The 69,514-nt window shown below is 50.8% G+C and overlaps 6 protein-coding genes across 6 annotated transcripts; 3 read left to right on the forward strand and 3 right to left on the reverse strand.

The window, feature by feature from the left end:
• Nucleotides 1-15,753: 15,753 nt before the first annotated feature.
• On the reverse strand, nt 15,754-19,341 carry LOC309412562 (uncharacterized protein C1orf50 homolog; the record flags this gene model as incomplete). Its single annotated transcript, XM_082009490.1, has 4 exons — nt 19,041-19,341; nt 17,898-17,984; nt 16,651-16,782; nt 15,754-15,936 (listed from the first exon to the last, which is right to left on the reverse strand). The coding sequence occupies exons 1-4, from the start codon at nt 19,170-19,172 to the stop codon at nt 15,754-15,756; spliced, it is 534 nt and encodes a 177-aa protein (XP_081865616.1). The 5' UTR covers nt 19,173-19,341.
• A 48-nt stretch (nt 19,342-19,389) lies between these two features.
• P3H1 (prolyl 3-hydroxylase 1) lies at nt 19,390-27,489 on the forward strand (the record flags this gene model as incomplete). The annotated part of the gene is made up of 15 exons (XM_082009292.1): nt 19,390-19,842; nt 20,274-20,426; nt 20,631-20,820; nt 21,283-21,414; nt 22,971-23,110; nt 23,830-23,919; nt 24,031-24,083; nt 24,454-24,575; nt 24,742-24,869; nt 24,973-25,068; nt 25,192-25,342; nt 25,798-25,915; nt 26,129-26,204; nt 26,366-26,506; nt 26,587-27,489. 15 exons carry the CDS (start codon nt 19,390-19,392, stop codon nt 26,710-26,712), a joined length of 2,169 nt encoding a protein of 722 aa, XP_081865418.1. The 3' UTR covers nt 26,713-27,489.
• Nucleotides 27,490-28,467: 978 nt separating this feature from the next.
• Nucleotides 28,468-32,838, forward strand: CLDN19 (claudin 19; the record flags this gene model as incomplete). Its single annotated transcript, XM_082009343.1, has 5 exons — nt 28,468-28,690; nt 29,700-29,864; nt 29,989-30,076; nt 30,531-30,677; nt 32,097-32,838. 5 exons carry the CDS (start codon nt 28,468-28,470, stop codon nt 32,146-32,148), a joined length of 675 nt encoding a protein of 224 aa, XP_081865469.1. The 3' UTR covers nt 32,149-32,838.
• Nucleotides 32,839-36,855: 4,017 nt separating this feature from the next.
• Nucleotides 36,856-39,607, forward strand: LOC309412441 (claudin-16-like; the record flags this gene model as incomplete). The annotated part of the gene is made up of 5 exons (XM_082009344.1): nt 36,856-36,969; nt 37,308-37,410; nt 38,434-38,598; nt 38,735-38,926; nt 39,516-39,607. The coding sequence occupies 5 exons, from the start codon at nt 36,856-36,858 to the stop codon at nt 39,605-39,607; spliced, it is 666 nt and encodes a 221-aa protein (XP_081865470.1).
• A 4,210-nt stretch (nt 39,608-43,817) lies between these two features.
• On the reverse strand, nt 43,818-51,854 carry YBX1 (Y-box binding protein 1). Its single transcript, XM_082009474.1, has 7 exons — nt 51,657-51,854; nt 51,216-51,279; nt 47,634-47,667; nt 45,289-45,378; nt 44,761-45,063; nt 44,270-44,352; nt 43,818-44,157 (listed from the first exon to the last, which is right to left on the reverse strand). Exons 1-7 carry the CDS (start codon nt 51,811-51,813, stop codon nt 43,923-43,925), a joined length of 966 nt encoding a protein of 321 aa, XP_081865600.1. The 5' UTR covers nt 51,814-51,854; the 3' UTR covers nt 43,818-43,922.
• Nucleotides 51,855-55,859: 4,005 nt separating this feature from the next.
• On the reverse strand, nt 55,860-65,782 carry PPIH (peptidylprolyl isomerase H; the record flags this gene model as incomplete). The annotated part of the gene is made up of 10 exons (XM_082009293.1): nt 55,860-56,071; nt 57,684-57,772; nt 59,068-59,108; nt 59,903-59,990; nt 61,534-61,626; nt 63,637-63,679; nt 64,117-64,161; nt 64,663-64,686; nt 65,312-65,376; nt 65,717-65,782. The coding sequence occupies 9 exons, from the start codon at nt 65,780-65,782 to the stop codon at nt 57,704-57,706; spliced, it is 534 nt and encodes a 177-aa protein (XP_081865419.1). The 3' UTR covers nt 55,860-56,071; nt 57,684-57,703.
• Between the last annotated feature and the right edge of the window lie 3,732 nt (nt 65,783-69,514).

A 69,514-nucleotide genomic window follows, 5' to 3' on the forward strand; every position in this document is an offset into this window, starting at 1 on the left:
TCTTTTTATTTAAGTAGTATTAGTCAATATTGCCTCAACTGTGAAGGTGCTCACGTAGTTCTGCCTTGCCACGCTGGTGGCACCGATCACAGAGGAAAGAGTCACATTTTAGAACAAAAAAGTCACCAGAAAGCAAGCAGGCAATGGAACAGAGCAGCTTAGTCCCAAATTAAGAAAGGCTTCACACTGAAAACAAAAGGTGGAAAGGGATGAGTTTAAAAGGAAAAAACAGATCAAAACAGGTATCAGACTTAGCTAACCAACTCAAGCACACTCCAACTAAAACCAGCCCAAATTACCAGCATGCCTCACCAGCTTGCCAACCTTATTCATTCAATAAGGCACCATCCCCTGCCTTTTGGTTTAGGATTTACCCAAACACAGCCATTCAGCTGTGTCGCTGCACAGCACATGTAGCAGCCCTCATGAATTCCTTTCAGAGTTAATAACTGTAGTATAAAACAACTCCCCATACTGGGTTTCCCAGCCACTTCTTCTATGCTTTTTCACTTTCAACTGAAATTCATTACACTGCCCACCCAGACTCAGGAAATCCCTGCTCCAGCTGCTCTTGCCATCACAGGAGAAGGAGCACATCCACCTCCAGGTTAACAGCACTGTGCAGCCACCCCTGTAGACAAACCAGTCTCACTTTCCACCCTGGCAGACACCTCCTCCTCCTCCATTCTGTATTCCCCCCTTCCCTTCCTGCTCTACCTCCTCTTCTGCTCTCTTGCCCCAATTATTTGTATTTCCTTGTTTACCCATAATCTGCAGGTTACACATCTGCTTCAAGACAGCCTTTCCAGAAAACAGCACACTAGAGGAAAAACTCAGACTGTGAAGCACTTCCTATGCATTGCAACATACCAATCCACAAGTAACTATAAATCTTAAAAAGCTGTATATGCACTCATACAAGAAAAGCTCATATATGCCTTTGAGAAGAAAGACGTGTTTAGTGTTACTCTTTAAAACTCCTTTCTCCAGAGAGCATCAAGCAAGCAACAAGTATCAGAAAGCACATCAAATCACATGAGTGTACTGCAAAGCTCCACTTTTTTCCTGTCCTTAGACACAGCCAAGTCCCCACACTGGCTCTGGGAGAGAAGCTGCTATACTTGGTAAGGGCTCAGACCAAAGACACCAGCTAAGACAAAGCACAAGCTGTACACACGCCTTGCACACAGATTGCATTATTCCTGCAACACTCAATTCTGATGCTTGCAGTGAACAATCAACTTCATCTACATAACTACTCTCATACTGTAAAGAACACCAGCAGTTCAAATTAAGATTATTTCCTATAAAAGCACTGCTTACTGCTTACTCTCACCATGCACCTCAAATTCACTCCTGAAGTAAAGAGTTGGTATGGCCCACATCACTGATTCAAACATGTACAACCTTACACGGGTGTGAGCATGAGGCAAAGGCTCTGAACTCAAACCACACACCACCTTTTCCAACCAGGTGACCCGATCCTTTAAGCTTTCTGCCAGTGGGAACAAAACAGAGTGCACATTACCTGAGGCCTCACTCAGGAGCGTAAAGCAGAACCTGAACTGCACAACAGTGCGGTTGGAAAAGCCTAAGCAGGGTTGGTTTGGTTTTGTGGTTTTTTTTCCTAAAGGCAGAAATGTAACAAAATTTACCATGAAAAACATTGAACTGGCCCACTAAGAAGCTCTCTATGTACCAAGCAACTACCACTTCTCTCTCACAGTTAATTGCCTCACCTACCCCCATTAGACACTTCTTGAAACAACCAAAATGCATTTGAGCACATCTTAGTATTGATCCCCATACTTTTTTTTTTTAAATTGATATATAAGTTTATCTTTAAATACTGAAATAAGGTGGCCCAAGTTTTAAAAAGATTTAGAATGTTAAGCATAGGCCTCCAAAGTCTTACCAGTGGGAAAGCGGAGTTGTTGAATATGTTATTTTACTTGGATTAGTAGGCTGTCTAGATTAGCTGGATGAGCTACTTCATGTTTTCCGCTTCTAAGAATACAGGAGAAAACAAGCTCATTTTTAGGGAGCTTAGATGCACTATCCTGGGACCTACTCTTCCACACGAATAGCTTTAAAGACACATACATCATTGACTTGCGGTTTAAAAGTCATTTAATGCAGTATGAGATCCGACTAGAGAATAACTCATCCACAGAGCGCAACACCAAGGGGGGTAGAAACAGAGAAGTTACAAGGGATTTCTGTTTGTTTCCCCTCTGAAGTAGCTTAATAAAAGCAAGTCTACATATATAACACCCAGTAGGACTAGAAAATGCTCCAAATAGTTTTAATTATCTGAGGGAATTGAAAAAGACTGGAAAGCGCTGAAGTCATCCCAGTTTGAGTGCAACGAGTAGATTTTGAGCCATGTAATCGTGAGCCATCTGGCCAAGCTCAGAGAGGAGAGCTGGTAAGTACTGGGAATGTAATGCAAGTCAGTATAGCTTGGTTCTATTCAACAAGACCTAAAGACATCTTAAAGAAAAAAAACAAACCACAACACTGAGTTGATTTAATTTCTCAAACCTCTCTGTATTGTAATCAAAAACTTCAGTGCTTCTGTGAAGTACACGTTAACTGATCATACTTCTAATATTTTGGATTTTAATCTGTTCGGCATGTGATAACACCAGCAGGTTTTCACAGAACTCAACAGTATCCTGGAGAGCTTTAAAGCTCAGTTACATTTTTATGGGAGACAGCTGATCTGCATTTAGGATTAACCCCAAAAAGTGGTAACAGAGATGCAAGTGTTGCAATGAACAGTTAACTCAAGTCTCCAGTGGGATGCTGTGTAGATAGGTAATCCTCCCTAGTGCAAAGGAAAATATGAAATTATGCACTTTGTTCACACAGGGCTGTGCACACACCAAAAGACACTGACAGATCACAAAAGGCTGAAGAAATCCACAGTACCTACAGCAGGTTCCCATTTACTAAGCACAAGTTGCAAGAAATGCTGTCCCAAATGCACCCCAACACCGAGGGCCACAACCTCTCTTGCGCAAGCCTAATTTTTCGATCTTAATGGCAAGCATGTGAAATGCGGTGTTTACTATGGGAGCTTCTTAGTTTTAAAAATTCAGAGTAGCTGCAATATATTGTAGTTGATCTATGAACTACTGACTGTGAAGAATTAAGCGAAATTTTGTGCGCCGTTGTACGCAATCAGTGTTCCCTACTACACCAAGGGGTAAGAATCTGCATGATCTTGCCTTCACTTTTGCTGTGCAATTTGAATTAGAAACCACAAGCCATCAAGCTTGTTAAGATTCCTTTTATTTTTAAGCTACTAAAGTCTGTGTTCAGGTTAAAATGTGTACATTCTCCTAGCCAAAGGAAACCAAGCTGTCAAATCTGTCTACACATCCTGCACTAGTTTCCTGTCGAGCCTCAGCAGCACCATGACTTCCTCTTTCAGGCAAGACTGAAACTGCTGCCATTTCATCACAGGTACCAGCTAAACGCAGCTTGCGGCAAGCAACTGCCGGCTGATGACCAAGAACCATTTCATGATGCTCTTTAGTACACACCATTAACTCACAAGTGTAAATGTAACCAGCCCATCACAGCTTCCAGATCCTGTTTGAGAGCCTGCTACACGTTGCAAGAAAACAGAGTCATTTCTGAAAAACAAGACCATTTTTCTTCCTCCCCTCCCCGCAATTATACAGTAAACACATTATTCATCTAACTCCTGTGGGCTCAAAGCACTCAGGAGTCCACACTGAAAGGAACAATATTCACACGGTTTTACATATGCTGCTCTGTTAACCACTTTTACCCTTCCACACTACATCCCTTTTATATCTTATAAAAGCACACATTTCTAAATAACGTATTGGTCTGTATTAGATAATTTGTTCCTAGATTAAATCACAGCCCTTTCAAGGCACCCTTGCCCTCTGCCACCTCCTCTATCCCTGCAGAAAAGCCAGAAGTTTTAGTTTGCAGATCGACAAGTCTCCCAAATCAGGAGCACTAGAGAGAGATAATCAGCCACTACAAACCAAGCAATCGAGTTTTTCCCACCAGAGATAGTACCTTCTCCATATAATGCTGGTAGGTAATTGCACACCTGTATTACAAATGTGGCCCAGCAAACACTTCAAACATCTGTGCACACAATGCACCAGTTCTCTGCAAAGATTGCAAACCACTAAAGAAGAGACCACACGAGTTCAGCTGTCAACAGGAGAGTTAAAAGACCTTGGACCTCTTGGCACACTGACATTGTCACAAACGAATGATGCAAAACACCAACCAACACAAGCCACCCTCTGATTAAGAGCTGAACTCCAGAAAGACTAACTGGCACAGAAGGCTAAACTGGTTTCAAGAGCAGTATTACCGTGGCCAGTATTTTCCTCTGCAGGTGTACAGCAGCCGTTCACACAAGTTATCTAAATCCTTCAGCCCAAAGCTCATCTTTCAGTCTGCTAGGAACCATCTGCATGGAGGTCTCACCCCAGAACTGACAATTCTATGCTAGTAACACAGTAAGTGAAATTTAAAAGAATGTATTATGCTCTAAACCACCTGGTGCCCAAGATCACCTGCCTTCTTCCCCATAGCTCAGACTGCTGCAGGCACAACAAGCTATATACAGAAATGCATTTGCTCCCAAAGGTTCCAGATTGAGCTTAAGGCCTGGGTATCTAATTTCTTAAACAGAACTTACAAGGGCTGCCAAACTACAAACCAGCACAGCAGTTGCACTCCCTTAGAACAAGGCAGATCATGAAGTCTAAGGCAAAACCTGCAAAAAGCAGAAGGGACAGACTCAAGAAACAATCTTGTATCACATGAGTTTGGGATCTTGAAAAAGACACCTTTCTTTTTAAGCATTTTTGGGTTTTGGTTTTTTTTTTTTTTTGCTGCCACTAGCAAGACAGACAATCCTTTAAACCCTATCTCCGAATTTACACTCCACAAGGGAGAACTATCTCCAAAACCCAGAGCTGCTATTTGGTTTATATGGAAAGTGTCTAATTTACACCCAGAAAGCTCAGTTGAGCTACAAGTTGGGGTAAAGATGAACACAAGAACTAGGGTAAATATCCAGATCTGCAGCCAGTGGGTCTCAATCTGAACATGAAGAGACTCAAAGCAGCAGAGCACACTGGCAGGCTCCATCTCACATGCCTGCCCACATCCACAGCCTCAACCTGGTGTTCGATGCAAGAATGGGAAACATTTAGACAGGCCCACAGAAGCAAGCTGTATGAAGAGACACTGGATAACCATCACTGACATAGCTAGATTGGCACCATGACAGACCTAATTTAGCTCTCTGGCTAAAGATGTTCTTCTTGAAACCCTCAAAATTTGCTACCATTATGGGAATCCCTGTTCAAGATAAAGCATGTCTGTCTCTGGGATCTTGGAGCATCTTGTGTATCCCAACACCTCTGTTGTTTTGAAGAACCCATTTCTGGACAAGTTACTACAAATTACCAAGGAAAAAGTAAGAGAACTTCTCTCAAAACACAACTGTCTGAGATCAACTAATGTTTTCTACACTTAACACCACTTACATTATTAGAGAAAGTAAGAATTGACAGCTGCTTTGCCTATCTTCATAAAAGCACCTCACAACAAACTGGTAAACAGAGACATTCACAAGATAGGAAGTGAAGACAGCTGGGTGGGGGAATTTTAAAAGGTTGAACCTAAACTACCAAGATGTTTCAAGCTCTGCAGCTTCAAAAAAAGAAGGGAAAAGCCATGCCATCCTATTTTAGTCCTAAGTTCAAAACAAGAAAGCTGCCTCTACAGCCTGGTCAGAAGGGGGTATGGCTCAGTGGGCTCTTTGCTGCCACACCAGTTACAGGCAGCTGCAGCCCTGCCTAACATCTGCCCAACTGCTTTAGCACTGGCACTGCCCGTCTGTCCCACTTCAATGGCACAAAACTACCACCTGAAATTTATCACAAACACAACACAAAAAAGCAAAAGTGTCAACTTCTGTTATCACTCTGGTTAAGGTTACATCATCAAAAGCAGCCATCAGCACTGGGAAAGTCTGCCCCAGATTAAACACTGGGAAGTATGTGGGCTTACATTAAGTCCTGTTCTGTCAAAGGCATTTTAATCTTACATTATTACTCTTCACTTTCATACTCTTCAGGAAGCTGTTTTATTCTACAGTGTAACAAAATCCTGTTCAGCATTTTAATACATTAAAAAACCATATTTTTATTAGCTTAGTCTCATACTGTTAATATTTAAAAAACAGAAGCTGTACCTATAGTCCTATTTGCACATACTACCAAATCACAGCACACACTAGTCTCAGTGTTTCTCTGCCCATGCCCCTGCCCAGCTACGTTTAACAGTGGTAAAACAGACACTGGCAGAAGTTCCTCTATTTTAAGGCACATTTTTGCATGATGGGAAGCACCCTGCATGCACATCAGCTGCAACAGATCACCCCTCATTCCCATTACGCTCAGGGAACGGGACGGTTCCGGGTGCTCCATATGCACACAGCCTGAAAGGTACCTTAAGGATGCAGTGCATTCAGGGGGATAGCTCAGGCCAAGTAGCAACATACTGTTGCTGACTAAAGAGATGAAGCTTTGTTGAAAAACCCAAAGAGACTTTTCCCAGGCACTGAGTTACCTCGGAGTTTCTATTAAAACTAATGAAGTAGCTGGAAAGCTTGCCAACACTAGGACTGGGTTGCCCTGCACTCACCTAACCAGAGGAGGGAACCAGAGCAGCTGCAGCCGCCCTGCCTTGCGCAGCAGAAGACAAGCCACCCGCAGCGCACGATCCTGGCCGAGGCAGCAGGACCACAGTCTGCGGGGCAACTGGGAGTTTCTCGGCAGTAGGTAAATGCAGAAGGCACTAAAGGAGAAGTAACAGCCCCCACTCTAGGACATGGAAGATGATGATCCTTCTGAGGGGAACTAAGCCTTTAGCTCAGAAACACTTCACAAGCACTTAAAAAAACCCCAAAATCACTGAACTCAAGCTAACTGCTCAAACGCACCAAGGTGAACCAAACCCAGAGCACACCCGCTGTCAAATCCAAGCCCAGTACACAGCCTCCCGCCCACAACAAGCCCTTTTGCATTCAGCTGTTTACCAACCACAGCTGGCCCAACACAAACAGCTACACCAGTCTAGGAAGTGGCAGATGCCTTCTTTCCTTACATCCAAAGCTGCAGGAGCATTTTTGTCATTTTTTCCCCCCAAAACAGAACACTCATCATTGGCCAAAAACACAGCACAGCATCTTTCAACTTGAGAAGAGCTGAGCAATTCAAAACAGCTTGTTACAAACTAAGACAATTCTGGCAGCCTTAGCTATTGCTACGAGTCTGGCACCACAAGTGACAGCAATCCTCTCCCGCTGTACAAGGCAGACTGCCTCTGGGCCTTGACTAGTCCCACTCCATTACACGGTTTAGGCTTGCTCTAACACTGTATTAGCTTGGTAAAAACCTTCACCCTGCCATAGTTTGGTCTACACTTAGTAAACACGCACTGATACCACGCAATCCGACCACAGGCACAGAAGCTGCAGTACAGATGAGCTGATATCTGCACACCCCCTCCAGACAGAAAGGCTCAAAGGAAGCCCCTGCGTTACTGTATTTAAAAAGGTTTTTATTTTGGATTTTCAGGAGACAAGAGAACAACTCATGGAACAACTCTCATGCTAGGAATTACACCATAACATTCAAAAGTAATGGGGTGAATTAGCAGCACAAGAAGAGCTTAAAATAGAACAACAGGTTTTAAAAGCTTTTGCAAAACTCTTTGCTTTCTCTTTATAAGATGTTACTTGTGTAGAAGAAAAGTCAATACATCAAGAAAAGGATAGCTGCTTTACTGATGATAAAACAGGCCAGACAATATTTTTGAAGTTTTCAAACTCTTTAAAACAGCAGTCACTATCTGAAACTCCAAGGGAAGATTACAAAGATCAATTACATGACAGCCATTGAAACTCTGCTGCTCATATTCACCATTTTCAGTTTATTGCTCACCCAGGACTGGATAAACAAACCCAGTTCTTACACCCAACAGCAGTTGAAAGGATACACCACCAGAAGCTGGGAATATCTTGCCTTAATGCTATTATTGTTACGTATCTCAGGCATTTACCTGCACATCATTATATAAAGATGCAGCAGGAGCTGCAAGAGGCAGCTAACCTCAACATATGGGTGGCCATACGCACTCGGGGAGGGTTAACTTTGTGCCAGGCTTTAGCCCTAGGAGATACTCTGGTGAAAGGGTTTTACCTGCCATTTCTAGGGGTGATTCCTTCTGATGGATACCCTTACCTAGTATGGTGTAAGCTATTTTACACAGGGCTTGAAGGAAGCCACGTAATTAAATGATGATAGGCTGGAGAAATGTGAAGATACTTTAAATTTCTTTAAAACTTCAGCATAAAAGCTTATCTAGTCAATATATTGTTTTATTTGTCATATTAAATACTAAAAATAGGGAGGGGTGTTCACCTGCATTTAGCATAATGGGGTAAGAGGAGCCAAGGCAGAAGTCTACAATATGCTAAATCGTTAAAAGAGAGCTTCTTGCTACCTGGAGTACCAAAAAACAAATTTCACTTCCATTTAATTTGACAGCACCTTCATCTTCTACAAAAAAAAGGTGCCGTTCTTTCCTCAGGAACAGAGCCTCAAGAGCAAGGATAACTACACCCCCCCCCACAATTCCTCCTTACAGGCTATTACTCTAGAAGCCACATCACTGCAATTTGTATGATCAAGCCTAACAACAGCATGAAAGCTCAGCTGACCACAGAGGCAGGCAGAGAAAAGAAAGGGCTAAAATACACACACCCATAGACAACTTAAAAGCTGTGAGCGCTCACATTAGTGTAAAACAGATTACACACACCTCAACTGCGATGATGCATATTCATTTATCATACAAGTTCTCAGGAGCCAGAAGCAGGGTTGGAAGCCAGCTACATCAGTATGCTGTATTAACTTTGAAGCTTGTAAGATAACAGCTGTTGAAAAGATTTTAATTAAGATGTCCAGCTGTCTGTGCTCATAAGACTTGGATATTTATTTTAGTACTACAGCTGTATTTTAACCAGGAGGAACTTTTAGATCAGGATTAGCGGTCAACTTCATGCTGCACTTCACATCAGCCTTTCAGATGCTTTACAGGAAAGTAAGAAAAGGACAGTTGCACACTCATCAGGGAAACCCCTAGGAGTTTCAGATGGGCTCTTTTAGTAGAATCTCTACAGTTTCCATTTTAGATATTCCAGACACTGTAAGACTTCCAGAACATTTCTATTAAACAGAAAAAACATCATAAACTTCCCAAAACTGGCCACCAGTTTCAGGCAAACAAATAACCCCAAAGCAGGGTATATAATGAACTAAGAGCATCAGTTGCAGGTCATGAATAACCAAGTTCAAAGTATGCAAATCTAATTATTAAAATTTCTGCCTAGAACATGTTACCAAACTGCAAACATGTTTTATCTTGCATTGCAGTAGTTTTTACTCCTTGCCAAGACTTAAAAAATCCTTTTCCTTGTTGTTACTTGGAACAAGTTACTATGTTGAAGCATACAAGTGAACAGTTTAAACACAGAATTATTTCTACAGTTAGCAATATACCGATTCAAGTTTTATGTGGGTCCATAAGACCCATTTCAAATATATATTTGCCTATACTGCCTTCTCCATAATCCTACACTAACAAGATGGAACAGTTTACAAAGCAGAACAACGGATTCTCCACGTATAGCTAGCTGAATACAAAGGCTTTCTATGTAAAGTTGGTTTTACATAAGACCCTTTCGCTAACTGAAAGGGAGAAGCTTTAAGTGCTTTACTGAGTTACTCCGATTAGCAAAACGAGGAGCTTGATCCAGGTTTTAAATACCCTTCCAAAAAAAGGATGTTTGGGGCACTGTGATTTAATACTTTGAATGAAGACAGCTAGCACCTCCTTTCCGAAGAGAGAAGCAGCACAGATGAACACAAGACAAAGACAATCACAGATGGCCAGACTGAACTACTTCTGACTACACAGTTGTCATCTAACATGGCCTCCTCGTTGAGGCCTTGTCTTCCCCATGCTTTTATCAAAAGAGGGTAGCAAAGCAGCTCTGGCTCCACCGGTTGCAGTACCCACACAAGAAGGGCAAGAGGAATTCTGACCGTTTTGCAATTCTTCATTAAGCACAGGTTTCACAATGCCGGTTGTTTTCTTCACAGCTACCTGGCTATACAAGTGTCTCCCACTATTGCCACCAGCTGCAAGTTCTACCCACTTACATGAAAAAAAATTACTTAAGTCCAGATCACTAAAACAAACCTTTAAAACACAGCTAGGTGACATACTGTGGTAGTACCTACATCTTGATGATATTTCAAAGAGAAACATATGTCAACACCAGCCCTCGAAGCAGCACTGGCTCCGACCCTAGCCAAAACGAGCAACACCGTTGGCACTGTATAACGACAACTACGGGATGGTCTTCAAGTAAACCTACGACCTCGCACTGAGGGACGTAACAGCCCAGAAGCGGCTCCCAACTCCTTCTCGTGTACAAACTGACTTTTTGCAGTGCATACAGCTTAACCTAAGCCTTTTACAGGGCCTGCACCCCCGCTGTGGCTCAGAGCTAGTATGGTGCCCGGCGTTGCCTGCCTGAAAGAAGCCAGAGAGCCCAACCCGCAGCCCCACAAGCACAAGCTGACCCGCGGGGCTCTTCCCCACAGCCCCTGAGTGCAGCCAAACCGCACCGAGGAGCGGGAAGCCGCCGACGCCAGGGCAGGGCAGCCCCCGCGGGGACCGAGGCCCGGGCCCCCGCAGCGGCCGATGCACCCAGCCCAGGAGCGGGAGCGCTTCCTGCCGCCGCTCCCGAGTGCCGAGGGTCCGGCCCCCGCCCGCCGCGCCAGGAAGCGGGGGAGGGGAGGAGGAGGCCCGGCACCGCCGACCCGACCCCGCAAAGGGTGAGTCCCCCCTACAGCAGGGACCGGAGAGGGCTCCGCGCGAGCCCGCACCCCCCCACACCCCCACGGCGCCGGGAAGGCCCCCACACACATCCCGCTTGGCGGCCGCCCGGGGAGGCCCCGCACACACACCGCGGGCCCCGGGAGGGCGGCTCCCGCACGGCAGGGGCGCCAGACCGGACGCCGGGGAAAAGGGCGTGGGTGGTCGCGGCGACGGGGGAGGGGGTTGGAGAGGGTCGCCGGCGGCACCGCGCCCGCCCCGGCGCGGCGCGGCCACTCACCTCGGAGTCTCCGCCGGGCGTTGGCAGCTCGCTGCGGGGTCTCCTCGGCTCAGGCACAGGGGCACGCCGCTGTGACGTCACCACGCAGCGGACGCTGGGCGGGGCGGCGGCGAGGGGCGCGGCCGGCAGGGGAGAGGAGGGGAGCGGTGCGGCCGGCAGGGGGCACTGCTCGGCTGGCACGCCCCGCCCCCGGCGGGGGCGCGCGCCGCAGCCGGCAGCGCCGTGCACGGCGCGGCGGGGGGGCCCGGCTGCCGGGCTGCGCCGCCGGGGAGCGCCGTCCGCCCCGGGGGAGGCCCTGGGCCGTGCCCGCAGCAGCCCCCGAGCCAAGCACGCAGTGCCCTGCATGCACCCCGGGGCTGCAGGAACACATGGAGGGCGCAAAGTGCCCCCTACAGGGTGCACGTGCATCCCTGTGTTACCGTCTCCAAACTCCCTCAATTTTTTTCTTCCCTTTTTTTTTTTTCTGCTTGGAGCTGAAGCTGAAACAAAAAGGGCCAAAGAGCCACAACTGCTCTTGTTGTGGGCACTCACGGGGAGTTATAGCCAAATCCCCCTAAACACCCCGAATAAAATAAAAACTACCCTTCAGGAACAAGAGCACAAGAAGAAAATCTCCGGGTGCTGCCAATTTGAGAAGCAGGAGCCAAAATCTGTCCTGAAACAGTAAACTTGTTTAAAGTTAATTCCTTTTTTAAAAGCCAGGAAGACCTGCTGGTCTTGTAGTGTGGCTGAAGAAGGTGATGTGGAAGCAGCAGAAAGCCTGTGGTCAAAAATCCCTGCTGTGGGCAGCTGAAAACTATCTGAAAAAAAAACTATATATCCGTTTTAATTTTGCCTGCAGTGCCTGGCCCTGGTTTGGTGCCTCTTGCAGTTTTAGCACATCCAAGAGCTGTTTTCCCTCACTTAGTTATCGTTTGTGTCATTGAGCCATTAATAAATCCATCTCTCAGGACCAGAAGAAGACAAGAAGGCTCACGGCAGCCCTAAGAGTCAGCAAACATCGGCTCTGGGAGCATACAAGAGAGGATCAGATGTTACGAGCATCCTTCTGACAGCCCTTCTAAATGAGACCTGGTTTAGAGTCCAAAGATCCTGCATGTCCAAAGATGGAGCAAAAATGGCTCTGCCCAACATTAACGGTGTCAGAAGCCCATCTCTGTCTTCTCCTTGTCCATCCCTGGGGATTTCAGAGCGAGCCATTGCCTTCAGATCATGTTCACTGCTGCCCTAAGTGCTCACAAAAGAGCAAAGGGAGAAGAACATTTTCAAAATTTTCAAGATGAAACTGTGAATGGAAACAAAGTCTTGCAGGAGATGGCTGATTTTTAACCTTTTTATCTAGGAAATGTATTTTGTACTGTAGCTGGAACAGCAGCCACAAGCCTGCAGCCTCTGGTCCTGCCGCCTTCACTCCTTACCCACCTGGCTGTTCCTCCAAGCAAAGCAGAGGGCACATGCTCCTCTAAATGAAAGGCTTGAAAAACGTGTAGGAGCAAGATATGGCACGTACCTCACCTGCAGACAACCTCTGCCCTCCGGCACCACATCCCACTGACTCTTCCCAGCTGATTTGTGGATGAAATGCCTGCCCCATTGAGCCAAAAACCCATAAAGGCAACAGCTCGGTAGAGGCTGAGCCAAGCAGATGAGGTCATGAACCTGCAAGGACTTGAGGAATTCTCCACCGAGCACCATCTCCTCAGTTCTCCATAAATTCATCCTCGCTGCAAGCGTTGCAGGAGGCTCCAGCTCCATCCTTGCCCGTTTCCCATAGGATGGGTTGCTCGGCTCTGCAGCAGTACATTCCAGTATTTCTGACGTTGCCTCAGCCCTTTGGGTTTAATTAAATCAAAAACCAGCCAAGATGGCAACACTGGGTGAGCTGTTTCAAGGAAACCAGCCAGCACTTTGGGGGAACCGTTCTCCCTTTCTGGCATCACCTCCCTGCTCCGCAGCAGGACCGTTTGGCAGCCACATCCCTGCTCCCCACAGTGCAGAGAACACCGAGCATAAGCCCACCACCTCCATGCCTTGTCTCTCGATAACTTCTTTGTAGATTTGCATACAAAGCTATGGCTGTAGTGCTTTTGGTCTTTTGGGGCAAATCCAAGAAAAAGACTTGCCAGCGCTCAGAGGAGCTGCAGGACACCGGGGACTTATGGGGTATGGAGGGTCAGGGGCTGGAGATGTAGGAAAGCACATGTGCAATCCCACCAAAGGCTTGAAAATCACAACCTACAGAGGTCTATTAACATCACCCCAATGCCTTCGTGCATGTCATTGTACAGATTTTAATTATGGGAGAGAGAGATAAAACTGGGGCAGGAATCCCCTCTTCCCAGGGGAGCATAAATCAACACATGTGAAGATCTCTGATGTTGCTGTAATTAGCACCATGGCAAAGCCCAGGCAGTAATTAACTTTCTCCCTTCCGAGTTAAGATTTAATAACATGCAGTAAAATAAGACCTGGGGCCATGAAACAAGCAGGGAAAAAACCCATCAAATTAGACACTTGTGACTCGATAAGGAATTAATTATACCCTGGTCTAATAATAATAATAATAATAATACATTAATTTTAATCTGCCCTTGTGCTCCAAGTGAGGGAGGATGAGCTGGGAAAAGGTGCTTGAAATGTCCCGCATCAACTCCAAAGAGCAGGCTTTGCCAACCGGAGGCTCACACACAATAAGATGGGGCTGAGCTACTGCACCTGGCAGAGCTGCGAGAAAAAAATCTAGGACAAAAAAAGCCTGGGCTTCCGGGGAGCTGTCTCAAACCTCCCATTCCTCTGTGATCCTAGCAGGGAATGGCTCTTCCCATGGGGTATCGGTGCTGCCAGCAGCCTCGAGCATCTTTCAGGGCAACTCCCAGGGTGTGCCAAGGGTGTGGGGATGAGAAGAGAGGGAGACTGGGGGCTGGAGGAGAGGCTGTGCCCTGCTGAAGGGGGAATAAACTGCAGCAATGGCAAGACCCAGAGATGGTCATGGTCCCCAAGAGTCTCTTGGGGATGCAAAGAGGTCCTCCCTCCCCTTGGCAGAGTCACTGCAGCACCCAACCCGAAGCAGTAAGTTCAGATGGAGATGGAGAGGCCAGAGTCAAGGGTGATCTGGAAGAACGCAGTGCGGCAGCATCCTCCTCTGCAGGACTCTGGCGGGGCACCCAAACCTCTCCCAGCTGCAGGCAAGGGCCAGGAGGAGCAGGACACTCTGGGGACTTGGTGTAAGAGGAACAAATCAATGCTAGAAAGGGAACAAGGAGGTTTAGAGGTGTTACAGAGATTATTTTGAGAGCATAGGCATGAACCAATCCAAACCTGATGCAGACTTAGCCCTGAATTGTGTCAGGCATCACCCAGTAGAGCTGAAGGCAGCAGTGTCTTCTTCGGCAGTGCATAAAGGGAGATGGGGCAGCGCCTGGGAAGTTCACTTGGAGCTGAGTGACTGCCTGGAACAAGCAAGCTCCCAGGAAGGTGAGCGACTGCTGCACCCAAGGCCACGCTGTGGGGAACAGAGGACACCACTCTTTCACCACTACCTCGGAAGTCAGGAGAGTCCAACCACAAACGTAGATGGAGGTGGTGCTTCTTGATGGAGCCCAACCGCAAGTGCATTTGCGGCTCAGCTCCACCAAGAGTCACCAGCTCCACCCTTGGTGGGCCCAGACTCCAGGGTCACAATTCCCTTTACACAAATCATCTCCAACCCTCACACGTCGCCAGTGGAGGAGGAGGCTAGGACCTGTCTCGAAGGTACATCTGAGATTAAGATTGATTTATCTTATTTTCTGCAGTGCTCCGGCACAGAGACATTCAGTGTCCCTGCATGTTCCTATCTCATCCTGGCAGCTCAACCACTTGACGCCAAGGGGAACACACAAGGACTGTGAAACACCCACCTTTTGGAGAGCACCTGAAGCCTACATGGCATTTTTGAGGATTCTCTTCCCAGAGAAGAGAGCTCCAGGTCACCCCATGTGCCAGACTCGGGGGTTAGGACCAGCTGGGACAGAGACTAGCAGATTCTGGTCACAACGGACCCTTCTGTGCCCAGTTTTGACTGCTTTTCCCAGGCCACAGAGCTTCCTAAATATGGGCATTTTAACGAGGGGCAAAATCGAGCCCTGAAATCACTACCTGCCGCAGCTACTCACAGGGAGGTACACCAGAGCCGGACAGGTAGGATGTATTTATAGCATTATCACATTTGCCTGAAGCATTTTTGCTTTTTGCTCCAAGCCCTCTTGGAATTGACTCCACCTGATATTAGCCTCTCGCTTGGCATAAATCAAAGAAATAAATTACTCAATTACTAGAAAATCCAGTAAGACTGAATGCAGAATTAGTCTTGTTAAAGCACAGAGCAAGTACTGGCAGCATCAGCATTTTTGTTTCTTGGTCTCTTTCCTTGCTCTGCTTTTGGCGGCATGCAGGCACTGCGTGTCCTCACACAGGGACTCTGCAAATGGGGTCCTGTATGGTCACTTGTGTCACTTGGTCAGGCCCTGGAAGTTGGGCTCTGTACACGGGGGCAGAGCTGCCTGACGGCTCAGCAGCTTATCCAGGATGTTTATTTCAGCATCTCGTCTCTCAATGTCCTCAAACGGAGTCCAGGACATGTCGTGCTGGAGCTTATAGGCACCGAGAAATTCATGGGGACTGGTACCCCATTCCTGGAGGAGAAAGGAGAGATTCACATTGCTGCTCAGTTTCCCTTGGAGCTGGGCTGTGCTGTCCCTCAGCCCGACCTCTGCCCATGCTGGATAGCCCTACCACCTTTGAAGCAGTCCCAGCTATGTGACCATCCCATTTTCTAACTTAAAAATAGGCTCAACTGCCCTGAGTCTAAGACCAAGTCAAAGTACAGTGCTGCTGATGCAGGGAGGCTTGGGGATACAAGATCTCCCTGACCTGCACAGAGCTCTTTTATGTGCTCAGTGCTTTGCACTGAAGCCTTCACCCTGCACCACATAAGAAAAGAGGTGGCCTGGAAGGAGGATACCTATGAGACCACCCCTACCAAGCTGCAGACAAACTCACTCCCTGGACTGAAGGCCCTGAGAAGACCGTACTGCCCAACAGCCACACCGGACAGGGCATGTCTGCAGTTCTTTACTTCAAGAGAAAGAACTGTAGGGACTGAAAGGCAGAATTCAGGTCCACACACCAAAGGTCTTCTTGCCCGCCATTCACCACGATCCAAGAGAACTTCATAATATGGCTCTTACACCAGCAGGGTAACTCAGACCAAGGACAAACACCAACTGAGCAGGGGCCAGCAAACACCCCCATCAAGTTAGTGCTTTTGTCTGAGGTCCAGAAGTGCCCAAGCACCAGAAACGTGTTTTTTTCCCCTCCCTGTTTCCTCAAGGGCTGTTACCACCTACCTTAGGAGAGAGGATGGAGAAGTATCGTTGGCCACTCTCCCGCCTGTACATGTAGTAAATGTTTCCTGGCTTCTTCACAAGGTTGCAGGCCACGTGGTGAAGATCAGCATCTCTGTTAGCTTCATCCAAGACCTAAAAAAAAATTTAAAACTTCCACACTTGAAATAAAATGACAACATGCTATTGCCTCTCAGCCAGAGCCCAAGATATATCACTTGACACACCACTCGCAAAGCCTTGTCCTCTCCAGCGCACGTCTGGCTTCACATGGCACATCTTTACTTGCCCCTGGAAGGAGACGCTTTCCGAAGAGACAAAGTTTTCTCCAAGTTTCCCCTGTCAGCTGCACCTCAGAGCGCCTGCACCCTTCCACAGAGGTGTAGATACCTCCAAGCATCAAGGACCTCTTCACCACAGCCCCAGGTTCACCTCTGTGCCTGACCCCACCACATGCTGGTCTCATTCCTCATGTCCATACACAGCTGCCAAACCCTGAGAGCTTCCCTGCTACAGTCCCCAAGGGAAGGGACAGCAAACAAAGGGGAGTTCATCTCCCCAGCTCCGCCAGCTGATTACTCCACAGCTCCAGCTCCACCAGTTAACCATTATATGACGTAGTGGCCTTGATGGCAGCAGGCCAGTCGCAGTGACTGGCAGATCCTTTCCCACTCAGGCCCTGAGATTTCACCCCCAAGGGTGAAGGCTGAATCAAAGAGGACAGCTGAGCCCTGCTGGGCTTGCTGCCAGGGCCACCTGCTCCAGCAAATGAGCTGGGACAAACTGGAAAGCCAAGCCCATCATCAGGTAATAGCTCATCTCTCCCAGGGACTCTGATCCAGCCAGAGCCACATTGTCACCCCACTGCACCGAGTCCTCCCAGGAGCACAGCATACACGCTAAAGAGACAGGAGTCATCTATCCCAAAACCAGAGTCATCTCTCTGTCCTTCCTGACACCTGAGCTGCTTTTGACTAGCCGCCCTCACTCCTCTACCTTAACAGAAGTCCTCCCCGATGTGCAGAGCTCAGGGAAAACACCAACAACATCCTCCCCTGTCCCCAGCTCATACCAGACAATAAAGCCTTGTTATTTTCCCACTGAATCTTCTCTACTTGGCTTCTGGCCCTGATTCAAATCCAGGCCACAGCTCTCCCCAAGTGTCTGGCAGTTAAGACAGACACTAACCTCCCTCCCCTCACAAGCACATGGCAACAAGCTTTCTGCCCAGCTCGCAGACACATCCCCACCTTCCGAGCCTGTTCCTGCAAGTACCGGATTTGCTCAGCGATGACGGTCAATTTATTGCAGGCGTTTGCTCGGATGAAGTCATCTGCCTGCAAGGAAGAATGACGTTTGGTCAGGACAGGGAAGAGCCCTTTGGACCTTGCCATGCTGGCTATGTGCTGGAGAAGTTGCAGTTGTGGCCTCACTTGAGGCTTTAACGGGGCTGTGGGTGGTGCAGGAGCTGCCCTGCATGCAGTTGGGGGTAGCTGTGGCACCCTCGAGTGGTGGGGTGACAGCCATGGAGCAGGGACCAGGCACTGGGGGTGCCTGGACATGCTGGGTTACAGTGGAAGGGGGAAGCAGGACATACTGGGAAGCACTAGGGTAGACCAAGACATGGTAGGATGCACTGGGAGGAGGCAGTAGGACTTCTAGGGAAGCACTTAGGTGAACAGGGTGGACTGAGAAGCACTGGGAGACATACTGGACTAGGACATAGTATTGGAAGGCAGTAGGATGTGCTAGGAGGCACTGGGAGGGGATAGTAGAACATACTGTGCGGCACTGGAGTGAGCTGAGGCACTAGGAAGTGCAGTAGGACCTATCATAATGAACTGGGGTGAACTGAGAGGCACTGGGATGGACTGGGACTCAGAGAAGGGGTAATATGAAATATCAGGAGGTGCTGGGATCGCCTGGGAGAGTGGGCAGTAGGATGTGCCTGCATACACTGGAGTGGCTAAAGGCAGTGGGATGTACTGGGAAGCAGTAGGGCATACTGGGATGGATTGGGAGCTTAGTGGGATGTTCTGGGAGTCACTAGGGGACAGGAAGACACAGAGAGAGACACTGAGGTGAGATGAGAGGTGCTGAAGACACAGTATGGCCCAGTGCGGAACACGGGAAGGTCCTGGAGAGCACTGGAAGGCACACGGGGGTACCAGGGCATCCCGAGAAGGGATACCGGTACACAGTGGGAGGCATCACAGACCCTGGGACGCACCGACAAGCCGCTGGACACACGAGAGAGCAGCGGGACGTCCCGGGGCCGCCGCCGGCGGCGGCTGAGGAGGCCCTGGAGACGGCCAAGAGGCAGCGGGACACCGGGCGCTCCCGCAGCCCCAGGCCCTGCCTCCGCGGTCCCGCCGCCGGGGCCCGGCCCTCACCTGCTGCACTTGCCGGGCCAGGGCCACCAGGTCCCCGGGGTCCCCGACGCGGGCGGCGCGGCCTGCGCTACTCTCCACCAGGGCCAGGCCCGCTCCGCCACCGCCGCTCTCCTCGCCGCCCTCCGCCGCCATTAGCGACCCGCCAAGCCCCGCCCCTTCCGCACAGCGGGGCGGAGCTTCCGCCGTGGGCCGCAACTACAGACCATACCGGGGCGGGGGCTACAAGGCGTCGTGTCTGAGGGCGGCGATTGGTCGGAGGGCGGGGCGAGGCGTAGGGGGCGGGACGTGGTGCGCCCCAGTGCTCGGTTCGGAGGCGGGGCGTCCGCGGGCGCGGCCCCGAGGCTCGGCCATGGCGCTCCCCGCGCTGCTGCCGCTGCTGGCGTTGCTGGTGCGGGCGGCGACGCCGCCGGAGCCCGGGCCGGGACCGGCTGACCCCCCGCTGCCGGCCCAGTCCCCGGATGCTCTGTTCGCCGCCGGCGCCGAGGCGTACGCTCGGGGCGACTGGCCCGCCGTAGTGCTGCAGATGGAGCGGGCGCTACGGGCGCGGGCGGCCGTGCGTTCCCGGTTGGTACGGTGCCGCCTGCGCTGCGCCAACGCCACGACCGGACCGGCGGAGGGGGCCGACCCCCAGCCCGAACCGGTGCTCCGCGACCTCCTCTTCTTCCGGGGGCTGCTGCGCCGTGCCGCCTGCCTGCGGGGCTGCGGACCCGCCGCGCCCTCCCGGTACCGGCTGGGCGACGAGCTGGACCGCGAGTTCAGCAAGCGCAGCCCTTACAACTACCTCCAGGTCGCCTATTTCAAGGTACGGGACGGGCGGCGGGACCGGGGGCGGGGGGGAGGGTCCGGGGACGGCAGGGCCGGCGGCGACGCCTGGAAGGGACGGGGGGATCCCCAGACCGGGGCGGTGGGCGGTGTGGGACCGAGAGAACCGGGCGGGGACGATCCCGGAGCAGAGGGGGTTCCCCGGGTCCGGGAGGGGTCCGGCTGTCGGCCCCAGCGGGGTGGGGGGTGTCAGACGGCGGCCCCGGGCCCTGCCCGTCCCTCCCCCCCGCCCCCCGCAGTGCCACGTCGGAGCTCGCCGGAGCCGCCCCCCGTCACCGCCCTCCTCCCGGCTGCGGGACCCCCGGGGCCACTGTGCTGTCCCGGGGCCGGGGGGGGTGTCCCCACCTCACCCCATGCGGGGTCCGCGCCGTGGGGCGGCTGCTGTCTCACTCCTCACCCCGTCCCGCCCAGATGAACCGGCCGGCGCAGGCGGCAGCAGCGGCACACACCTTCTTCGTGGCCAACCCGGGGCACCAGGAGATGAGGCAGAACCTGGAGTACTACCAAGCCATGGCGGGCGTCCATGAGGACGACTTCACCGACCTGGAGGCCAAACCCCACCTGGTGAGACCCCCCCCACGCCCCCCACCTTGGGCAACCTCACTGAAAACACCCCTCCGCTGCTGGACCTGGGGACGTCACACCACGGCTGTTGGCTCAGCAAGCTCATGAGATGCCACCTTGGTGCTGAGGTCTGTCCCGTGGAGACAAGGTGCCCCAGGTCCTCTGTGACATTGAGCCCCCCCATCATTTCTCACTCCTCCGCAGAGCGAGTTTCGGCTGGGTGTGCGGTTTTACACGGAGGAGCAGCCAGCTGCCGCCATCCTGCACCTGGAGAAGGCGCTGGAGGAATATTTCGTTGCGGACGCTGAGTGCCGTGCGCTCTGTGAGGGACCCTATGACTACGAGGGCTACAACTACCTGGAGTACAACGCAGACCTTTTCCAGGCCATCACAGGTTGGAGCCGCGTGTGCTGCATCCCATCCCGAGAGCTGGGGACAATCTTGGGGGGTGGTGGTCCCCAAAGAGGTCCCCAAAGGCCCAGGGGTGATGAGTCCCCAAAGAGGGCAAACTCCATCCTAGGTTTCGCTAGGAGGAGCGTGGCCAGTAAGTGGCAGGAAGTGTTTGCCTGCGCTTAGCACTGGGGGTGATGCCCAGGAGCCCCCCAAATTCCAGAGGGATGTGGAGAAACAGGAGAGGGACCAGCAGAGGGTCATCAGGACGCAGGGGTGGGAAGCTGAGGATGGTCACTCCTTCCCCGGAGAGCAGCAGAGCCCCGGTCACACAGAGGTGGGCAACCACCATTCTTGGGGTCAACAGCCCTGCTGCGAGCAGGAGGGTGGAGTGGAGACCCCCAAGGTCCTGTCTTACCACTCCTTGGATGACCATGTGCAGTGACACTGGGTTTTTTTCCACCAGATCACTACATGCAGGTGCTAAGCTGCAAGCAGGGCTGCGTGACGGAGCTGGCCTCCCAGCCTGGCCGGGAGAAGCCCTTGGAGGATTTTCTGCCCTCACACTTCAACTACCTGCAGTTTGCCTACTACAACAGTAAGCAGCTCGTTGCTCCATCCTCCAGTGGCCTTTGACACTGGCCATTGTGCTCTGCACAGGCACTTCTTCATGGGCAGAAATCATAGACTCACAGAATGGTTTGGGCTGGGAAGGGACCTTCAAAGATCGTCTGGTCCAACCCAAGATGCGGGGACATTTTGCACTAGATCAGGTTGCTCAAAGCCCCATCCAACGTGACCTTGAAAGCTTCCAGTGATGGGGCACCCACAACTCTGGGCAACCTGCTCCAGTGTCTCACCACCCTCATCATAAAAAATTTCCTCCTTATGGCCAACCTAAACCTACCCTCTTTCCATTTAAAACAGTTGCCCCTTGTCCTGTCACTACAAGCCTTGGTAAAAGTTGTCTCCATCTTCTTATAAGCCCACTTTATATATGGAAAGGCTGCAAGAAGGTCTTCGTGAAGCCTTCTTGTCTTCAGGCTCAACAACCCCAACTCTCTCAGCCTTTCTTCATATAGGTGTTCCAGCCTTCTGACCATTTTTGTGGCCTTCTTCTGGACCCACTCTCACAGATCCATATCCTTCTTGTGCTGTGGACCCCAGAGCTGGATGCAGTGCTCTAAGTGGGATCCCATGAGAGCAGAGTAAAGGAGCAGACTCACCTCCCTCGACCTGCTGGCCACGCTTCTTGTGATGCAGCCCAGGGTACTCTTGGCTTTCTAGGCTGCGAGCGCACATTGCCAGCTCATGTCCAATTTTTTGTCCACCAGTATCTCCAAGTCCTTCTCCACAGGGCTGCTTTAAACCCATCCATTCCCCAGTCTTTACTGATACCAGTAGAGGACCTTCCATTTGACCTTCTTCATGAGGTTCACACAGCCCCACTCCTCCAGCCTGAAATGTGGCACAAGAGAGCTGGATCTTGCCTTGCCTGGTTGCAAGAACTCTCCATGTCACTTTAGATGCTTGATTCCTGGGCAGCTTTGATTTCCAAGTGAAATAACAGCCTAGAGGAGCATTTTTTTTCCTCCTGCCAGCTATCCACCTCTTGTTCCAAACCACAGAGGCACCCTTCCTCTCCAGAACAGTCAGTTCTAACCCAGGCAAATATACCCCCCCTTTTTTTTTTTTTTTATTCATCTCCTCAGAAAAATCTAAACTGTTTCTGTGCAAATTTCTCCAAAAGGAGGGGGAAAAAAAATGAAGTCAAAGAAGATTGAAAGGCTGCAATCCTGTAGATTCCTGCAGAAAGTGGGTCACGGTGCCTAAGTGGTTGAAAATTGCAGGTTAGCCTGGAAATGGTTGGGTCTTGCTGCCTGGAAATAGGCTTCAAGGTGTTTTCCAAGCAAGAAAACTACCCAAGCAGTGGCCCTGATTTCTGGTGAGGTGATTTCTGGAGGCAGAAGAGCGCCTTGGACTCTTAATTTTGCTTTCATGGCAGGAGTAATCTTTGCTCCAGGGTATCTGCCCTACTTGGGAGACCCTTTGGAGAACAACAAGGACTTTCTCTCTTGTTTCTCCTCCATATCCATGTTTGCTCTGTCTCTGATCCTCTTGGACGTGCCATAACAGCCCCATTTCTCTTTGCAGACGGAAATTACGAAAAAGCCATTGAATGTGCCAAAACCTATTTGCTTTTCTTCCCAAATGACGAGGTGATGAACCAGAATTTGGCCTATTATACCGCTGTCCTGGGGGAAAACCTGGCAGGACCCATCCAACCCCGAGAGGTGAGCGACCGGCTGGGATGAGCCATTGCAGGGACATCTTCTCCCCTCTTAGGGCTTGTAAACTTTGCAGAGGTTTTGGGGTCTGCTCTGGTCCTTCAGTGGCAAGGCGGAGAGGAATGGATGGATGCAAGACCCAACAAGCTGGAAAATAGCTGAGAGACTGAAAAACATGACTGACAAAATATCTTTGGCCAAGTGAAGGCTTGATGGCTTGCACAAATGGACCAGCTCTTGTGAGAGAGGTCTGCAAGAGGCAAACAGACAGACTTTTTAGGAGGATCTGAGCCCACCTCTGCTACAGACTTCCACAACTGAATTGAAATTGCTTAAAAATGAGAGAATTTGGCTTCAAAATAGCTGGATCCGGATGCTCAGGTGCTGCCTGGGAGGTAGTAGGCAGGGATGGAGGTCTTTGCCCCATGTCAGGTGGAGCAGGAAAGCAGGGAATCTGCTTCCGAAGAGCTTCCTGCAGGACGGATGTGTCTGTGCCTCTGCCTCCCCCGTCCTCTCCCAAGGGCTCATCCACACGGGACAGGGAAGTTCGTGCACGATGGGGAAAGCCACTTGCTTCCCGGCTGCCAGAGGGACCGGGAAACCAGGGCTGAGGGTCTGGAGCAAGGACCAGAATGATGTAAACCCAGCACCCTCTGGCCCTCACTCGGGGTCTTTCCAGAGCCCTCGTGCCGTGTCCTTACCTGTCCCTCTGCTCCTTGCCACAGGAGATCCAGGCGTACCACCAGCGAAGCCTGATGGAGAAGGAGCTGCTCTTCTTCAGCTATGATGTCTTTGGCATCCCCTTCGTGGACCCGGTGAGTGGTGCTGGGCCAGGCTGGGCGCAGTGGCCAGATGGGAAGGGGATGAGGGGTCTGTGTCCCAGACAGATCGTCGTCCAGCTTCTGATGTTGCTCTTCTGGCTGCAGGACACATGGACTCCTGAAGAGGTGATACCAAAAAGGCTGCGAGAGAAACAAAAGTAAGTACTCTCCCAGGCTGATGGCCAAGCCTACGCAACAGGGGGACTGATGGGACGTACCTCTCTTCCTCTGTGGGGTTTGGGCCAAAGGCTGTGGCCATGGAGCTGCTGCCAGGGAGGTTTTTTTGGTGTTGGGGCTGGAAGAGCCTGCTGGAGGGCAGAACTTTGCTCCCTATCAGCCCTTGGGGTGATGGGGATGGGTAGGTCATCGCAAGCAGCTCAGGGTGAGGGATGCATTGAGATGACTCTCTCCAGCCTTGGGCTTTGTCACTGGCCCTTGGAGACAACTTGTCCTACTCTTGTCCTGGTGCCCCTCATTCCCAACATGGGGATAGTGGGGTGGTGGAGCTGATGGCTGCCGCGTGCCCAGGGTGGAGCGGGAGACAGCAGCACGCATCTCAGAGGAGATCGGCAACCTCATGAAGGAGATCGAGACACTGGTGGAGGAGAAGGCCAAGGAGTCTGCCGATATGAGCAAGTTCATCCGAGAAGGTGCGGAGGGCCGAGAGGGGAAGTGGGATGGGGACCTCCATGTCCCCTGCTGGCAGCTCACTGTCCCTCCACACGGATGGTGGCAGGAGCAGCTGGCAGGACCATAGCTTCTCCCAGGGTTGGTGGCACCCATCCCTGTGTCCTTCTGATCCCATTTGTGCCACAGGTGGCCCCTTGGTGTATGAAGGAGCCAGTGTCACCATGAACTCCAAGACCCTGAACGGCTCCCAGCGCGTTGTGGTGGACGGAGTCCTTTCTGCTGAGGAGTGCCGGGAGCTGCAGAGACTCACCAACGTGCGTGTGGGGACAGGAGGAGTGGGCAGGGAGGAAGCAGGAGATGAAGGGTCCCATCCTGTGGTTCAGAAGTCAGACCGATAACGCTGATTGGGTTTTGCAGGCAGCTGCCTCGGCCGGGGACGGTTATCGTGGGAAGACATCTCCTCACACCCCCAGTGAGACCTTCTATGGCGTGACTGTCCTCAAGGCCCTCAAGGTTGGCATGGTTGCAGGGCGGGGAACAGGCTGTGGAGACACAGGGGTGGGGCAGGTTGAAGGCAGGCAGCTGCCCGTGCTTGCCCAAGGCGCTTGGAGCTGAGCCTGTGTCCATCCCCCGCAGCTGGGCCAGGAGGGCAAGGTGCCCCTGCAGAGCGCCTACCTCTACTACAACGTGACAGAGAAGGTGCGGCACATGATGGAGTCCTACTTCCGCCTGGAGGTCCCACTCCACTTCTCCTATTCCCACCTGGTGTGCCGCACGGCCATCGATGGTGAGCATGGCCTCAGAGGAGCACAACCTGAGGAGAAGCAAGTCTCCTTCAGTCTCTTGTCCTGTCTGGGTCCCCTCCAACAGCTGGGGTGGTCCAGTCTTGGACCTTTCCTTGGAGACCTCCTTGCTGCTCCCTAACTTGCTCCTTTTCCCAAAAGGAAGGTGTGGGGAGCTTGTCCCTAAGCCCAGTTTGGGAAGATGAGCAGCTCTGTGGATTGCCTCCGCGGGGCAGGTGGCTTCATGCCATGCAGGATTTCAGCACTCAGAGGCATTTGGGATCGGGTGCTGGGAGAGGCTGTGTCTGGAGGGCCATGGAGATGCCAAGGGACAAGCGAGTGGAAGGGCTTTAGGCTACAGGTGACTTTCTTGTCACCTCCAAGCACATGACACTTGGGGACAGACCCTGGTCCTGCAGGGACAAAGGGTCCTGCTGTGCCAGCTCTTGTTCCACCCTAGAGAAGCAAGAAGGCCGGAGTGACAACAGTCATGAGGTGCACGTGGACAACTGCATCCTCAACGCAGAGGCCCTGGTGTGCGTGAAGGAACCTCCAGCCTACACCTTCCGGGATTACAGGTATTGGTGGTGTCTATCAGCCAGAGCTTCCCCACCGGAGGGCACCGCTGCTTGGTGGCACCTGGGTCGGGAGGAGCAGGGTGGGAGGACAACGCAGCCTAGGCTCTCCTGCCTCTGGCTCTTGCCGTGGTGTTGGGGGAGCTCCAGACTCACCTGCATGCTGGAGCCGTGGTGATGGTTGTCACCTCTGCTTGTCCCCTGCTTGCTTTATAGTGCCATCCTCTACCTCAACGGAGACTTTGAAGGCGGAACTTTCTACTTCACCGAGCTGGATGCCAAGACTGAGACCGTAAGTAGCTGAGCTCCTTGAGGATCCACATGCCGCACCAAACCCAGCTCCTGCCTGGTGGCCCCATCCCCTGTGCCACCACGAGGGATGAAGTTGGGTTGAGGAGTACCAACTCGTCCCCTCGCCCACTGAGTGCATGCTGACCCTGTCTCCCATTGCAGGCAGAGGTTCAGCCACAGTGCGGCCGTGCTGTGGGCTTCTCCTCTGGTTCGGAGAACCCCCACGGGGTGAAAGCCGTGACCAAGGGCCAACGCTGCGCCATCGCCCTCTGGTTCACCCTGGACCCTCGGCACAGCGAGCGGGTAAGCTCCCGCCCTGGCAGCAGGTAGGGTTTTTTTTTGAGGACGATGGCCATGCTCATCCCCGTGGGTCTGCCCCACAGGAACGCGTGCAGGCGGATGACCTGGTGAAGATGCTTTTTGGCGCAGAAGAGGGGGATTTGCTGCGGGAGACGGAGCTGGAGCAGGTGCCGCCAGCCACAGTTGTGGTGGGGAAGGACGAGCTGTGACATCCCCCAGGGACCAGAGCGTCCCTGCCAGGACCAGTGACACCAGCATTGTGGCTTCAAGCTGCTCAGCCGTGGGGCTGCTGGACAGGACCCCTCTCTGCCCCCAACCGACGTGGGGTGGGGAATTGGGGGATGCCCTGCACCGCCCCTGCGGCATCCAGCATCCCCCCGGCAGAGCTGACCTGGGGGGGATTGCAGAGACTCGGGGGGGGGGGGACAAGGGAGGGATGCTTTTTTAGGGGTGAGGACCCGGTGCCACAGTAGCAGACACGTGCCTTTGTGCTCGGCCGAACCTGCGACTATTTAAGTGCCTTCTGCAGAAAATGGGTGAATAAAGGTGTGTTGTTGTTTTGGTTTTTTTTTTTTTTTACTAACCTGTCTCTTGCTGAGTGAGGGGCTGGAGGCTGCTGTGTCCCCCCACCCCTTGGCTGTCGTCCCGTGGTGGGATGCATCCTTCCCTCCTTGCAAACGTTTACCCGAGGGTTTACCCCAGGAAGGTGTTTTCTGGGGACAAAGAGGACTTTTGAGGGGCAAGTGCGTCCCAAAGGTGCTGGGGCATTTTTGGCAAGGGCGATGCAGTCCCCGGCTAAGCCCCGGAGCATCCCCTGGACCCTGCTCCTGGGGCGTGGGAAGGGACCCACGATTTCGGGGAGGAGGGAACTGTCCTTGAACAAGAAGGACATTGAGGGCCGTGGCACCCCCCGAACAGGCATCGAATTGTTCCCGCGGGTGTCTGGCCCTGGCCATTACCATAACCATCCAGGGAATGTGAGTAAATAAATCCTGCCCTGCGTCGCTGGAGCTGGACCCCCCCCATAATATTTGGAGAGGGCATAGGGCAGGTCCCACTCAGCATCGGGGGGGTGGGGGGTCCTGGGCGACTGTTGCTCTGGGATGAATGGATGATCCCACTGGTGGTTGCCCACCATCCCGGTGTCCGACCCCGGCCAGCCGAGCGCGTGAGCAGACTGCTGATGAGGCTGGGGCGGTTAACGATTGCCAGGTCCTGGGGCTGCCACTTGCTTGGTGTCACCGGGGCGGTGGCACGTGTCCCCCCCCACACCCCGTGTCCCCCTCCTGCGGGGGGGACGCCACCATCAATGCCGGCTCTTGTCGATGCCGCGGGGGCGTGCCCGGATTCCCCCCGCAGAGAGGTGAGGGTCAGGCCTGGTGGTGTGGGGGGCACGACCCCCTTCCCCATTCCTGTGCTGAATTCCTGGAGCCACCCCCGGGGCCTCTGCAGCTGGACAAGGGGTCCTGGCCCCCGGCAGGAGTGCAAGGGGTCATGGATGGGGTGGGTGGTCACCTCCCCCAGCCCCCTCCTCCCTGGATCCCTTGGGGACCCCCATTTTCCCCATCTCCCTCCACTTTGCCTTTAGGGGTCCCCATCTCCCCCAGGACCCAAATCTCCCTCCTAGGACCTAAATACTCCCCAGGACCCAATTCTTTCCCCCAGGACTCAGATCCGCCCCCCCGGCGCAAATCTCCCCCCTCCAGGATCGAAATCTGCCCCCTCCTGACCCCAGATCACACCCCCCCCCCCCCCCAAATCTCCTTCCCGACCCCAGTCTCCCCTCCCGGATCTTACACACACACCCCCACACACACACACCCCCCGCGATCCCTCCACGTCAGCCACAGCCCCTCCCCAGCCCCCCATCTCCCCAGGGGCGGGGCCGGGGCGGGGCCGGGGGGGCGGGGGCGCGGCGGGCCGCGGCGGGGCAGCGCGGCGCGGGCAGGCGTGAGGCGGCGGCGATGGGCGGCGGGGCGCGGGAGCTGGCCGGGTACCTGGCGGCGCTGGGCGGGTGGGTGGCGGCGCTGGCGGCGGCCGTGCTGCCGCAGTGGAGGCAGAGTTCGTACGCGGGGGACGCCATCATCACGGCCGTGGGGCTTCACGAGGGACTGTGGATGAGCTGCGCCGCGCAGAGCACCGGGCAGGTCCAGTGCCGCCTCCACGACTCGCTCCTCTCCCTCGACGGTGCGTACGGGACGGGGGGGCGCCGGGACCCGCGGGGTGAGCGCCGGTCCTTCCGTGGGTCTGAGCTCCCGTGAGTTTCTGAGCTGCCCTTGTTCCCCTGCAGGTCTGAGCCCTTCTGTGGGTTTGACCACCTCCATGCGTCTGAACCCCTCCTTGGATTTGACCCCCCCCATATGGGTCTGAGCCCCTCTATGGGTTTGTCCCCCCCGACAGGGGTCTGAGCTACTCATTGAGCTGGAGTCAGCCTCCCCTGGGTCTTAACCCTTCTATGAATTTGGAACTGCCCCCTCCTGTGGGTCTGAGCCCCTCTGTGGGTTTGACCCCCCCAAATAGGTCTGTACCACACTGAGTGCCCCCATGGGTCTGAGCTCCCCTGGCCCCTCCAGTGCTCTGAGTCCTCTGCAGCTCTGAGCCCTCCTTGCACAGCCCCCCCACCATGGGTCTGAGCCCCTCTAATGCGCCTGAGCCCCCCTCAAAAGAGTCTGAGCCCCCTTTACCGCTCCACTGATCTGAGCCACAACATGGGTCCAAGCCTCCCCCCTCCACCCTGTGGGGCTGAACCCCTCTTGGCCCCATGGGTTTGAGCCCCTTTGGGTGTGTGATACCCCCCCACCGCCGGTCCCTGTGGCTTTGATCTCCAGGGTGGGCATCACGTTTGGGGACCAACAGTTTCCCATGGGGACATCGCAACCCCTGGGGCTGTGCGTGACCCTTGTGGCATTTGGGGACTGTGGTGCTGCTGTGGGCAAGGTGTTTCCCAGCCCGCGAAATCACAGCGAGGATGAGTATGGCAGGGAGGAAGGTCAGGGAAGGCATTGGGAGCAGTGCCCTGGGTTGAGCTGAGGTCTCTCCACCAGCTGCGCAGGGAAGGGGTGACATGGGAGCCACGCAGCGAGGACAGGGTTAAGGACAGGTTCATCCCCAGCGTGGGACGAGGTGACCTTGCTTTTGGAGAGACTGGCTGTGGCCGAAAGCTAGTGCTGGCGAGCGGCTTTTCTTCCCCTTGCAGTTCACATCCAGACCTCCCGGGCTCTCATGGTGATTTCTCTCCTCCTGGGCTTTTTTGGCATCATTGTGAGCGTGGTGGGCATGAAATGCACCAAAGTTGGTGAAGAGGATCCTGTTACCAAGAGCCGCATCGCTGTTGCCGGTGGTGTCCTCTTCGTCCTCTCTGGTAAGGCCCTTGCACCTCTCTGATGTAGATGACCTCAAACACCTTTTAAAAGCTGTTTGGTGGACGAAAGGGTGAGGAACTGGTTTGGTGATGGGCTGGGTGTTGTTCAACGTTTGACATCCAGGTCTGTGCACGTTGGCTGCTGTGTCCTTGTACGCGACACAGGTGACCCAGGAGTTCTTCAGCAAGAGCACCGTCCCCATCAACGCCAGGTAAGAGCCCGGCTCGGGGATGTTCTTTATCTGAATCCCTGCTAGTCCCTGCGCTTCCTACAGGACCTTCTCTTGCCCATTTTGGCAATGTGCGGGGTCGCGGGCGGATGCGCTGGGCGGCTGGGATGGGACCTGTGCTACCCCACAGCTGCTGTGTTGCAGAAGATCTCCCCAACGCTACAGTTTTAGTTGGTACCACCAAAGACTTTGTGCTGGGACAGAGTGAGAGCACTCATGTGGAGTTTCAGCCCAGGGGAGATTAAAGCCCAGGCAAACGTGGCAGCTGGATCTGGCCAAGGTGAAAGATTGGGATGGCCAAAGAGAAGGGGAACCAACATCTTCCTCGACGTCGCGTGTGGCCTCGTCAGGGCTTCGAGCACCCTTGTGCCCGTCTCAGTTTGCAGCTCTGCTTTTTCTGTTCCCCCCCAATGCTCCCGTCTGTTTATCGCCACAGGTACGAATTTGGCTCGGCTCTCTTCATCGGGTGGGGGGCCGCCAGCCTCACCATGCTGGGGGGCTCCCTCCTGTGCTGCTCCTGCCCCGCCAAGGAGCGGCGAGGACCGCAGTATTACCGGCAGTCGCAGCCTTCGACGGCTCGGGAGTACGTCTGATCCCTAACCCTGCCCTCCTGCTGCCCAGCGCCGCCCCCCCCCCAAACCAGGCAAGACCCCGGCGCTCCCACCCTGCGTGGTCCCTGGATGCCCTATGAGACCTTTCTCCTCCTCATCTTCCAGGTTGCGGCACCATTTGCGGCGCCATCCTCTAAAATAGGGGGTTTGGGGGTCATAGCTCCCATACCCACCACGGCTGTGCTCCCCCCGGGCGGCGGGACGCCGTCCGTCCGTCACAGCGGCCACGTGACGGACGGACGGAGGGTGATGCCGGTCCCCGCGGGGGCATGGTGCCGGACCCACGGGGGCGTGCCGCACAGAGGCGCTTTGTGCTGTGACCCCCCCCCGCCGCTGCGTCCTGTTTTCGGGAGCAAGTGGGGAGCGAAGCCGGCGCTTGGTTTTCCTGGGATGAAGCTGCCGCCCACCTCCACCAGACCCAGCCCAACCCAGGGCTCGAGCATCCCTGCGCCCTGCTTTTGGCAGAGGGGTGCTTTCAGGGTGCAAGCTTTCCCCGCCTCGTTGCTACCCAAAAGAAACATTTAAAAAAATGTTTAATGTTTAAAAATGTTTTAAAAAATATAAAAATATTGTTATTAATTCTCGACTTGAGCAGACGAGGAATTAGAAGCCGCCCGGTTGCTGGTGCTCCAGCTGAGCTCTGCCAGCTAAAATCTGCCCTGGGCTTATTTCTCACCAGGCACAAGTATGTGGCCTTGTTAAGCAGAAGAATAAATGGCACTGGGCAAATTAAAGGAGGCAAAAAGGGGACTTTGAACACAAAGCAGTGGTTTGTTTTTATTTTTCGTGCCCAGCACAGCTATTTTTGGGTAGCAGATGGACAGACCCGTGAATTTTGATGTCTCCCCCGCTGTGTCCAAATCCCTCTTCCCGCGACAGGATCCCCTGGAGTGGGCAGTGAAGTCTTCAAACGCCGGCGTGCTAATTGCCTTCACCTCCTCGTACCTCGTCTCGACCGCTACTAACTGCTCTGCAAACACCGTAGCTCCAATTTCATCCATAAATCCCCCCGATACTCCACGTATCTCCATCCATCTATCCATGTTGCATGTGCTATGACAGCTGATGTGCAGGAAAAAGGGGAAATGATCCAAAGAGCCTGATTATATACATATATATTTTTTTTTTTTTTATCTCAATTAGCCGAAGTAGCTGATTTTTTTATTTTACTTTGCTCTATTTTATTTTATTTTTCTCTATTTTATTTTACTCTATCTTATTTTATTTTACTGTCCTTTATTTTATTTTCCTCTATTTTATTTTATGTCCGTGCACTGCTTTGGGCCCTGGTCCATGCAGGAGGGGAAGCGATGCGATTTCAGGCCGGGGAGGGGGGTTGATTTCTCTCTCTCACGCGGGACTAACAGCCCTCTTTCTCTTTTAAATTGCAGACCCCCTGTAAAAATGTCTTCTTCACCCATCAGGGGAGAGCAGTGCTTATAGTCTGTCTTCACCCATCAGGTGCTTGGTTGGCTGAACCCAATGTATGGGGTTCCCCTCCAAAAATACACACCAAAAGCTACTGCAGTGAGGATTGAAAAGGAAACTTGTGCTTTAAAAAAAAGAAAAAAATCAATCAAAAAGGCGTTTTTATATCAAGAGTACAGCGCTGCGTAGAAGAATGTTTTTATTCTTTTAATATAAAATTGCATTAACTTTTCTATGGGATGCACGGCCGTGGGAATGGGGCTGGTTGGGGTTTTTAAATGCATTTTTTTGCCGATTGTTTGTACTAAAAATTGTGACTCAGTGATATTAAAATATTTCCGATCATGGGCATCTTTCTAAAACCATCTCTTTGTTCTCCCCCGTTCCAAATCTGGGCCAGTCTCACGCCAGTGACTCCTCTGCTGGGTCGAAGCAGCTTCTGCAGCACGGTCCAAGCAGGAGGTTCTCCCCCATGCTGAACCTTTTTTGCCCTCAGGGGCAGGTGCTCACCGAGTATCTCGAGTCTTTGCCATGTGCCGCTCTCGAAGGAGGGGATGGGGCCTTAAAAATTGCTAAAAGGCTAAACCCCTGCCAAAGCCCCGATGTCCCATGCGGCCTCTCGTGCTTGCGGCCGCCGCTTGGTCCCTCTGCAGGGCTCTTCCCAAGCTGAAATGCCACCAGCGTCCTCCTCTTGTGGACCCTCTTGTGGACCCTCAAAGCTGGGCTCGCCCTCATTTTCTCTCATTTCCCATGAATTCGGAGCTGGCTTGTGCCTAATCGTGCCCTTTGCTAATTTAAACTGGTTTTTGCTTTTCCCTGTAGTGGGGCAGGACCCCCCCAACCTCCCTGATGGTTCTCCTTGGGGGATGATGCTTTCCATCCAGGTTTTTCCAGAGCCAGCGTCTCACCTCAGCATCCTCGTCCTGCCTGTGGCACCGGGTCTGCAAAATACACCCATCCCACCTCCAGTAGCAGGGATTTGGGGTCCTTAGTGGCTCCCGTGACATCTCCACAGGTCACCCGAGGGCTCGCTGGCCATGGATGCCTGGGCTGGAAGCACATCAAAGCCAGGGGGTGGGAAAATAGCTGAGCGGCGATAATGTGTTTGGGGGTATAAAGGCCCCCACTGTCCTCCGGACAATCCCTCGTGTGTTTTGCACAGGGCAAAGCGGGATAAAATATGGGAATGGGGCGCCAGGCTTGCTGCGGTACGTGGGATCTGCCTCCAGATCGCATCCAGGCTAAACCATGTTTCCCGCCCACCAACACACTGCTTTTATTTAATAAAACTGGTATGATGAACAATATTTAGGTTTTTTGTCATACCTCTTGCTTGCATTCTAAACCCTGTGAAACGACATTACTTTTTAAATAGGCAGAAATGAGGGAAAAGGGAAAGTGACCCCCCCAGATGCCAAGGTTGCAGCAAATCTCACCAAATTGCCACGGCATTGAAATTCCACGTAAATAATAGAGTAGGAATAAAAATCACCTTCTTTCTTTAAAAAATGATAAATAAAATTATTAAAATAATTTAAAAATCCATTTCAGCGCCCCTCGTTACATTTCGCAAGAAGATGTTTCTGCGGCAGCGCTGCCCTTGGCCGGGGACCTGCAGCCGGTCTGCACGCAGAGGGGCTTTTCTCACGCCGCTGAGCCATGACTGTTTTATTCCGTTTTATTCATTTTTAGTCATCGGCCCTGCCCCACCGGCATCCACAGAGTCCTCTCCACCTCTGTGAGATGATCCCATCAAAGAAAACATCTTTATTTCCTTTTTTTTCCTTTCAGCCATAGCAGGTTTATGTGGCACAACTTGTGCTAAAACACAAAGATTTGGGTCTCCTGTCAGCACCATTTTTTTAACACATGGGTTTTAGAAACCTTGTGGGACACGAGATCTGATCTTCACTTTCATTAACCAGGGAAAAGATCTTAATTATACAAGGACTGATAGACCTGCCGCTCTGCCTGTATCTTTTCAACCCTCCTAAAGGTTTCAATTGAGAATCAGCAAGGCAGATAGTTAGTTTGATATATAATAAACCGATGAACAGAAAAAACTCCAAAAACTATTTTATGGGTGCATGCACCCACAGTTTTGTATCGCTTGGGGTCACACCAGCATTTCACGTGTCATGGATGTCCAAGTACCTTAAATTCCTGAGCTTCAAACGTTGGAAAATGAAGGTACACAAACCATCCTGGACATTTTCAGTACTAATACCCATAGACCTGCCGTGTGCCGAAATCCCAGGAAAATAGGATAACCCAAAATAAAGCCTCAGCACCTGCACACGTCAAGCACCCGGGTGCCGCCGCGGGGCTGAAGCTCGAGGATTTGCCAAGACCCTGGTGCGCTGCCAAAATCCCCACAGTTCAATGCTGCAGAGGATTACCTAGAGGGGGAAAAAAAAAACCCCACAACAAAAAAAACGAAACAAACCGAAAAATCCCAAGTGCATCTCTTAAATATAACCCGTGAAATGGCAACACGGATGTGTTTGTCTAGGAGCCGAGGGTGTAGCGATGTCTGCAAGCCACGAGGACGTTCAGAGGATGCTGCAACACGATGCCTTGCGGAAAGCGACAGCAAAAGTGATTTTTTTCCGAATAGTAGGGGATCTGGGAACAAAGCTGCAGTTTTCAGGCCGCCGGGGTGCCACTTTCCAGGGTCGCAAAAACCTCCTCAGGGGCTGACCAGGCACCTCGTCTGAGCCGTAACCACTGCAGTGGTTACCACTTGCTTTCCACTTCATGGGGGGAAAAAAAAAGGGGTCTTAAACACTGGCTGCATGCCTGGCCAAAGGGTTTTAATTACGCTCCTTGCATTTTGGCTTCTTTCGCTGACCACCTCCACCCCTCTGACTCTCTTGCACTGGTCCTGGAGACCCAACACATCTTAGGCCACTCAATCCTAGGCAGAAATTAAAAGTTCTCATTAAAAACTGTGGGATATTTGCCTGGGACACAAAGTCCCCTACCTAGGGAGTGTTCCCAGTGGGTTCCCACAGTTTTCTCCACGTGGTATTTTTCGGGGAGGCTCCATTTCCAACCTATTACCGTTTTAACCGCGGGGATGCCCATCACGCTGTGGAGCACAAAGCCCATCTGACGTGCCTTGGAAAAACCTTAAATAGCCCAGCACAGGCTCCGGCAGGCGTTGCATTTCCCCGACTCCATCAGGTGGGTCAGGATCAAATCCCGTCGGCACTTGAAAGCCTTCAAGACCCACGACCCAGCCCCAGTCACAGGCGACAAAGAGTTTTGGCCACTGTCCCACCCTGACAAGGATGAGCCTGCGGTGAAGGTAACGCTCCCCCAGAGCCTCTTTTTGTTGCTAACAGGGTTCAGAGTTGTTTTTTGACAAGGGTTAAGGATTTCTTTCTTTTCTTTTTTTTTTTTTCTTGCTCATATAATTCAAATGGCTGAACAGATTTTCTTCAAAGGCTCCAAAACAGCCAGGATCTAGTGGAAAAAACCAAGGTTATGGAGAGTTAGCTCAGAAGGGAGTCTGAGAAATTAAAGAATATTGTAAATTGGGGTCTGAGAGGCTGCCTGGTAATAACAGACGCTCTCAGAGTGAAGCTGATGGAAATGCTGGAAGAGGCGGGGTGAGGGTTACCTCTCCTCCCAGCGACCCAAGAGAGGATGTGGGAGATGTTGCACACTGGGTGTGGGGAATGTGACCCTCCTTCCCACCTCTGCCCTGCAGGGAAGCCTGTGCCATGCCAGTGTGGGCAGCATCTGAGGGCTGAAAGTCACAAACCTTGGCATGGTGAAGAGTCATCACCCTACAATAATTAACCCATGCGGCTCAGAGACCTGTCTGGTCTCATTAATTAACCCACCCACAGGAATCCCTCTGCCCCAAAGGGCTGTCACAGCGGTTGCAACTTCAGGCACTAAAATGCTTAGCAGCTTGGGTTGCAAAACACAGCGAAGTGGGATTCATGGCCAGGCTGTGGAGATATGATGTCCTCTGCTCCTTGGGCACAGCTCCCCTCTCTGCAAAGTCCCTCCATCTCTGGCTAGGATGGACAAGTGATGGTCCCATCCCCTCTCGTCTTTGGAAAGCCTTGGCAGCACTCAAGGGCACTCACATTAAGCCCCAACAGCCCTCATCCACCTCTGTAATGGGAGATGCTTTCCGTTTGCGATTAGACACCTCCATGGGACATTTGCTTTTGTCCAGCCTGGATGTTTCAGCACTTCATTGCTTGTCTTGGGGGAAAAAAAAAGGCAAGAAAAGGTAGGTGATCCTCCCACCGAATCACATGGATATGGGATGGAGGCATCAAGAAAACCTCAGGATATCAGGAGACACTTGCTCAGATCGCAGGCTTTGACAGCAGTAGTTGTTTGACAATGGTTTCCAGCAGCTTTTGATTCCCAAAGGGCAAGTACTAATGGCTGGCAACTTCAGATAGTCTATTTGGAAATAAGAACATCTAGAGAGCAACCCAGCGTGGGTATGTCTCCATAGAAAAATTAATGTATCCCTGAAAGCCATGTCTACATGTAAACCTGGTGGCCCAACCTCGGCTAAGGGTATTTAGAGCATTTTGGCAGCACTAAGGACCATGAGATGGGCCCCAGATGACCCATAGGGATCCAGAGGACACCCTGGCCTAGGTGGCCGTTTGTCCTTGGTGGATCAGGTACCTTGAAAGTGGCCAGAGCAGAGGTGGTGGAGGTCTCTGTGCCCTTACAGGTGACCCCATGAATACAGCCTTGCAGATGACAGCATTCGGTCTTGCTCTTCTCTCAACCCTCTTCTTGCTCCTTGCCACATGCACTGACTGCTGGATGGTGAACGCTGATGACAGCTTGGAGGTGAGCAGAGCAACCATCTTCAAGGTTAGCAGCTGGGAGCAAGGTGGGTACCTTGACATCTATGGGGTTTGCACCATGTCTCCATGGGCTTGGAAAGGCCACATGGTGGGACAAACCCACTGCTTTCTGCATGAGTTGGAGGATTAGATGTTTAGAGAGAGAGAGAAATGCTGGAGCAGAAGGAGGGACAGGGAGCAAGGCATGGGTAAGGAATCACTGGAACATCTCCAGCTGTGGTGGTGAGAGCCTGAAGATCTGCTTTGCTGGGCTGGGGTATCCATGGGGAGCTGCGGTGCTTTTTGGAGATTTTTGCTTGAGTGACTTTCTCCTGCTTCCAGGTAAGTCACAAATGCCGGGGGCTTTGGAGGGAATGTGTCACCAACATGCAGGACGGGGTCAGGACCTGTGACCAGTATGACTCCATTTTGGCTGACCATCCCGGTAAGACACATGGCCTGCCGTCATTTTTTTAAGTTCACAGTTAAGAGTTTTCCCTCTTCCCTTTTCGAGGTGATCCTCCCTGCAAAGGCCTGACCTTCATCAGTTAGCAATGCAGGCCCAAGGCTTCTCTTGGTCTCCTGTGCCATCGGCACAGCCTGGACAGCAACCCATGGTTCAGCCAGATCTGCCATAGGGTCACCAAGCAGGAGAAAGGCCATGAAGCTGTGCCACTTCACAGCAAAGGTGTTTTGGCACACAGAGCCCAGGCACAGCTCCCGCCCCCTCATTGCATCGTGGCAGTTGCAACCCCACTGATGTTGCCTGCAGGGGTGAAGACCATTCCCACTGGCCAAGGACTTGTGTCCTCAGCTGATGGACAGTCATATCATGGTATGGAGACTTCTCCTGGCCTGCACAGGGCACATCAGGCCCTACACAGAAGAAACCTTTTATAGGGTCATGACATGGGAAAACACAGATTCGGGCAGTGCAGAAAGGAACAAGAAGTCAGCATGGACTAAGTGGGGCTGCTGTGCTCCTCTGGGGAAAAAGCCTTGTAGGGAGAATTCACACTCCATACAGCTGGTGATGTGACCCATGCCAGCTCTCTTATTTTTCATAGGTATGTCCACATTTGCTGTTCAAAACACTAGCTACACAACTTGGAGGAAAAAACAGACAGTCTGAACAGTAGCATCTTCTGTCCAAGCCTGTGCAAGAAGGTCTTGAGTAGGTGACCACATCCCAGGTGCTGACCAGTGCACCTTAAGTTGTTTGGTTTCTTGAGCTAGTCCAATAATGGGATTATTAAATCCTGTTGCAAGTTGAGCAACCTGGTGAGCACCTTGCCTACAGCGCATGGCAAGCATGGGGTTGGTGTCCAGTGTAGGTACCTCCTATGGACATGCCCACTGGTGGGCTGGATGACTCTAGTGGGGACACAGGCAGCAATCTAGAGTGGGGAGACCAGTTCTTCTGACCATTCCTCAGTCCCCTTTCTGTTTTTTTTCCTTCCCTGCCCAGTGAAGATAGTGGTGACGCGGACCCTGATGATCACAGCAGACCTCCTGGCTGGCCTGGCTTTGGCTATGTTGCTGCTTGGACTTGACTGCATCAAGTTCCTCAAGGAAGAGCCTCGTGTCAAACTGAAGATGTGCTACGGGGCTGGTGTCATCCTTGGCATTGGGAGTGCGTGGCTGGGAGAGCTTAGGGGCAGGTGGACCTCGTGTGCCACGGGGAGTGGGGGGGGATGCCGGGAGCTAGGGGTACCCCCCTCAGAGGGGGTGTTGTACAGTTCTTTCTTAACTAGCCCCATTCCTCCTAGGCATCCTGGGTCTTGTGGGCTCTGTGTGGTATGCGGTGGACGTCTACGTGGAGAGGGCCATGCTGGTGTCGCACAATATATTCCTGGGAGTCCACTACGACTTCGGGTGGTCGTGCTGGCTGGGGATGGCTGGCTCAACGGGCTGCTTCGTGGCATGTGTCCTGCTGACCTGCTGCCTCTATGCCTGCACAGGTCAGTCTGCCCTGTCCCACCTCATCCCACCTCAGGTAGCTTTTTGCCCTGCAGGGATGTTCGTGGGGTGAAGGACCAGCTCAGAGGGCACAGGCACCGCTCGCAGGGTCCAGCCAAATCAAGGGGAAGCCCTTCGTGCCTGGCCTGTGCACTTTGGCGTGGGAGGCTGGGTCATGCCAGGCAGGACTGGGCTGAGTGAGGACTCCGTAAGCCCCGTAAGGGCATGGAGGGGGTGCAGAAATGCTCCATCCGCAGCTGGGAGACCTCGAGGTCCTGGTGAGGATGTGTTGTCATCTACCCAAAGCAGCGGCTGTGCTGGATATGTATCACTGTGACCCGCCAAAGCCTGAGCTGGTGGCTGCAGCGATGTGCCAGTGAAAATCTGCCCGTCCCACCGTCAGGGACACGGGGCAGGTGATGCCTCACCAGACATCACCTGCAGCCCTTGTGCTGGTCCCATGGGGTGGAGGTCAGCCCCACAGTGCTGGCTGTCCAGGCTCGTGTCTCCCGCCATGTGCCCATGCTGCAGAACCCCCCAAGCCCCCCTGCTATTGCCGGCCGTGACACAACCCCAACTCTCTCCTGGCAGACCCCAGTAGCCACTGGCAACCCCAGAGGCTTCCGCAGCCCCAGGGCCGAACGGCTACCAGCAAGATGTACGCCATGGACTCCCGCGTGTGATGGGAAGCAGCACCTCCGGCCCCCGGCCCTGCTGTGGGACGCTCTTCCCCTCCAGCCTGGCCCCATTAAAGCACCGTCACCTGCACGGGGACGTCTCTGCCATGGCTTTAAGGCTCTGACTGCAGGGTCCACGCAAGCTGTAGCCTCAGTGGCTGCAAAAAAGCAAGGGTGCTGTAGAAGTCACCCACAGAGGGGGTTTTCTTTCCCACTTCCAGTCAGATTTCATGAAAATAACCCCCAGAAAACCATTGTTTTAAGAAAAAATGTCCCCAAATCCCCTGGAGAAGTTGTTGCGACACTGAGGGCAAAGGAGCTCCTCCAACATTGCTCAGCCGCTGCTTTGGAGGAATTTGGTGGAAAGCCATTTCTGCACAGAGCAACACTGACGCCACGTGGCTGGTGGCCCTGGTCACTCGTGCACCAGCCGGTTGGAAACCGCCCCTGCGCTCAGAAATTTGGCAGCACAAGGTTTGCATTTAAAAAGTGAGTGAAGCTGGTAGACCGGAGCATTTATTGTTATCCTGAGGTTATCCGTGGAGGAAGGCTGTAGCCATACACGTCAGGCAGAAGGAGGTGAGTCTGTTTGAAGCCTAATGGAGGTGCTCTACCTGCAAAGTTGGGTTTTTAAGTCTACAGAAAAAGGAAATTCCACTTCCCAAGTGAATTATTATCCTCCTCCACTTGCAAACCATTATGAAACCAAACCAGAACCCAAAACCACCACCAACCCCACTGCAGCTGCTGACTGCTCACTAAAGAGTAAGCCCTGATCCCTTACTTCCCACCCAAAGGTTAGCACACAGAAGCCGTTGCAGCGACGGGTTTTGTGACCTCGAAAGGCAACGGGCCAAGCCCTTGGCCCGAGCAGACGCTGTCGCAGGGTTACAGACAGTCCCTGCGGCGGAAAGGTGCAGAAGGGGCTCGCCTAGGCAGGCTGCCACACGCCTACAGCCCCAATCCAGAAGAGCTGCAAGGGTCCTCCCACATCACCCGTCCCCGGGGAAGACGGGGACATCGCTTCTAATCTCACACGAAGCCAAAAGGCAGCAAGCCTGGTGCTTTATTGCAGCCCCCCACTCTGGGTGCTATGCAAACTGCCATGTCCTGCGGCACAGGAGCAAGTCTGACAATATTATTAGCATAGACCAATTTATTAAATTACTAATGATTTTTTTTGAAAGGCAAATCATTTTTCCTCAGTGACCTGAACAACAGATGAAGAAAACCCAATCACTACAGCTGTGTGACAGAAATAAAGAGCATGACTGAGCTTGCTGTTATGGGGCAGGATGTCTATGGGCCCGAGGGCGGCACATCTGGGGGACGGGCAGGCAGAAGCCTGTTCGGAGGCATTTGGAGAGCAAAACCTAACGGCCCCGTGCGTTTAACAGCTGGCGCTTGAGCACACAGGGAAACAATTAAAAGAGCAAGCATGCGCCTGACCCAAGCGGATCGCTCGCGAGCGCGTAGAAAGGAAAGCTCTCAAAAGCTGCCATCAGACAACCATGCCCTACCCACCGCGCGCTGCTCCACACCAGTCGCGATTTGTGACTGGTGTTACTAGAGCAAAGCATGGGGAGCTGGGCCAGGCTGAGCAAGCAGCGACCGGGAGAACAATCAGCTCCGACACTGGTGGAGCGGCCCCAGCACACGTGTCTGGCTCCCACCACGAGATCCGAGCACCGGTCTTGCTGATGGCGCTGCACGGTTTCCATGCTCCTTCAGCCCCAGCGTGACAGCGCAGCGAGTCCCCGCAGGGACATCAGGAGTGCGTCACCGCCTGACCAGGCTGGTGGGTAGCAGTCCGGGTTCTCCAATGCCTGCCTTGAGAGGCAAAGCAGCCCACGCGGAACCAAGCCCGTGTGCAGCACGAGGCTGCCGGCAGCTCTGCGTTTCACAGCCTGCCGGGAACCTGCCTTTTCCCCCAGTTTTCCCTGGATTGTCCCACACCAAAGGGCAAGACACCAGCACCTCTTGCAGCAAATGGCTTGTAAAGACATCACAGCTGTGTTGTAAGAAGTCAAAGCAGCTGCGCTGTGCACATCTCCAATGTCAAGTTTTGGGGTTTGGCTTTTTTTGTTTTGTTTTTCAAGCACCCTCATACCACCTCAGTTTTGCAAGGGTCCTATTCCAGCAGGACACAGCTGAGCTGCTCCAGCAAACGGCTCATGGAAACACCCTGGACTGGCACCAAGCACTTACCCTCTTGACCCTCCAAGAGCCTTCCCCCACCCAGCTGCAGCTGGGCACAATTGCTTTTTAATGTTTTCACTTTAATATTTTGTTTCACATTTTACCCCAACAGTCTGTATGCTGAAGAAATAAAGCAGTTTTTTTCCCCAAACCTTTTATGAAAGCTGAACTTAAACCCTTTCATGCAAAAGTGGATTTAAAACAACCAAGCACACAAGGTAATTCTTTAAGACCTTTATTAACAGATGCTTGCAGTTTGACTTGAAAAAATCAGGTGTACATTTCATACAAATTAAAAATGAGGTTCTTAAAAATCTCAACTTGACCAGATATGAAACAATTTAAAAACCTTTAAAGGTATATTGAGAAAAAACAGGCTTTTAAAAAACATGTTTATCGTTTCCAAAAGGAGACTTCTTTAGGTAAAAATAATAAAAACCCCATGCTGCATAGATAATGCAGATAGTTCTAGTAATCTGGTCAACAGCAAAAAGCAAGCACTTAAGGTCTTCAGTTCCAATTCTTTTGTTCATTTCTTATTGCTGGAATTTCATTTTCTTTTCTTCTTCATTTCTTAAGTCTTTTCTTTGATGACTAAACTGAAAAAGAGGAAAAAAAAGAAAGATGATCAGGCAGGTGTCAGAAGCTTACATAGGCACTTTGTTCACTACACTCCCACCACCAGACCACTTCCAGTGACCAAAACTGCCATATTGCATTTGCTTTGCACAGAAAGGACTCCATAAAGAGAAGACATTTAATTTAAACACAAAGGAACCCTGTCTACACCTCTGCCCTCCCTGGCCTCTTGCTTCAGCCCGGTTCGCCACAGCCTCCTGGGGAGAGCTGCTCACCATGGGCTCTGCAGGTGGCCGCAGCTCTGTGCTGTGGGACCAGGTCTGAACACCCAGCTGGTCAACTCCGAGCCAACCCTGGGAAGGCACAAGGACAACTGAAGATCTTCAGAAGACAGCTGAAGAGCAGATTTCTACCTGTGCCTAACAGAGGCAGAGTGGCTTCAGTAAACTACTGCCCAGACCACAGAAACCACAATTTATGGTCTCCAATACCATCAGTAGACAGAAAGAGCAGCCAAGTGTCATCCTCATGTTTCTCTGAAGCCTGTGGCATTAAGAATGCATCCAGCTCATGTTAACCATCAAGATGAACACCGGGATAAAACAAAGGTTCACAGCAAGCATACAGAAAATGCTGCGGCAAGGCCTGAAGAGGTATCAAGTAACCCACCTGCATGACAAATCCAGCAGCACTCGAGCCCTTGAAGAACAAGTCCCTAAGCTCCCATAGCTGGGAGAGGTCACCAAGCTACTATCCGTGCCCAACTCCTGCATTCCCTGTTCATCCCACTGAAGTGACCGTTCATTACTGCTCCCACCAGAGCCTAAACGCGTTGTCCTGTGCGCCTGCCCTCCAGGCAAAGAGCAAGAAGGAGTGAGACACAACAGAAATGGAATACGAACGCTGGCGAGAGACAAAGTAGGGGGAGAAAGGAAGAACAGACAAGGAAGGTGCCAGAAAAAAAAGCAGACAAGTAGAAAAAGTCCTAGCAATAAAAATAATCCCAAATCAGCCAAACTGCTCATCAGAAGACAGCACCAAACAAGCACCAAGTCACAGCCAGTCTACCTTGCAACCACACCAGTACCTCAGTACTTAAACTGCAGGCACCCTGGATGCTCCATAAAAACGACCATCTCCACCAGTTCTTCCAGCACTTTTCTGTTTAGATAAAACGCTGCTACTGAGACACTCCTGCAATTTCTGCACCAACTTTCTCGAAGTTAATGCCTAGAGGTCTTCATGCTACTCACTTCCCCTTTGGGACGAGCAATAAAAGCTCAGGCACTTACAGAGCTGAGTAAACCCCAGTACCTGTCTCTCCTAGCTACTTCCAAGCCACTATACCAGCACTGCTTGAAGTACTATTTCTGGGTGGAAGAAGTGCAGCCAGTTTGGTTACAACATGCATGAGCAAGAATAGTCCAAAGCCTTTAAGGCAAAAATTAAAGGAAAGCGTCAAAAGAAGAGTCAGTCATCAAATCGTATCCTCAGGAACCTCTGGACACGCACCCGGATGATGGTAGAGATGGTAAGCCGGTATTTACTCAGCCCCGCCCTGCTCGGCCTCGGGAGCGGACGTGTTCTCAGCTGGTGGTTCGGCTGTCTTCGTCTCTTTGCCATCTTGTGGTTTAGGGTTCTCTGGGCGTCTGCGTCGGTAGTTGAAGTTACGACGGTACCGACGTTGAGGTGGCTGCTGACTTTGGGTCTCATCCCCTTGGTTCTCTTTATCGTCTTCATTCCCATCCTCTCTAGGCTGTCTTTGACGAGGAGGACCCCTGAAAGTCAAGCTAGGCTTTAACAATGCAGCATCTGACCATCGCCATGTTCCGTCTCTGTTGCTAAAAGGCAAAGTTTAAAAAAAAAAAAAAGAGTTGATCTGCAACATACCTGCGAAACCGTGGTCTATAACCTCGATACATGTTCTGCCTGACTGGTCTGCCTTGTTCTCCTGCACCCTGGTTGTCAGCACCCTAGAAGACATTAGGCAACAAACCCTCTTAGCCACATGCAAAAGCACATCAACACCACAACTACTCAAGCTGTGAGAAAGATGGCTGTAAGGGGGCTGGCAGGTTAAGTCCGCGGTGGGCAGCAGTCCTAGGGCACAAGAGTACACGCTGTGTAGAATTTGTGTTATAACACTGTTATATTATATAAATAATATAACACATAATGCCTGTTATAACACAGGAAGTTAACACACTCTGTTTTTTAAAAGCTGTAACATTAAGACCTTCAGTTTATTGAGATCTGCTCCGAAGTTCCATGCTACTGCCAAACCTTACCAAAACCATCTTGATTATCTGAAAAAGTGGTGAAAAGCTGCATCCCGTCACCCTGCTCCAAAGCAACCAAGCCAGTTTTTAAGCAAATGTTACCTCCACTATCTCTCCCTGCACGGGAGGGTTGGAATATTGTGGTCGACGCCCGTAGGGCCTACGCATATAGTAAGGTGGGTACCGCCGCCTGCGATAGGGACGGCGTTGCTGGGCTTGGCCTTCTGGTATGTTCTCTGCTCCTTCGTTCTTTTCCCCACTCTCACTGTTCTGGTAGTTTTGCTGGTAGTTGCGTGGAGGACCCCTACGACGTGGATATCGTCTATAATGGTTACGGTCCGCTGCGTATTTACTGCCTTGCACTGGAACTCCACCAGGACCTGTAACATTAGCTGCCTCCGCACCCTAAAGAGCGGGGATAACATTAGGTAAGTAAACAGTCAGCATCAAATCAGTTATAGCATAATGCAATTTAGTACTGAGTAACAATTTACATCCACATTGTAAAGCAATGAAAAACCATTCATCTCCTTGGATGTCATCAGGCATTCACTCAAACCACAGGCACCACACCAAAGCCTGCAGACCAAGTTTTCTGTGCATACTCTAACACCCGAGAGATGTGTTTACCTTTTCTCCCTCAACCACATCAAACTCCACGGTCTCTCCATCTCCTACGCTGCGGAGGTACTTCCTGGGGTTATTCTTCTTTATGGCAGTCTAACAACATAATATTGCTGAATTACATTTACAGGTACAGCATGAGAATACTACTTAGCATATCTGAAAAAATTTTTTTAAAGATTACGGAATTTTGAGTATTTAATATTTTAGGAAGACAACTTGTACTCCTGAAAAAGTAATTAAACAACCATGCAAATTCAGGAAGCCATAAAATTTACCATTATTATAGTTCTGGCCCATCTGAAATGTGTAACAGCTTACTAGAAACATCTGTCAACATGCTGCCTGCTAGCTGAAAAAGCAGTTTGAAAACAAACACACACACCCCACATACAATACACACTGGCCATAGTATTCCTAACCAGAGTTTAGCACTAAACACACCCATAGTATTTATACATTCCTCTGACATACATATACCAATAAGCCTTTCCAATCGCCCGCTCAGGTTTCCAGCCCTCTGCCATTCCCCATGCCACCGCAGCGTGCGGTAGCCTACAGGCAAATGAAGCTGTCCCAAGCTATGTAAACACATCCATGGCCAGAAATGAAGAGATTTCTTTCTCTCAGGCTTCCAATACCATCGCTTCAGCCACAGTACTGACCAATTAATCACCAGTCTACTCTAGCTGTGTATGATACGTCAAGGATTAGCTCTTCCAAGGTGTCAGCACCAGGCGAGCTTTTGCATCAGCATCCGCATGTTAAATGACATTACTAGAAAACACTGCATTTTCTGTGCTATTCAGCAGTGGATTACATTTTTGACAGACGAGTTAATACTCAGTGCGCACCACTCCCAGCCACATCCTGCTTATCACTTTAACTGAACAGTTAATACAAGGGTACTAACAATATAAAAAAAACCCACCAGCAACAGGATTTACTAGATTGTTTTTTTCCCCTAAATGGGAAAAAAATCTATGGAAAAACATGCCCATAAGACTCAGCCTATAAAGCAGTGGTTTTAGGGGAAGACAGGAAACCTTATTACAACAGTAGCTGAGTGTAACAGCTCTTCATGAAACCCAAGCTTGTTAATGGGGAAGAGAAAAAGCAAACACAGCCATGACTCCTAAAACAAGCTGCTTGCTTTCAGATTGAACCCCTAAAACTGTTTTATCGTGAAAATTACTACACTAAAACAAATCACTGCCAAACTGTGCTTTTAGAAACCTATAGAGTAGTTACATGACAAGTCCTGAAATCTCACATTAAGTCAAGGTCACTTACAGGTTACCCTACTTGCAAATCGAGTAATAAAGTCTGAAAGCTTTCCTTCAGGGTATATATTCCTGCCTCAGTACACAGAAACACAGTAGAGTCACTTGGACTTTCTCCACTGCCCATTATAGAATAACCTTTTATAAATAAATGCCTCTACATTTTAATAGCAGGTAATTCAGACATAGCACAAGCAAGAAGCTGAGAGATGGCCAATCAAACTCAAGCCAGAACACTTTCCATGGGTTACTTCCTCCCTTTGTTTGCAACATCAGCAGTATATTATATCCCTAACTCAAACAAAAGAACAATCCATGGGCTCCTAAATGCCAGAAGTCAGCCATGCTCCACTACCAACTCTGTGGGCTGCTTTACAGCAAGATCCTAAAGCAGACAGTAAACACACAGAGCTGACCACACAGACTTACAAGTCAAAGGACTAAACTAAGGCCAAGCTGCTCCATGAAATAAACCACAGGTGTGGTGTGCAGTCTCACTCTGGTCTAGTTTCCAGAGGTCTAGTTTTCAACATGCTTGTCACATGTTATATCTAAGTGTATATATTTGTTAAATTGAAAAAGTACCTATTAAAACATTTGAAGACTTACACTGAAAGCCTGAAGCAATAAATTTCATAAAAGTTTTGAAAAAAAAAAAATCTTCACTGGCACTTCATCCCTATTACAGCCCAATTGATTTCTCTTCCTGTTGCAAGCTTTTCATTTATTTCCATATGCTTACTAACGACTGTATGAACCCACAAGGCAACTTAACTGGACATCAGTTATCCCCAAGTCAGAGCATACTTGCAGACAGCACAATTTTCACCACTGTACAGTTCCAGCCTGCTCAAACCCATGTATCTCATGTCCTCACGACGGTTGTATGTGGATGTGCAAAAGCCCCTTGAGTGCAAGCAGGCTCATACTCAGTGAGAAACACTTTTTGTGTTCAGGTAACAGTTCTTGGAAAGCCTGAGGCTCTTTCACAACTTCAATCCCACTTACATCGGTCATGCATAGTGAGTTCCAGAGAGGGAACGTGTTTCAGTTTCATGGAAATCTTACCTGATGGACAAACACATCTTCCTTGGTGTCATTCCTGCAAGACAACAGGAAATTGAAATTCATGTATGAAAGGCACAGTAAATTCAGCCAGTTTAAACATTCAATTGTTTGGGGTGGGAACAAAACAGGCAACTGCCAAGACAAGTAGCTTTCAGCATCAGCCTTGCTCCTCAACCTGCTCTCAACTAGTCCCCTACTAGCTTGCTGATAGAAGTGATTGTCGGGTAGCCTATGCAAGGTTTAGAGCACACACTGAAGTCCAGTAAGTCGCATGTGAAAGCATTCTTCCTTCCTCCTGCACATCCCTCTGTCCTTCATAGCCCACCGATAGGGATGTGTGAAGAAGGAGAACGTGCCAGTGACCAGTCAATCACTTCTCGTAGTGCTCTGTGTGGGAGATGGGCTATCACAATCTTTGAAACAAGCTGCATCATCACCGCTCAAACTTTGCGTGATCTCTCCAGAGTTACATCCTCTCAGCCTGCAGGCTTCCTTCATTTAAGGAGTAACAACACTAGCTGGCCACTGAAGGCAGTAGGATTAGTCAAGTTGCAATTGTGAGCACAGAAAGAGAAGAGCTTGGGTTCTCCCCCCACAAAAAAGCGAAAACAGCTCAAGTCTATACCTAGAAGAATCCAAAAGCATCCCCCAGCATGATCATGATACAGTTTCCACTCCGAGCAAAGCTGGACAACAGCAATATGGTACCAAGCAAAGTCAGAGAAGTTTCTGTTCTGCAATTAAGCAGCACAGCCAAAACAGCCTCCACACTGGTTTGAGAGCTGTACATGTTGTTTTCACCACTCGTAACAAACTTACAGCCATACATCCAAGCTCACATCACACCAACTGAACCTCGCTGCAGTATTAGTTTCATTAGTCTACGAACAGTCTGAATCAATAGCAAAGTGGCTTTTATTTCCTAGAATAACTTGTTAAAGACATCGCAAAGCAAGCTTGGGTTAAAATGTGTTCAGAACTGGAGAGCTTGCAGGTATGGATGACAATCAAGATCTTTTTTTTTTTTAAAGATAAAGCCAGGTGTTCCTCACCACTGGCTTTAAAACATGAGGATGACAATTAAGACTTTTCAAAAAATTCAATGCAAGCTACCGCTACTCTGTCAGACAGCACCAGTAAAAATAAGTCACCTTGTTTCCTCATGGAATTGATGCCTGCAAGCCTCAAGGGTTACTGGAAAAAGGTAGCCAAAAAGGCAACAAAGCAAAGCCAGTCCGATGATCGTGAGGCAGCTTATCTCCAAGGCCCCACTATGCAGGATCCAGAAGCCCTTGCAAAGCTTGAGCCTAAATACTTTCTTCTTCACAATGCAAGATCTCCTGCCAGATGCTGCAAAAGCTGAAAACCTTCTAAAGAGGTAACAGGTTTTCAGTAACAAAACAAAAAAAGGCAGCTTCACACCTTCCTTCACTCTCAACTGGAAAACAGTGGTAGGAAGTGCTCATCATCTGTGCTCTGCAAGTGTGGATGCTCTACGCTCTTGCCCCAGTTCAGTTTCGGGCAACCATACCAAGATGCTTGTTTAATTTAAAGTCCTTTCTGAAAATGCAGTTTCCATTTAAGAGGACACTGGAGATTTAGATCAACGAATGACTTGGTTACACAGATCCCACTCAAGGTGTATCCGTGGTCAATTCTGAAGCCCAGTGCCTGATTCCTGATGGCCTTTTCCAGCCAGCACATCTAGAAGCAGCAAGCCTACTGCTGCCTGGATGGTGTCACAGTAACAGCGATCACTTTCTCAGAGAAAACTTGAAATGGTACAAGAGACACCCCCATTCTGAAGGCCTAACAAGTCCTTCAGCTTATCTGCACTAAATGATTCTCCTAAAATAAAAAAAGGAATCAGACAAGCAGCCAGATAAAGAAAACGCCACTGTTAAGCCCAGCAGAGCACTAAATACAAAGCCAGGTATCAACATGCAGCTCCAACTACAGTCAGAGGACCAAGTCTGTGGCCTGCACAGCCAATTATTATTTTGACAACTGTGATAAACAACTGACAGATACTCACAATTCAAACTAATATTTCAGAACAGAAATGCACTTTTAACATTAAAAGAACACAGGAAATACTTGAAGTTAACATGCACCTACATCAAAGCTAAATTTTAGTTCCAAAGCTAATTTTAGATGCAAGCAGACCCGGCTGAAGCAAAGGCAAGCAAGGGCAGCAGCTCCCGCAAAGTTTCCCTTGCGGCAAGCCAGAGAGATTCCAGAGTTGAGGAAATGTCCTCCAGTTCATTTCTCGGGCTGCGGCTCTAATCTCTTGATAACACAACATCACGCTGGGTTTCTCATTAAAAATGGCAACCTCAGGGATTAAACAGCTGCCAAATTAATGACTGGGGAAGCTATTCGGATGTCTTAACTAGCTGCTGTTGCTTCCCTGCTTGACTCACATCACTAAGCATTTCCACTACTGAGGGAAACAGGAAAAAAGCCTTCCCTAGAGGTAGAATTTGTGGCCTATGACTTTATATGTGTTTACAAAAGCCAAAGACGGTAAAGCTTGCAGCATCGACAACTATATGACATTTAACATTGAAATGCCACATGGAGAACGCAAACTGGGCAGACTCAGACTCAAGTTTTTAAAGTTGCAGACACAAAACCAATTAAGGAGCTTGGCAGACACTTAAGACTGGGTCATAAGGTAACAGAGCTAGAAAAAAAAAAAGTTGTATTTAAAACAAACCTAAATAAAAAGCCCAATAAAAGCACCAGTGTCTGCACTTGCTTCCCTGAAGAAGGATTCACAAGTCTTCTGCCAAATTCTGAAAGCATGGGTTTGAGGTACTAGATGTTTAAGGGGAACAGTTCTTTGGAAAATGGTCTCTGCAAAATAACCCACAGGTACAACATTTCCCATTTTCCCAGAACTGGTTTGCAGAGCAATTCCAGGACGACTCTACTACTGGATAGCTTCACTGATAGGCCTAATTTAAGCATTTACACAGCACTTTAAGTGTTCAAATTTTTCTTTAACATCAACTACTGTCATAAAAAGAACCTTACAGGCATTTGTTTCTTGAGACCTCTTTACACAATCCAGTCTCGCGATATAAAAGAAATCTGAATTTTGCTCATTTCCCCGTACATTTAGGGCTTCCCCAAGAGAGCACGCTTTTAACTACCAAGCGCTCAAAGCAATTTTTGCTTGCATTGATGCCACTTAAGTTCATGGAGGCGTTCAAACAAATATTTTGCGCGTGCTAACAGCCAGCAGATTTTTATACCTTTAAGAGAAAAAAAAACAAAACACAACAAACCAAAACCCAAACCACCATAAAAAAAATCATCTTAATGCAAGAAATACCGCCACGAAAATAAATTCACCGAGAGCAAGGCTCTTGCTAGGATCAAAGTACTGAAAGCAAATCCCATAAAAACCGGCGGGTAAGACCCCTGGGATGGAGGTAGGACACATCTTACCGGCTCCTGCCGCCCCGCGTCACCAAGCAGGGTGACAGAGGTGACGAAGGCGCTGCCCCGCTCCCGGCAGCGCGTGCCCCCCAATCGGTCTGGGGTTCAAGGCCTGCAAGGCCCCCGGGCCCTCACCTGTTGATGAAGCCGTAACCGTTCCTCACGTTGAACCATTTCACTGTTCCCAAAACCTTCGTTGCTGGGGGGAAGGGGGGGAGAGAGAGGGAGAGGAGGGGAAGGAGGGAGAGAGGCGGCGGCGTCAGGGCGGCACGTGGCGGGGCGGCGCACACAAAGGCCCCGCGTGGCGGACATTTTGAGCCGCCCCGCCCCCACCCGCCGACACGCGGGGCCCGGCGGCGCGCGCGGGAGGAGGAAGAGGAGAAGGAGGAGGGCGCCCAACGGCCGCCGCGGGCGCGAGCGAGGGGGCGCGCGCGCCAGGAGAAGGAAGAAGCGGCGGCGCGCGCCGCCCCTCAGTGAGGGGGAGTTCGCACCGCCCCTCAGCGATGGCGGGGGGGGGGGGGGGCTCGCGCCGCCGCCGTGGCCTCCCAACCGCCGCGGACCCCTCCCTCCTCTCACCGATGACCTTCTTGTCCCCGCCGGCGGGAGGCGCCGCCGAGGCCAGGCCGCTGCCCCCGTTCCCGGTCCCGCCGTTAGGCTTGGAGTCGGCGGGGGCGACGGGGGCCGCCGCGGGGACGGGGGCGGCGGGCGGCTGGGTCTCGGCCTCGCTGCTCATGGCGGCGGCTGTTCGGTGCGGACGGTGGTGGTGACTGGCTGTTTGCGCCGCCTCCCGCGGTGTGATGGTGACTGAGGCCGGCCGTGGGGGGGCTGCTCCCTGCTCCGGGCTCGCTGAGCTCCGCTCTCCGCTCCCGATACCGATCGAACTGGCCACAATGGCGGCCCGCACCGGCTAGCCACCCCGCGCGCCCCGCCCACTCACGATGCTATTCGCCGCTCGGCCCGCCCGTTAAACGGCCAGCGAACCCATTGGCTCTTCCCCTCCCGGCCACCGCCCCTCCCGGAAGGCTTATTGGCGGCGGCACCTGCCTTTCCTCAGGAACGCGCACCCATTGGCGGCTGCGGCGGCGGCTGCCAGGCTCTCTTTTCTTACCGGCCTACCCGGAGTCCCCACCCCCGCCCCGTGATTGGGCGCTGGCGCTGCTCCCGCCCCCAACGAGCCCGATCGGGGAAGTGCGGGCGACCATGTGGCGGCGGCAGCCGGTTCGTTCCGTCCCCTCCCGCCCCGGGAGCACTGCGAACCTTCGGTTCCTCCCACGCGGGGCCGTCGGCGCCTCTCGATCCCTTTCACCTGGGCTGAGGGCTGCCCTAGCCGCACTATTACCGGATCTACACGGGGCAGAGCGATCGTGCGGGCGGCCCCCGCCTCCGGCCCCGTTACAAGGGCTGGATGCAGCCCGAGCGCTCCCCCGGGGCGCGCGGTTCCCTTTAACAAAAATAATAATCCAAACGAAGGAGCCCGCGAATTAACGGTGGGAGAGGACGGATCTGGAGACATGGCGGAGCTTCTTAAAATGCGTAATGTCGTGTAGTTGAAGCGCTGTAACCGGCCTCCTGCGGGGAGGACTGCGGGGGCGGGTAACGAATTGGCCCAAGTGCCGCAGCTGGTGCTTGAGGTGGGGGACCTGGTCCAACTCCCGAAGGCAGCCCGGCCTAAGCCCCCACCCCAGGGTGCAGGCAGCACGCGGAGGTCCTGAGCCCTGTACCAGGCCTCCTGGTGAGGAGGAGAAAGGGTCTGAGCTTTGCCCACATAAATTTGGGACCCGGTTGAGGTGCTCCTCAAGCCCCTCCACGCCGCAGCTGCATGGCACTGGCTCTGCTCGTGCTTGTCCGGCTCCCCAAGGAGCTCCTTCGATTGCACCTGCCTGGGCAGCGGTTCATGATAAATGCCTCCTAACTGAGCCGTTTGAGAGCCAGGCTGTAACCTTGGGTCAGAGGTCTCTTAAAAGTCTTGTCTTTAATTAGCCTTTTCCTAGCATCCCATCCTTTTCAACCCAGCAGTGCTTCTCTGCCAGAGGGGTGGGGAGAGACAGTGTGGGGCAGGTCACCTTACCCTGAGCCCTTCTCCCCACCCAGGCAGTTGGGAAAGCATCACTGCTGGGTTTTTTTATCTTGACGGAGCCTTTCTCCAACGATCACCTTTCCACTCCTCGTTGCCTCCATCCCTTATGTCCTCATCTTACAGCTTGGAGAGATCCAGGAAGATGTCTGCTGGATTCCCCAGAGGGAAGGTCCAGGGGAAACCCAGTGTTCTTGTCAACCAAGTTATTTTCCTTGGGCACTTGAAACACGTGGATGTTGGTCACAGATTCATGGCTGTGCCCTTGGCTATTGATTTCTCCCACATACGAGGAAGGAAAGGTTACCAGCAACCACCAAGAAGTCTTCTGGGAGATGACCCATCACTCCACCATCTTTGTGAGCAATGTGTATCCCATTGGGATAAGCCCTTCCGGCACCACACACAAATTACTGCCAATTCCCGCATCCTAGTGTGAAAAACAGAAGACAGGGACCCAGTTTCCCACATTACACCATGGCCAGGTGAGGGGCTCAGACAGGGCCAAGGTCAACCCACTACAACAACCAGTGTGGGTTTACAGACACAGGTTCTTAGCATCAAGCTGTCTTATCAAGCTTTGGTATCTCATGAGATCTCCCACTCGGCTAATGAAGGAAAGAGCTTTAAAACAATAATACAATCCCACAATGTATCTGCATCAGGATCATGACCTTGACACCAGAATGGTAAAACTGGATGACTGAGCATAAATTCATTGAAAAATAAGTCTTAAAATATAATGGCAAATCCACCATGCAAGAGACCCTAGAGGGAGAAAACTGGGGAGAAAACTTCAAATCTGTGATGAAGCCTGTGAGGATGTCAGGGCCATGCATTTACAGAAGAAAATGTGGGCCACCCAACAGCTAACAATGTCTTCTGGGGGTTAATACTGTGGGGCCCAGAGGCTAATCTGATTCTCAGATGAATACAAAGGCAATTAGAAATGCAGTCTCCAGTTGCAGCATCCACAGTTGGAGCAAGACGCTGGAGCTCAGAGAGCTCTACAGCAGGAGATTCCAGGACTTGCTACATACAACATAACTGAAGGGGGACTTCATCACAAGAGAATTAAACCCAAAAATGTAGTCTTTAAAAAAACTTTCAGCCAGCAGATAAGGAACAGCGAGATACGTAAGCTGGAAAGCTGAAACTCTGCACATTCAGCATCGAAGAGAAACATAACAGGATATAACTAGCCATTGGAACAACCTTCAAAGAGGTTGTAATGGATTTGCCGCTGTTAATTAATTTGGGGAAGCTCTAAGACCCCTGCTATGCGGGAAGCAAGACTAGCTGATCACAGTGACATAAATACACAAGGCTGAGAAAGCACTGCTGAGCCTGAACACAGAAATAAGCTGGTTTCCCTGGTGAAAAAGTACAGTGAATTTGGGTACCAGTAGCCAGAACTGCAAATCCCAGCACTGCAGCTGGCAGGCAGAGCTCCCCCGAGCTGCCTAGAGCCAAGCTCCTGCCTAAACCCCATAGGGAAGGAGCATCTGGACACGTTTCCTGAGCAGGACCAGCAGCTGAGTTTCTCTCTTTTTGGTCACCTCCATCTCACACGTCATCCGGCTCCCGTCTCCTCCTCCCCTATTGGGAATCCTCAATGTTCCTCTCACAGGAAAGAGCCCTCTGCAAAGACTTTTTGGGTCTGGAGAGGAAAAGGATGGCATGCCTTGTGTTTCTTTCATCACCTGATGTTCTGCAGGTACTAAAAGGTGAGATGCTTCAGGCTGGAGAGAAGTGAGCACAAGTGTCCTTAGCAGCTGTGCAATCCCAGGAACCAAGACGTGGAAATCCTGACAGCCAGAGCCTGCTTCAAGGATTTTACACAGCCATGAGATAAAAGAGCATACCAAAGCATGCCTGCAGGATCTGCCCTCCAGTACGTCAGTGCTTGCAATCCAGCAATGGGTAATGCACAAGTAATGCATGGACTGCACCTCCCCAAGACAGCCCCACACAATATGCTCCTGCTGCCCAAGGAGTGATGGAACCTATCCGGATGGGATGAGGCACCTGCATGTGACAGAACAGACTTTCTCCCAACTCCTTTACATTTAATCTGCTGGATGAGGAAACTCACATTGTAGCCCAGCCCCCATGAGGGGTGCTTTATAGCCCCCCAGCAGGTAGGTGAGCTACCTGCATCCTCACCTGTGCTCTTTGTAACCACACAGGATAAGGAACCCCAATTTTGTACTCCTAAAGCATAATCATTCTCTGCTGCGTAGCCCAAAGCCCTGCTCTAACACCCTTGAGGCACCCATGTAAATTCCTGTAAGACCCATGGCACATAGCAGCCCCATGGCCTAGCGCCACGATGTGCCGGGGAGATTTTACAAATGCTCATTTACAGCATAACTCACGTCAGAGCCCAGAAAACCCATGGTGATGGAAGTCTTTGGGCTATAGCAATTTCTTGTTTCAGTAAGGCTGCATGTGGAATGTTCTGGAGATTTCCAAGAACCTCTCTACCAGGCAGCCTTATTTACCTGCCAAGTAAAGAAGCTGATGAGGCACAGTACTGCCACGTTCCTTTCACCCGTTCTTTCTCATTTTGCAAATGCCCAGCAGCAACGCCCCTCAATACCACACACAGTAAATGTTCCGGGCTGAACCAGCTAGGGCTAACACATGTTGCTGAAGATGCCACAGCCCTTCTCACCTGAAAATCTGTTCCCAAGCATGTTAACTGATGTGCACTGCACACATATTTAACAAAATCCTTTATTTACATTTCAAAATGTAAAAAAAAAAAAAAGACAGATGCCAATTATTAAATAATTTCAGGAGAACGTCAAGAGCATGGATCTGGCCTGGCCTGCAGAGACTGGGGCAGTGGGGGAACTGGCTGGAGTTGGAACTGCATGGAGCCAGCACAGGCCTAACCACTGGTGAAGGAACACTGCAATGAAGAAGAAACAGGTCCTAAATGCTGGACAGTCATTCCCAACTCATCCTACAACAGTAAGACTGTGCAGTGACACTGGGTGCCACTACAGCGATTTTCAAGCGAGTACTACTTGCTGCATGCACTAGCTCACATCAGCCTTGAGCTAGAGAACTCAGGAGTCCTCCTGGGTCTCCATGCCAAGTAACTGCATGTACCTCTGAACTTAAAACCAGCAGATGTTTTTCCTGGCCAATTTTAAAGCATCTTGACAAGTAATGGATTTAGCTGTCTGAAGTTGGGCGAGACAAATGCTGTTCTTGTCTACAAGGCAGCTGAGAGGCAGCTGGGTGCAGAAAGGCAGGTCCTAAGACCTGGCTGGGAAATAAGCAAGGTGGCACCAGCCTCATACCTAGAAATTAAACGCTTCCAGTCTCAAGCTGGATGTTGGTCAGAGATCATGTACTCCAAATAGGCCCAGGCCTGTTGATCATTTCTGAGGACAACCCCAAAGGGGACGCGATCCATTGGCACTGGTTTGCCCATCTGCAAGAAAGCCTATTAACAAGGTTGTCGCTATCGTCAAAAGCTTATAAATGCCACCAGAAGTATGAGGAAAGTGAAAGAATGATTACATTCCCTGGTGTTACTTCATCACACAGGAGGAGCTCCCAAGAGTCTGAAGTGCTGCAGATCTAAAAGACTTTATTAAGTAAGCAGGGACGTGTCTTCATGGGCAATTCCAGATATCTTTGGAAATCATTTAATGGAAGGTCAAAAATTGTGAGGATTTGCTTTTGCCAGTGCTTGCCTGCCGAAATTTGAAAAATCAGCAACCAAAAGGCTAATACAGCAGATTTTTGACAAGCTGCAGCCTGACACATTGAAGTCTACACAGATTTGTTTAAATGCTTGTGGTTTTTTACAGTGAAATGGGCAGACAAATGGAAGCAGAATACTGTATGTTAGCCTGATCTGTCTTGAACCTATTGGTTTAACGAAAATAAATCCTGAATAATAATAAATCATCCCTTTGGATGAGGACAGCAGTATTTTTCCAAGTTAAGGTAAGACTATGTAACATGATAATTCCTTGGCCCTTCAGTGGTGGCAGTCTAATGGCTGTACAGAGCAAGGAGGTTCAAGTCCTCTCTTTCTCCTTTTCTTTTGTTGATCCCTACCTGCCCCACACGCAGGTGCTCAGCAGCTGGAGAGTTCACCAACCTGCAGATCAAAGTGAAGCCCCCCATCCCCTAGACTGCCTGGGTAATACCAGCTGGATTCCTGCTACAGTTCCCATCCACTGGTTTCTAAAACCGAGGCTTCAAGACAGCCTAACCCCATCCAAGGCAGAGCTCCCACAACCCCATCTTCCCCTTGACTGCAGCTGCAAAATCTTATCCCTCTAGTGCTGCCTTTGGTGTTTGCGTAGCTCAGAGGGAAGCCAGTTCAGGGAGTTGAGCTGGCAAAAAACTAACACTGTTAGAGAAGCATTTTCTGGTGTTTCACTGAGCTGAGTCAGCTCTCTGCAGACTCACATGAATGTGAAACTAAGTCAAGAGAAAAGTAAGGAGCACAGCAGTCCAGAGTTCAATTGCACTGGGTGCCTGTGAAGACTGAGACTTACCACATTTCTGTTTCATCGCTTTACATTTCCCCACACTGAGAGATCACAACTGGCAGCTTGGGTTTGTTATTTGGACCTGTAGGCACATTCTGGGGACAAACAAATACATAATGTTAAACCTTATAAAAGCACAGCAAGTCCAGTGGGTGACAGGTACTTGAAGACTGGCTAAAAGATGTCTGTACAACATCAGGGACCGGGAAATCTAGACACAGCTCCGAGTAACATAGAAGCACCGTTACGCATTTTGGCAACGGACCCAGCCATAAGCTGGTGAACTCTGTGTGTGGAGGTTTGGGATACAGGCCAGGGCCTGATCCTTTGAGTGGGAGGGAACTAACAGAGAAAAAAATTGAGAGCTCCTCATGAGATACAGCAGGCATCATGTCACTTGAGGCTGCTCTGGCTTACATCTTTAAAATTACTAATTACAGCTGCAACAAGCAAAGCAAACTTGTATTTGTACAGAAAGGGAATACGTAGATACATATGAGATAGTCGCAAAGGATACCTCATTCTGAACCAATTGTTCTGCTGGACTCAGCTGCTCCATCATGAGCCTCTTGCTTACTTCCTTTAACTTGCCCCTCACTTCAGTGATGCACAGAGCAGGCATACCACAACCCTCCATCAGTGCTTTTGGTGAAGACAGCTAGCAATGCATGGATTGTATCATGCTGTAGAGCTCCTTGCATGCAACCTTTTCTCAATACCTAACAGTTGTCAGCTCTGTTTGCACACCGCTTTTTGGATTCTCTGGTGAAAGAGGCCCTTGTGCACATTACCCCCTGTCTGTGCCATGAAGTTCACGTCATCTGTCTCAAAAACTACTATTTGTTAAATCTACTCACTATCCTGCCCTGACACCCAGTCACAACATCAGTAGCAACCACCACCCCATGTGTATTTATCTTCAGCTCCTGGAAGCCCATGAGAAGATTCGTTTAATTTTTCTTATTAAACATGCTGATCACAGATCAGCAGAACTGATGATTTAGCATCCACTGAGTAATCCCAGGCAATGGCACAGAAGTGATCTGCTTTACACTCTGGTCTGAGTTGCTGATGGAACAGCTTTTCAATTCAGCTTCCTGAACAAATGCAAAGCATTGCAAATAAAGGCACAACACCACAATCCCCGCTCACAGACTAACCAGCAACCACGAAAGCATAGCCTTTCTAAAGTCAATCTATATGACAGCCTTTGCCTCAACAGATTTCCTGCTATTTTATAATGATGTCAACCGATAATACCAGTTATCAACAATGGCATTCCCTGGTATCCTGTAAACAGACAGCGGGAGAGAACAGAACAACCCTTGTTAATCCTCTACATGACTTTCCGCCATAGACATTCACAGAAAAATAGGCAAATTCAACTTACTTCAATTTTTCTCATGACCAGCAGCCCATCAACAATTTTACCTAGAATGAGAAAATGTATCCAATTCAGTATGGCCAGTTTTCACCTTTACTCCCCATCACTCATCACAGGTCCATGCATTTTTGTTCCTCCTGAAAAGTCTTGTGCAGTGTATAGCTATTGGGCACTTCAGGGTTTGCTACCGATCTCTAAACTGATAAAGCCAACAATCCCTCTTCAAACATTTTCCACATTCAGAACAGATTAAGTGCATTTTCCCATTGCAGGGGTGGCATGAGCAGAAACCTAGGTTTTGAGACCTACCACCACCAGGTGTGCCAAAATACAGCAGGAACTGCCTCTCCATCAACACAACCTTTGTAATGATGCAAAAATGGCAATGAATGACATCAGTGTTACTTAGGGATCGGAGGAAGTAGTGAGTAGGACATCAGCTTAAAGGCTGGCCTTGAAATCCTACAGCTCAAGTGGCAGTACATGAGAATTTAACAGATGTGGTTTCATACAGCTGCTATCTAAAAACTCTGCAGAAAGCTCAGACCTCTCCGACAGTAGAGAAGAAAGGTATTCCTTCACTCATCTGCGCCTTCTGCACTGGCACAAGGATTTATGTAGTAACAAGATACGCCGATCAAGGAACTGATCTGGATTAAAGCTAACCTGGGGAAAAAATGTTTCATTTCAACAGTGATCCATCTCAGTATCTGGCTGCACAGACATCTCTGCTAGCACAAGCAAGGGCGGGGAAGAACAAGCAGTCCATGGCTATTTTAGCAGCTGCGCCACAGGGAGTGTCTGTGAACTGGTACATCAGACCTCCACCGCAGGTACTCACCGAACACAACATGTTTTCCATCCAACCAGTCACATTTGGAGCATGTAATGAAAAACTGGCAGCCATTGGTACTTGGACCACTGTTTGCCTGGGGGTTGAGAATGGTAAAATATGGAAAGCATACAAATTAGGACTTCCCAAAACTGAAGGCAGATGTATCTCACATAGGAAAGAGATACTGCTCTAGACCTAGCCTAGCTTATTTTTAGCTTATTGTTACACAAACCAAAGGAAGCAAGATATATATCTGCAGGAGAGTACCCTGTGCTGGGACATGGCACGCCACCAAGTCTGGTCATGCCAGTGTGTACAAGACCCACACCACCAACTTTTTATTATACTTCCACAAAGGCACATTCCGCACAAGACTGTGCTGAAATCGGGATTCTAGAGCACGCTCATGAAAAAAGGCTAAAATTTTTGGCGATGAGTATCATCCTGGGGAAAACTGAAAGCCAGGAACCAGGACAGAAAAAAAGAAGCTGATTTCTGCTATTTGGAAGGTATCCTCAGAATAAAAAAACCCCAAACAAACCAGGTGTCTGTTCTGATGATGAGGAAGGTAACGATGATATTGGCACAGGGTTCACAGGGACAGTGTCATGCAGATACGAAATTTAATTCACACCCAAGCGCAACACCCAGAGCATTTGCGCTCTGCTAACAAAACATCTCTGCAACACTTAAATCCGTTTCAATTTTTCAAAGCTCTTTTGACAACCAGGAGGTACTAAAGCATGTTTCTGTCCTGACAAGTGAACCAGGCAAGTTTTACAGCTGCAGGACCGCACAGGACACAGTCACATTGGATCTTTTACTTATTGCTAGTCAGCTTTGGAAGGATCCAGCTGGGATGGACCATGATTTGGCCCAGCAGACAGACTCCAGAGCCATGCCACTTTAACACAAAGCTGGTAATATCAGCATGGAGCCCTTCTCCCACACTACAGTACACTGTTTGCTTTGCTGTGTCAAGTCACCTCTTTTTGGGCCACGTTTTGAACTGGATGAATAACTAATCCAAATGGTGAATACCCAAAGCAAGTGGTTTTAAGGGTAGTGCAGCTGAAAGAGCTGGGGAAGCAGCAGTTATGGATAGGAACACTGAAGCACTGGCTCCACTTGCTTTCTATTACAAAAGTCAGTGTATTGTTCCTACCAGAAAACATCCAATGGTTGCAGTTTTTCCTACAATGTTGAACAGGAAGTGTATCTTATAAAAGATACCATGGTAACGCCGCTATGGCTTTGAAACTCCCAAATCTCTTTGTTTCATCCTTGCTGAGGTCAGTGTTTGATAACACTATCAGGGAAGAAAAAACCACCACAACTTGCTACTCTATGAAAACTGTAAGAATCAAGCTATTCTGAAAGCTGATAAAAAGAAAGCCTGCCCCAGCACTCCAACAGGTAAAAAAGAAAGGATGCTGCAGGATCAGGACTTTTGTGTTACTCAACACATTAACCCATGAGTGGCCTTCTGACTAAAATAGTTACAAAGCAAGTCTTTGAGACCTTGTATCCAATGGTGGAGATTTCTGTTGTCTGGCAAATAATTTATACACTTAGGAAAAGGGTACAGAGAAAGTACCAAAAGCTTTTTAGTCTTATAATGACAATTTTATACTTACCATAGAGAGCAGCCCAGGAGCAGAGTGTTTCAGCTTGAAGTTTTCATCTGCAAAAGGACCCCTATATATACTGGCTACTCCAGTGCCGTCTCCCTGCACAACAGAGGTGCCCAGTCAGCTGCAGCATTTCAATTCAATTCAATTTAAATACTAAGGTTAAAATCCCCATGCAAAAGGACAGGGTTAAACTCAGCCCAAAATGGATGCTGTACTGACATTTCTGTACAGCAGCAGTGAACAAGTGCAATGTTTCATTTCTAAAGAGGAACAGCGACTGGTTTCTAACTACACAGTACACTGTTTGCCATCCATGTCAGCAGAAACCCATGGAGATGGTAAGGATTAAGTCCAAGCCTCCCAGAGTGAGATGGAGGCTACAGATTGCTTGATAGGGACCCACCTGGACTTGGCAGGGAAAAGGGAGGGAACATATGGGCTGGTGGGACAAGGAAAGCAGAAGTGGTTGTGTGGAAAAAGCTGGCTGATGGTACTTATTTCACCTTATTTTCTGTGACTTTCCCTTGGAAACAGGGAATTGATCTCTCTGTTTAGCAAGGACAGTTTCTAAAATACGGAGTTTCTTATTTTTGCTGTACTTTCTACCAAGTCGAGACATCTTGTACTTAACTACAAGCCCTGGCACTCAGATCTCAAGACAATTAAAGCAGCATGGTCCGTAACAGCTGCAGATTGCAAGCTTTGACTGCTCAAAAGTTTATAACTTTGCAGAAGTCTGATGCATGGTTCACACAAGACACCTAACTTGTGGGACTGGTGAAAGGCCACCCCGACCTTTGGTGCAGCGTGGCAGAGACACTCCTGTATGATGCCAAAAGGACTGAGCAGGGACCCTTCAACAGAATGGCCTTAAAGATGCTGCAGCGAGTAACCCTTTGGGGAAAGCTGTAGAAGCAATGCAAACAGGTATCTCTGCATGGTCAGTTAAATTTACTATTCTGACAGCAATTTCCCTTTCTGTGTTGATTTTCCCTTCCTGTGTCACTTCAGCTTCATTTCTTTTGCCTTGCTGCAACCTGTCCCCATTGTCTTTCTACTTAAAATATACGTTCTTTATTAGGCCAAACTTAACATGAAAATAAGATGCCAGTAATATACCATGTGCAGCTCCACATCTTTTGCTCTGCTTACCTGGCCCTTGCTTCTTTTCCTCCTATTCTCTGTGGTTTACTTAAACTGTCGGCTCTGAGACAGGAACACATATCCTATCTTAGTGGTCAGTGTGACCGTTCTTGCTCCCCAGATGGCTTTGTAATAAGTGTAATTAATAAACTACAAATACTGGTGCAATCTGTAATGCTTGTTGAGCTTCGGTGGAAGTAATAAAGCCCAGAGATGTGTGAGTAGCAAAATGTTGCTACTTGTAGGTAGCAACTACCTACAAGTCTGGTGTAGCTGAGCCACCCACTGTGTGGTCAGTTCTCTCAGTGACTTTCATACAACTAAGTTTTATCAATTTTGTATTAAAAAAGCTTTATCACACCCTCATTTTGAAACACTTCCAGAAATTAAATAATTTTAGTGGGTCCCAGGACAATGAAGAGACTCTGTGGTCCTCCTGCCCTCCCCATATACTCTGCTTATCCTCAGGTCAGAGCACGACCATCACTGTGGGCACAAAGTCTTTTCTATTTTGAGACAATTGACTTATAAAAAGTTAGTTTTGATTTAAACTCTCTCTTGCACTAGATGCTTGGTTCTGTACTTAGGGTCTCTCTCTACAAAGGTAATAGAAATACACAGGGTTTCTTTTAGGAGGAGGACAAGAGAGGGGGAAAGAAAACAGGGGGAAAAAAAAAAAAATCTTTGCAAGTTGGAAAAGCCTCTAGCTGTACCACCATGCTTTTTTTAGAGAAGAATTATTTTGGGAAGGAGAAGATATGTTCACCCAAGACTCCAGAATTGTTCTCAAGTACATTACAGTCTGTTGCAGTAAGATGGCAGCAATGCTATGAAGAAACCTCCAGTTACTACTGGGTTCCTCAAAAGAGAGCCAACAGACCCCATAAATCAGCATGGACCCTTGGAAATAGTTGCATATTATACCATGTAGGAAAAGTACAAAAGGAATATAGAAGTACATACGTTTACAAAGTCACCTCCTTGGATCATGAAATCCTTTATTACCCTAGAGAAGCAAACGATAATCAGTTCTCACTAGAAAAATACCTCAAGAAGCTTAATACGTGATAAAAAGGAGTTCTGCCTCACAGCACAACAAACATTATCAGGGTCTATGGATGTTATAGTCCAAAATCTACAATAAATATTAACAACTGGTTCCTATCTGGTAATTTGGGACCCATTGCTGTTCAACCAGGAATAGAGATTAGGTGACAGATGCCAGGAAATGACCTCTGACCTGACACACCAGGAACAGGGGATCCCTGCCAGTGACCCCAGCATACACATCTGACAGCACCCCCAAATCCCCCAAAGCTACAGAAGGATGCTATTAGCCATGACCTACAAACGCCTCCCAGACCATTAATGCCTTTGAGGCAGGTCTCGAAACCACATCTATCTCAGACTGCTATTTAAGTGCCTAAACAAAAGTAGAATTACCTGTGGAAAGTGCTTCCTTTATAACCTATAGGAACACCATCTTTCCTGCAAGTAAATAGAAGGGAAAAATCATTGCAGCTTACTGGATATCCCAGCACAAAACCCTCCCAGGAGTTCAGAGTCCCAAAAGTTTGCCCTATACATTAGTAGCTGTCTCGATATACAGCCAAGCACTGCAGCCTGGCTCTCAGCTGGCACTATCAGAGGCCAAGGGAAACCTTGAGTGGGCTCTGCTCATTAAATGACACAGTTCCCTACAACATCTATCCCATCATCTTAACGGGATCCCACTGCAATTTGCAGCATGAGCAGGTGGGATTTGCAGACAGAGCTTTTTAGAGCAACCTGAGCATGAACAAAGTCATGCCCAAAAGGGAAAGTTTGCCACCTCTGTGACCAATATGTCACAATTTCATCAGAACAGACTTTTGTAACTCTTCCGTTTTATATTGGTACAGTAAGAAAAACTTCCAAGTGAGCCTTCTTCCTACTAATCCAGACCTGTTTCTCTCAGTGCTACTTAAAAGGACACTATAGCCCACTTACCTGAATTCACCTGTACAAAACTGCCTGGAAAACAAAAAAGAGCAAAGCATGAGCCACATTTGAACTCCAAGGACACAGAGGGCTGCATTCAGCAAACATACACTGACTGCTGTGCAGGACTTTTACTTGCTGCATCTGGGATATCCCCAATGAAATGGTAACTGGCAGTAACTCCTCCCCACTTCCACTTCAACACAGACTTCTGCACTTTCTTCATTTGAGGTCACATATTTAACACCAAGGTTGTAGAAGACAACATGGAGCAGGCACTGTGTTTCACACAGAACAGGGTATATTCATTTCTTACATGGAAGTGGGATGTCCAAGCTGTACATCCTTCAGCCAGTGGCAGAGAACTCTAACATGGCATTACGGTACTGCCTTTTATAAATACACCGAGTGTATCAGAGGCTCCACAGAGAGAGCGGAGAGGGACTGGAGTCCTTCACCTTCCAGCCAGATGGGCTCCCCTGAGGGATCAGGATGCCACATGATCACATCTCTGAGAATGGAGAGAGGAGCAAAGCAGATGCAGCAGTTCTGAGGGGCAAGTAGTCACTCTGTCACCAGAGACGTTTCTGCACCATGAAGGTCAGGAATTTGCAGCCCAGCTCCAGGCAGCACTGCAGGAACATCAGCTGCTCCTTACCTGAAGTTCTCCGCCGTTTTGGGTACAACATCAGCAAACAGCTCAATCTTCATGCGGCCAACCTCCTGGGGAGAGGGTGGCCAGATCAGCCTTCTGGGCGTCACTCACACACACCAGCCTCCCCACCCGGGGAACTCCCACAAACTCTACATCCTGCCACACGCCCCCATCCCTGAAAGCCCCAAAGTGAACCCCTGACCCCCCCGCCATCCCCCTTTGCACACCTACACCCCCAAATAACCCGTGCAGGCCCCCCCGTCGCGCACCCCTGCAAGCCCCCCCGCTCCGTGCACGCCTGGGTGCGTCCCCACAGCCCCCGGTGCTCCCCCGTAGCCCCAGCCCGGACCCAGCCTCCACCGCGCAGCTCCTGAGCTCGGCCGGGGCCGGGGCAGCGCCCTCACCCACCTGCCCGCCGATAGTGACATCGAAAAAGACCACGGGGTTGTTGGGGTTAGAAGCCAACACGGCCATTGCGGCCGCCTCACCCGGAAGCGGAAGTGACACCAAATAGCAAGCGTCACAGGAAGCGGAAGTGGCAGCGGGAGGTGGGGCGGGGCGTGCGTTTTCCCCCCGCTGCCCTGCTTACCCACTGAGAGCAGGCAGCGGAAGGCAGCGCAGCCCCGTGGCAGCCCCACGGCTGGTGTTGCAGGGAGCTGATGGCCCAAGAGCATTTTGTTTATGGACCCAGGGGTCCCCGCAGTCCGTCCTGCGACAGCGACTGCCCTGTGACGCCAGGCGATGCCGGGAGGTTGTCAGAGGATTTTTGCGTTATTTTGGTTGTCCAGGGGTATCGCAGCCTTGATAGCCCTTCTGCTCACAGCCCAGAAGCCAGCCGTGTCCTGGGCTGCCCCCAAAGCCGCGTGGCCAGCTGGGCGAGGGAGGGGATTCTGCCCCTCTGGCCCACTCTGGGGAGACCCCCCCTGCAGTGCTGCGTCCAGCTCTGGAGCCCTCGGCACAGGAGAGACACGGACCTGCTGGAGTGGGGCCAGAGGAGGCCCCAGCAATGCTCCGAGGGCTGGAACGGCTCTGCTGGGAGGACAGGCTGGGAGAGCTGGGGGGGCTCAGCCTGGAGCAGAGAAGGCTTCGGGGAGACCTTAGAGCAGCTGCCAGGGCTGAGAGGGGGCTTAGAAGACAGATGGGGACAGACTTTTCAGCAGGGCCTGTTGCGATAGGACAAGGGGTGATGGTTTTAAACTAAAAGAGGGGAGATTTACACTATAAGGAAGAAACTTTTCACAGTGAGGGTGGTGAAACACTGGCCCAGCTTGCCCAGAGAGGTGGTAGATGCCCCATCCCTGGAAAAAAAATTCAGGTCAGGTTGGATGGGGCTTTGAGCAACCTGGTTTAGTGGAAGATGTTCCTGCTCACTGCGGGAGCGTTCAACTAGATGGACCTTAAAAGGTCCATTCCAACCCAAAGATTCTATGATTCTATCCTTTATCCCTCGGGACAGCTCAAGGCTTCCCAGAAGCAAAGCCCTTATTTCCAAGGCCAGGCTGCTGCCCTCTGTCCGTTGGTAGCCAGCCCTGCCGGGGAAACTCCTGCCTGCTCCTCCAAGATGGTTCTGTGCCACTGGGGCTTTCGTGGGAAGGTTGGCAGAACTCTGCTTCAGCAGGGCTCAGGGCCCGGTTTTCAAACATGCCTTCTCCTTGATTTGTGCAGGTATTGCAGTGCAGAGGGTGCATATGTAATCTCCAATGTCCAGTTTAAGAGGAGAAGGTGTTGACATGCATCAAATGACCGTGAAAAGTAATTGTGTGGACCTTCATCAAAAACAAGGACTTCGACTTCATCTTCAAGAACATTGGTGTCCTGGTGTGCCAAGAAAGGAGAGTGGTCATGTGGTTCTTTGAAGACCTGCTCCAAGACATGGATAAGATGGGGACCCTGGCTAGTGCTTTTCTCCATGTATGTTTGGCACATTTTCAGTGCTCCCTCTAGCTCCTTTGCAGCCAGGTAAAAGCCATGGCTGTGGGCAGGTTTTCCATGGTACTTGTGGCTGGGCCTGGCCTCCTGCTTCCAGAAAGCCGTGCCTCAGGGACGAGCTTAACAGGGGTATCTGGAAGGGCACAGGAGTGGATCCAGGGTCACCGGAAAGGCACATCCAGGGGTCTGGAGATGCCCTAAAACACACCCTGTGAGAATGGCACACCCTGAAATACACATCAATCTCTTTGGAGTGCCCCAAAAGGCACAGCGAGGGGTCTGACAATGCACTAAAACGCACAATGTTTTAGGAAGCTCGGGCAATGCTGGCATGCACACTGTGGGGCTGGGGAGGAGCCAAAAGGCATATCCCAGGTCTCTGACACACTGAAAATCACATCAAGGGATGCCACACAACCTGAAAGGCACATGGAGGGGTGCGGGGTGTGGCCATTGGGTCTCCCAGGGTGCACCAAAAGGCACAATCAGGCGGACTGGGCACACCTGGTAGCAAAGTAAAGGTGTAGGGGCATCCCAAAATGCAACCCGGGGTTTGGGGTACCCTCAAAGCGACACTCAGGGCTCCAGGGATGCAGAGGGGCACACCAAGGGGTCCAGGATACCCCAAAACACAGGCCAAGAGCCCAGGAAGCACAAAAAGGCACAGGGGGTGTCCAGCCACCATCTCTTGAGCGTCCAGGGAGCCATGCTGGTGAGAGCCTGCTCTGCCAAGCCCACCCGTCTCCCATGCAGGCAAGCGCAGCGGAGCTGCCAGGAGAGGAAGGGAGGACGGTGGGTCCGCAGAGCATGCAGGGAGGTGGGACCCTTGGAGAGGTGGCCTCGGGCAACCCTGTGACCCCGGACACAGTGCGCCAGGGACTCTTTCCTTGGCCACGTGGGCTGTGTGCGCGCAGAGAGGTTCTGAGCACATGGGCCTCTCCACCCCACCAGCCTCTGCCCCCAGCCTTGCCCAGCCCCGCCCAGCCCCCAGCGCCTTTATGATGTCATTGAGCCGTTCATGACGTCGGTGCACGTGTTCACTAGACCTGGGGCGCTGGCACAGGCCCTGCGCACAGTACCCGCTGGTGCTGTGCTGGTGCTGTGCCAGTGGTGCTGGTGGTGCTAGTGCTGTCAGTGGAGCTGCTGGTGGAGCTGGTGGAGCTGCTGGTGGTGGTTCTGGTGCTGGTGGAGCTGCTGGCGGAGCTGCTGGTGGTGCCCTGCTGCTCCTCAGGGCTCGGCTCCTCTGTTCGTAGCCGGCACCCGGCAGCGCCTGCCGAGTCCTGCCTGCCACCGCTCCCCGGGGAGGGGCGAGGCGAGGCGGTGCAGTGCCCATTCCCCCTGGGCCATGAAGAGGTCCTGGTAGTCCCTGCCCAGGAGGAGGGCACGGGAGGGTGCCATGTCCTGTGGGAGCAGCGGTTGCGATGGGCTCCGGCCAGAGGGCTGGGATGAGCTGCACCGTGTGGGCGCCACCGGCGGCTTGGCCACGGTGCAGCCGCTGGTGAAGGAGCACAAGACCAACTGCCGGGACAAGGACGACGGGAAACGGGGCACAGGGAGGCAGGCGCACTTTAGGAAAATCCTGGGCTGTTTTTGTCCTCTGGGCGCCGATGAGCTTCAGCCAGAGGGCCAGGATAAACTGCATCGAGAAGCCATCACCTCGAGCAAAAGCTCCTGGGGGGAAGTATGTAAAAACAAAGATTTTAATTCCAAGTCTTCATTACAGGATTATATTGCAGCTGATGTGAAATAAGACTTTCCCATGAACAATGTCTACTGCAGACTTGTTGAAATCTCTTTTATAATCATATGTAAAGTTGGTGACAGTCCTCTTCTGGTTACATGAAATGCTGCCACTATCTGCTGTTTTGCACTGATTTCCTAAGTTTTGTCAATTTGTGATCTTTCACTTGAACAGGCAGAAAGCATCAGAGCCCACATACCGACGGCAGGGGCTGATTTATCCTCTTCCCACCTGAGCCCTGGAAGTCATCAGACAACAGAAGGTGTCGAAGTACAAATGTTTCTGAAAGAATGTGCCCAGTGGCTGGCTGTGCATGAGCAAATGTCTAAGGTGCGAGAAACCAACAAGAGCTTGTCTGAGCAGCTGAGCAAAGCCGAAGAAAAAGCTAGCGGGCTGGAAAAGGAAGTGGACCAACTGAAAAAAGACCTCTGTGAAAAGACATTGGCCTTAGACATGACAGAAAGAGAATTACGCCAGGCCTGGAGGCAGGCAAAGCAGTGGCATGCTCTACAGCATGACAAAGACCAAGAGAGAAA

Source organism: Phaethon aethereus (genome assembly GCF_964289735.1).
Source record: "Phaethon aethereus genome assembly, chromosome: 21".
NCBI classification, from domain to species: Eukaryota; Metazoa; Chordata; class Aves; order Phaethontiformes; family Phaethontidae; genus Phaethon; species Phaethon aethereus.

Excerpts from the sequence above, each read along its gene's own strand:
- YBX1 (XM_082009474.1), bottom strand. The coding sequence starts at position 51,813 with ATGAGCAGCGAGGCCGAGACCCAGCCGCCCGCCGCCCCCGTCCCCGCG. Across the intron at positions 51,280-51,656 it reads CGGGGACAAGAAGGTCATCG|CAACGAAGGTTTTGGGAACA; the intron begins GTGAGAGGAGGG and ends CCTTCCCCCCAG. Across the intron at positions 45,064-45,288 it reads ATGTGGTTGAGGGAGAAAAG|GGTGCGGAGGCAGCTAATGT; the intron begins GTAAACACATCT and ends CCCGCTCTTTAG.